At 43.8% G+C, this 72089-nt stretch overlaps 5 protein-coding genes across 5 annotated transcripts; 1 reads left to right on the forward strand and 4 right to left on the reverse strand.

Annotated features, from left to right (window-relative positions):
• Nucleotides 1-3801: 3801 nt before the first annotated feature.
• Nucleotides 3802-6365, reverse strand: LOC139754455 (serine/threonine-protein kinase meng-po-like). Its single transcript, XM_071671728.1, has 2 exons — nt 6029-6365; nt 3802-5792 (listed from the first exon to the last, which is right to left on the reverse strand). The coding sequence occupies exon 2, from the start codon at nt 5788-5790 to the stop codon at nt 4690-4692; it is 1101 nt and encodes a 366-aa protein (XP_071527829.1). The 5' UTR covers nt 5791-5792; nt 6029-6365; the 3' UTR covers nt 3802-4689.
• A 6925-nt stretch (nt 6366-13290) lies between these two features.
• Nucleotides 13291-15617, reverse strand: LOC139754456 (serine/threonine-protein kinase SBK1-like). The gene is made up of 2 exons (XM_071671729.1): nt 15368-15617; nt 13291-15131 (listed from the first exon to the last, which is right to left on the reverse strand). Exon 2 carries the CDS (start codon nt 15127-15129, stop codon nt 14044-14046), a length of 1086 nt encoding a protein of 361 aa, XP_071527830.1. The 5' UTR covers nt 15130-15131; nt 15368-15617; the 3' UTR covers nt 13291-14043.
• A 3384-nt stretch (nt 15618-19001) lies between these two features.
• On the forward strand, nt 19002-34633 carry LOC139754500 (serine/threonine-protein kinase meng-po-like). The gene is made up of 3 exons (XM_071671781.1): nt 19002-19073; nt 31833-32144; nt 32497-34633. Exons 2-3 carry the CDS (start codon nt 32120-32122, stop codon nt 33597-33599), a joined length of 1128 nt encoding a protein of 375 aa, XP_071527882.1. The 5' UTR covers nt 19002-19073; nt 31833-32119; the 3' UTR covers nt 33600-34633.
• Nucleotides 23448-25454, reverse strand: LOC139754502 (serine/threonine-protein kinase meng-po-like). The gene is made up of 2 exons (XM_071671782.1): nt 25127-25454; nt 23448-24909 (listed from the first exon to the last, which is right to left on the reverse strand). Exon 2 carries the CDS (start codon nt 24905-24907, stop codon nt 23855-23857), a length of 1053 nt encoding a protein of 350 aa, XP_071527883.1. The 5' UTR covers nt 24908-24909; nt 25127-25454; the 3' UTR covers nt 23448-23854.
• Nucleotides 34634-47358: 12725 nt separating the features above from the next.
• On the reverse strand, nt 47359-50512 carry LOC139754457 (serine/threonine-protein kinase meng-po-like). The gene is made up of 2 exons (XM_071671731.1): nt 50234-50512; nt 47359-50045 (listed from the first exon to the last, which is right to left on the reverse strand). Exons 1-2 carry the CDS (start codon nt 50295-50297, stop codon nt 48910-48912), a joined length of 1200 nt encoding a protein of 399 aa, XP_071527832.1. The 5' UTR covers nt 50298-50512; the 3' UTR covers nt 47359-48909.
• Between the last annotated feature and the right edge of the window lie 21577 nt (nt 50513-72089).

A 72089-nucleotide genomic window follows, 5' to 3' on the forward strand; every position in this document is an offset into this window, starting at 1 on the left:
CGATCACCCGCGCCTTGTTTACTTTTTATAGACACACACACACACACACACACACACACACACACACACACACACATATATATATATATATATATATATATATATATATATATATATATATATATATATATATATATATATGTATATATATATATATATATATATATATATATATATATATATATATATGCTTTTCCGGCAGAATACATGTAAACATATAAGGCTTATACTCAGTTCATAGACGTTTACATGCCCTAGTAAACAAGAATGATACATGCACATGGATGGACAGACCAAACTGATAACGATAGTATAGCTCCGTCTGTATGATGATAAGTCTTGATAACATTTATCATTCTGAGAACAAACAAAATGAGTAAAAGAATATGAACAGCAAAGACGCAGTCGAGAAAGATGGAACATAATAAATGAGGAGAGGAATACCATATGGGAGGCAGACTCAGTCTGGTGGAGAGGGTCAGGTGATTACAGGAGAAGTCAACAAGCGAAGGTGAAGTAACACCTGACCCACCTACCTGTTCCTGGAGATGGCAGACTACACAACACATGTCAGGGAACGGTCGGGCATAATGAGGGGAAAATAAGGCTGGGGAAAATATAGAAAAGTGGAGACCATTGTTAGTGCTGGGGTCAGGAACGATGAGAGAGAGAGAGAGAGAGAGAGAGAGAGAGAGAGAGAGAGAGAGAGAGAGAGAGAGAGAGAGAGAGAGAGAGAGAGAGAGAGAGAGAGAGAGAGAGGCAGACAGACAAACAGACAGACAGACTGAGACAGAGACAGACAAACAGACAGACACAGACAGACAGACTGACAGCCAGAGACAGAGGGATATCAACCAAGATCAAAGGTTGAAAAGTAGTAAGCAGATGGATGATTTAAGAGATGACACACAAACATTCTGATGTCACAGGCGAGAGTTGCAGACCTAGAAACATTATGGGAGACAGGGAGAGAGATTGTATGGCTCAGGGAGAGACACTGCGAGAGATATTGTGGAACAGAGAGAGACAAAGGGTGCAGAGCAGGAGGGAGATTGTGAGGAAGGTGGGTAGCGGGGACTCACTTCAACGATGTACAAAAGCCTTCCTCACCCCTGACCGTCTGGTGGTTACTGACGACACAGATATGTACCACAGACGGGCTCAGATATACCGTCCGTCGCTCACATGGTCATGTACAGCAGGAGGCCTCATATGCACCAGCGTTCCTATGGTCATGTACCACACTAGGCCCCTGTTGTGCCGTCACTCAAACGGGTATGTACCCAAGGAGGCCTCAGATGTACCGTCTCTCACGTGGTCATGTACCACAGAGGACCTGCAGTGTACCGTACCTCACACAAAGAAAATATTTGGGTTACGAGGATGGACCCGTCGCCTTGACGGGTTCGTGGACGAAGTACAGCCACAAGGTTAACGAGAACAGATGAAAATAGAAAGGAAATAATGAACCATGGTAACACAAGGATACAACGGGTAGATGTACGAAAGTGCTTAGTCCTTGACTACAACAATACTACTCTTGGTTACGACACCACGATCCTCGGGTATTTTGTCCAAGCCTTTGACCTTACCCTGCAGGGTTGGCCCAAAGGTCTGGCTATCATGCTCAAGGGTTGTAACCTCGTGCGCATGGGTCGTGTGTTGTAACTTTGTGCGTGTGGGTCGTGCTGTCGTGTTCATGGGTCGAACCTTTGCACTGAAGAGGTTAAGAGAAACATTTTGAAGTGAAACATCAATACTAGAGTAATAGAAAAAAAGAACATTGAATTTTACGGATTATCTTTTTCAGTTTGCTGGCTTACGAGTCCAAGCAGAGATCTGGCAGATGTTACATAAACAGCAAATCAAGTCTTAGCGGCAACACTTCCAGACGCAGTATATGAGGTGAGCGATGTTTGCATTTATGATTACCATAACACTGATGTTAACCATGCAAGACTACGACATTTGTGAAGGCATTCCCGTTCTGAACTAGGGTATATAGAAAACGGAAAATACTAACTCTACGTAGTATTGTATAGTCAAGATCACCGACGACGAGGAATTATGATATAATCGCCCTAATGAAGGAAAGCATGTGACGTGTAACAATCCTTCTCATCCGTAGAATATATTACCTCTCATTTATGAAGTGTAATTCCCTTATCATGAAAGATAATCTCTCTCTCTCTCTCTCTCTCTCTCTCTCTCTCTCTCTCTCTCTCTCTCTCTCTCTCTCTCTCTCTCTCTCTCTCTCTCTCTCTCTCTCTCTCTCTCTCTCTCTCTCTCTCTCTCTCTCTCTCTCTCTCTCTCTCTCTCTCTCTCTCTCTCTCTCGTTAATGTATTGAATACAATTATAAAGTTATAAAGTTATAACACTTGGCAACAGATTCATCTTACGTATTTGAATTTCTTATTCATTTAACAAGAAAAAAAAAAACACATGCAGGTTGGTGAGCAGCACTGCGCACTTTACCTCATTTACTCATAATGTTCGAGGCAGCATCTACTGGAAGGCTAGATCATAAAATCATTTTCCCTGAGTTATTATTTCTTTATAACCAACAATATCTTAGGATCCAGGAATCATTCTAAGATACGAGACAAAAATTCTTGACATACGATTGTAAACGAAAATTCTATTCAAATTAGCTTACATTGAAATGGTTAGATCTGGTGATCTAAGAGTTTATCAAGAATTTATGACGATATACAAAAATTCAGTGTGTGTGTGTGTGTGTGTGTGTGTGTGTGTGTGTGTGTGTGATGAGGCTTGATATATCCATCTGATTTTCAGGACTGAAGTCATGATACAGAGATGAAGACGTCGAGCGATGTTTTAAGCTGATTAATGAAGTTTTCAGTAGTGAGTAACAGGACATACATATATCAGGAGGACTGAATTTCTAGAGTAAATGGCAACACTGATGGTGTGATAACTTCTCTAACAACCTTGATGCTCATACAAGAATGTGCACCACTATGGCAACACTGGGGCTGACGCGAGGTATGCTCACCACTCTGGCAACACTGAGGCTGACGCGAGATATGCTCACCACTCTGGCAACACTGAGGCTGACGCGAGGTATGCTCACCACTCTGGCAACACTGAGGCTGACGCGAGATATGCTCACCACTCTGGCAACACTAAAGAGATGCTTCTACTGATGTTTTCTTCATACCAATGTAAACATTGTACGATCATAACCGGATAACCAGCTTTCTACCTACGTCTTGGTTCTTCTGTGAGGTACACTACAGTCATCATCATATACTTTCCCATACTCGATCCACGACAATGATATCATAACCTGGGATAGCACACTAGTATGATATCATAACCTGGGGATAGCACATTAGCATGATATCATAAACCGGTGATAACAGAGCTACACAGTACTGACAGAGACTGAGAATATCATATAAAGTTCATCTCATTTTATAATTTCAGAGGACTGATTAAGATGATATTGCTCCAGCTTGTGACGGATGATCGTATAAGGACCTGGAGCTAGTTATATCTCTGTCATGACCGATAGATACATACCATCTTGACAACATAATGAAGTACATCTACCCACAATTTTCAGAAATTTGAAAAAGTCTGCTTCACTTGGTATGTTAATTGCTATTATCATTTTCACATCTCTTATGATAACAACAGATAACTAAGTTCTGTAGGATTGATTCATTTACTTCTCCTCGGTTATATGTTCAGTTATTGCCATAGTGCATGGAAGAAGACAGGAGGAGGGGAAACAGAGAAATATAGGAGCTGTGGCTGAGAGATACTCGGTATAATGCTAATCTTTATTTACCAGTGATGTGTGTGCTTGTCAGAGCTGTGTGTACAGCAAGCATACCCTTACACCCACCGTCTTCACATAATCACTACATAGTCTTCAGACATTAACCTGGATTTGAGCTTTGTTCCCGACCAGAATATCTGTAATATATACCTAATTAACTTTCCTACATGCTCTCGAACTACCTTTATTTACATTATCTTGTATAGTTATAAAGAAATATAGATATCTTTATCTTGTGGACTACCATACAGAGGATAGACTTCTCATTATAAGATACAGACAGCATCTTATGTGTAACTTTACGTAGACAAGAGACAGTTATGACAGAACAAGATATGCGTCAACAGTAGGAATGATAAGATTACAAGCTACAATCTGAAACTGATACAAAGAAAAATGGTGCAGATGGCTGAGCAGAGGTGAGGTGTTATGTTGAGTGTCACCAGTAGCTGTGACGAAAGAGCCAACAGTGAACATTGTTATGACCCCTGAAGAACAGTGAAGGTCAGCAGCCAGCAGTGAACATTGTTATGACCCCTGAAGAACATTGAAGGTCAGCAGCCAGGGTCATCTAAGAGTTCCTTGACGCCCTTGGTACACATGTGTGAGACAGCAGCCTAGGTCACACAGGTTAGGGTCAGCAACCCGGTTCATCCAGGTAAGGTCATCATTCCCTCACAGTACTCGGAGTCACACAGGTGTGGGTCACACAAGTGTGCATCATCACCCCGGGTCACACAAGTGTGCGTCATCACCCCGGGTCACACAGGTGTATGTCATCACCCTGGGTCACACAAGTGTGCGTCATCACCCCAGGTTTACACCTTAATCGGTTGGCAACAAGAGTCACCTTGAACACAGGTAGGAAGAGTCAACCTCACTAAGGGGTTATATTTCTCGCCATGGTGACATCACTCACGACGCGGGGCTCAGATGCCTTCGTCTTCTGGTCTCCTCGTGAACGATAGTGAAGTAGATACAAACGTAGGATCTCAATCAGCTTACTTTCTGTACGACTGAGCAGTGATCTCTTGCACGTTACTGACAGTTCTGATGAGGCGCTGCCTACAGCAGAGCTGATGGGATTCGTACATGTCATCAACCAAGGGTCAGATAGGTACTTTTGCACCTCCTCCACACCGTAGCGCCTCTCAGGCTTGGGTTCCAGCAGTCGTCGCAGGAGGCGAAGAAGACGCGGAGTGAAGCACTTGAAGCGTGGTGGCATCTTAGTGGTCTTGCGCTTGAGCCACGCCACCCAAGACTTGTAGTGGCGGTCTGTGATGTCGGCTGAAGACCAGGGATAAGACCCCGTCAGGCACACGAAGATAAGGATACCAAGCTGCCAGGCGTCCTGGGCACTGTGGACATAGTAACCCTCGTTGTACACGGCCAGACTCACCTCTGGTGGCGCCCAAGGTGACCGAACCTTCAACTTTTTCACGAGGGTTCCTACTCGCTCCGTGTTGCCGAAGTCGCCCAGTTTAACGCGTGACATATCGCCGTCGAAGACGAAAATGTTTTCCAAGCAGACGTCACGATGAACTAGGTCCTTACTGTGTATGAACTCCAGGGCGAAGGCAACCTGTTCCGCCACACGCTTGGCTCGTGTTTCTGTATTATCACCTTGCTTAACATTCTGCTTCACATACTTCGACATATCACCGGCTGGAGCCAGTTCTTGTGTGAAGATGTAAGAGTTACTGGCTTCGAAAACCTCATCAAAACACGTAATGATATTCGGATGAAGACCAAGAGTGAAGCTGTGGTGGAACTCGCGACAGAAGTCCTTCTTCTTCGTTGTCTCCTTCCGCACGCACTTCAAGACGACGCTGCCGCCAGACTCAAGGCGCCTGGCGACGAAGATTTTGGCGCCGCTGTTCTCCGCCAACAGATGAACGTCGGAGAAATGGCGACCCATCTCCAGCTTCGGGAGTTCCAGCATTTTCATACTGGACAACCTTGAGCTGCTGCTGTTAGCCATTTCTAGAAAATAAGAAAAGAAGTTAAATTGCTGCTCACTCGTCAACTAATGAGAGATTCGTATGGCCATATCGAGTATTAGATTTGATTTCACTTTCAGGAAAAGTACATTCTGCTTTTTAATTGCACGGTATTTCATGCCAGTAATACCTAAGTTGTTGACGCATCTATATTAACAAACTTTGACTGCCCTCGTCATGAAGGGAAGGTAAACGAGACGGTGAGAAAACGCCACTTACCAAGTGAAGGTGATGGAACAACTGTCTTGGGAAAGTTGTGGTCCAGTGTTGCTAGTGGCGGTACACGACGGTGTGTACAGCAGCCCACAGGCTAGAGGTACTGTCACAGGCGTACAATGAACACAAGGTGGGAACTTGTAGTGCCACTGGAGTAAAGTGCACACTAATTCACAAGGTCGCTTGGTGTCAATGGCGAAGTGCACGCTAATTCACTGGGTGGAAGACTGTGTTGTCGTCACTGTGGTAGAGAGCAGTATACACTGCAGGCCAGAGGGTGAGTCTTGAACGTCTCTCAGCGGAGGCTGACTCGAGTCTGCTGCCTTGGCGCCCAGCTCCTGGGCTTATATCCAGGTGACGTCAGGTGGTTGGTTTATTTCCTGCAAACACAGACAAATGATGATGGTTTCTCTTACTACCGGTTCCTGTCAATGTCAGTATCATGGGGAGTCCCACGTTGTGTTGTGAGCGATCTGAGGCCTGCTACTCTGACTCTCCCTGTACTTTGTGTCTGCTATCTCGTTCCCTTAAATTGCTGAGTAGGAAAATTATTCTGGTAATATATAAGTTGATTTTGTTGTGTTTTATGAATCTGAGGTATAAACTATGGTTATTTCTTTTCACGTCTAAATCAATTGCATGTACCTGAGTGGACAGAAACGAATGCAGATGAAAAGCTGCGCAGAAAATCGGATAATTGGCTTGTATCAGCGCCAGCAGGAAGACCCGCCCAGCCTTGGCACCAGAGAGCAGGGAGCTCCTGGTAATGGAGGCCTGGCACCAATGCTCCTCTCGTTTGCTTCTTTAGTTATATAGTTGTGTATGTGATGGTCTTTCCCTCTCTTGTTTTCTATGATAATGCTTTTAACACAGTCCACTTCATACATTATCTTCAGCTGTTGAGGTTAATAACGGGTTATATGATAACACGTAGCTTTATACTGGCCTGGGAACAGGTAGGAAAACACACTGATTCATTCCAGATCTTGCCAGTGTTTCTAGGTAAAGTGCTGGCAGCAAGTTGGGGAAAAACACACTCACACACACACACACACACAAACACACACACACACACACACACACACACACACACACACACACACACACACACACACACATCATTCACAGTGCACACCTATATACATACAAATGCAAACACACTTAAGGCTGCCATATTGACATATACCAATACAAAATTGTAAACATGATCAATTCTCCAGTTTGGTTCTGACACACGTTATGATGTGGGTTTTCAAGTCTTAGGTTCTCGTATGCACCAACACTCCTCCAAGCTAGGTGCTGCTCAAAGACCACAGGATTCTTTAAGTACATAATTGTCTCGAAACCATAATTCATATCAAGTTGTAAGACGCTTTAAGCACATGTTCTATATCTTCAGCAGATTCTACAACCAAGAGGGATACATACAGTGACAGAAGACATTGATCAAAAAGCAAAATGCACAAGAGAAGCAGTTGTGAAACATTGTTTTACCTGCAATGACTTACTCATGGGTAAACAGCCTCTGGCCTGACTGTAACAGAAATCAGCTTCACTTTACACGTCTTCGTACACTGCAGTATTGATCGTTCACACTTCCGAAGTAACTCTGGGAAGTGTTCCTAAGCAGAACCAGAGACTCGGTTCGCTGAAAGACGTAGGTCGTGAAGACTTCAACCGCTGGTGCCAGACACCTGCTTAGCTGCCCTCTCATAGTTGAGGAAGGTCCTCAAGTGTCTCCTCTTTCCTGACTAACTCAACATGCATCACATCACGAATATCTCCTTCAGGATGAGCAACACACTTCCCCGTCTATAACGTAAGTCGTGTTTATACAGCTGTACATGACCGCTGTAAACCCTTAACAATGACTGGGATCAGGTACCCTTAGAGAGACGCTGCCATGATGTTCTGTATCATGTTACCAAATTTACCTGAGAGAGTGTATATATCTAAGCAGCGGCAATGGCAAGACACCAGCGTCTAAAACAGTTACAGAAACTAATAATGAAAACGTGAAAAGGGCGGGCAGGTGAAGGACGGGAGGCTAAAAAGTACAAAACAAGGTAATGTTGGAAATTTAGAGATGATCTGAAGATAAATTATTCTCATACATGCTTGTTTTTTTTCCTGACAGATCTCAGTTACAGAGCCAAGTACAAATGTATAGGGGATGTGGTGAGCTGGTGTTCAGACACATTACCATACAATCTAGAAATGAAAAATTTGCAGGAAAATAAAACATAGATAAACTTTCTATATAATTTGATTTCACATTACAATCTTGGTATTGTTTGTATGCTCCTACCCCACTCCCACCCCAACCCCAACCCATCCTCTTTTGGTAATACTTCTGCTAATTTTGAATACAATTATATGAATAATTTGATGCCCTGAAGGCTTCAACTTTTCTCTTGTCATACGAAGTCAAGTTGAAATTTCTTTCAAGTCTTCCTCTGGAGGACAGTATTTATCTGATACACGAATGGTAGAACCCTTAAACTAAGTCGGCACTGTACCTGATTCGAATCCTGCATTCTAAACAAAGTTTGGTCGTTTATTTATAAGTTTTAGAGGAACGTAAAATCAAAATAATGTTGACAACATGGTGGTACCAAACGCTGGTCCCTGGTGCTTGTTGCCCAACTTCCCACGATGGTTTACTGTGATTACCATTGTTGATGAATGTATCATCTCACGGAAGTCTCTGGTATACATTGCTGTCTGGTCACGACGGAGTAAGTTGGTACTAAACCAGTTCAGTATTAGTACCAGCAGTGAAAGTCCGTCTACCATCTCTGTCACACCTTTCTGAACCATATATTGATAAGCTGTCCCACACCTGGGTAAGGTTAGGATGAAACTAAGTCTGGCTTTCTCCTGGTGTTATCCTCCATCTTCTCGACCTGATGTTGGCAAGGAAACGTTTCCCGAGATCTCTGGGTCCTTTAGGAACCTGATGGCGTTCCCTCTCGTGCTTATTAACCTACTTCTGTTATACTTTTTGCTGCTGCTTCTGCCAAAGTTTCTGGGGTATGGCCTGTGGCAGGTACAGCTGCACGGGCTATGTTCCTTGAACTCTGAGACGGTGTTTCCCAGGAAGCAATATATCATCTTGTCTGACCTCAATCCAATTCTTTATAGATTAACTTCCTTTTCACGTCAGTGCCGTCGTATCTGTATCGTTTAATTCATTCATCTTTGGCGGGTCACTTCCCCTCCGAGGCTCACCGAGCAGGCGTTTGATGCAATCTAGATGAGTGCATGATATCCTCCTGGCCCAAGGGATTGGCACCTGGGGTTCCATATTTGCTTCACACTTTGTACACATAATATTCCCTGTATCCATTTCGTAATTCACCTCACTGTTGTATGCACTCCCACCACCTGAGTTACACTGCTGTGTTTCACATCAAATGATGATAACTTCACGATCTGTTCTGTGAACTTCTTTATGTTTAGACTGTTTCCGTCACACTGAAAAAAGGAACACCTTTTTTTCAATCCTTCCCGTAGTCTTCTGCCGGACTGTTATCATACGTCTATGTACTCTGGATAACATGAGGAAAACAGACAACGGAAGATCACGTGATCCTTGACGAGGTTATCTTCATTCATAGTCTTATCTGTGATAGAGACAGGATAGCAAAGCAAAAGGCTGTAGCTTCTTTATCTGACGCTCTGAGGTTGATGATATTGCTGGAACTATCATCAATATGCTATGAATGAGGTGATATGCAGCAGAGATGAATTTCGCAAACATTACCCATTCACCTCTTGCCATGTACACATTCACCCTTTGCCATACACTCATTCAGTTCTTGCCATATACACATTCATTTTTTGCTATATACACATTCACTTTGACATATCTGAATTCAGACCTTTGCAAGCAGTTCCATGAATGTGAACATGCAAAGATTCACACAATCCAACATAAAAAAATTTCATAATTACACACACTTACACACACGTACACACATTTGTAAGTAGCTCTGGTTGTGTTTGTGTTATATCCTATTTGTGTAGTATAAGGACAGAGTTCTGCATTCGTGGAGCTTCATCTGCCAGACAGCTTGTTATACTTTCATATGCTGTCACCATTTACAAGTTCATCGATTTAAGATGACCACTTGACTTAGTACATGGTCTACTTCACGACCACTGTGGAAATGGTTAGTGTTTATATAGAAATTGATTTCGCTTTCGCCTCTGGATATCTACTTATCATTCTCTTGAGATAGATTTAAGCAGATTCTGATATTGGTGCTGGCGTCACAAGACCATTATAGATATACGGGATTTAACAAAACGAATTACCGATGAGAATCCACAACAGTTTATTTAGGTGATAGATATTACTAGTCTTGTAATGGCTGCTGATGTTCATCGTCTGTTCTATAACTATAGATCTGTCCATAGATTTGTCTGCCCTCGAAACTTTCTGCCATATTCAGATTTGACTATCATCGATATATAGATATCTAATGTATAAACGCCATTATGATGCACGAGGCGTGAGCTACCTGCAGGAATCCAAGAGAGATCCGAGGTTTCCGTCGTGATCTCGCTAGTTCGACCTGCATTTAGAGGCGAAGGGGAAGCCCAGTGGTGTGGGATCCCCAGTGCGGGGCGGGGCGAGCAGCCAGTGCGGGGCGGGGCGAGGAGCCAGTGGTTCTGTGCTGCAGACGTCATGACCGGTTCCCAGTACCCCAGGCGTTGACCCAAGTCACTATGAATAAACAACATAGTGACAGCTGTGTTTACTGGAGCCAAGACGGGAAAGCCCCGATCTGTTATTGCCGGTAGTTAACCGTGTTTATCAACCACGTAACGAGGTCAGACTAATTTATATTGCACTCTCTTACAAGATTCACGCTTATATATATATATATATATATATATATATATATATATATATATATATATATATATATATATATATATATATATATATATATCTTTTTTTTTCTTTTTTTTTTTTTTTGCCGCTGTCTCCCGCGTTTGCGAGGTAGCGCAAGGAAACAGACGAAAGAAATGGCCCAACCCACCCCCATACACATGTATATACATACGTCCACACACGCAAATATACATACCTACACAGCTTTCCATGGTTTACCCCAGACGCTTCACATGCCCTGATTCAATCCACTGACAGCACGTCAACCCCGGTATACCACATCGCTCCAACTCACTCTATTCCTTGCCCTCCTTTCACCCTCCTGCATGTTCAGGCCCCGATCACACAAAATCTTTTTCACTCCATCTTTCCACCTCCAATTTGGTCTCCCTCTTCTCCTCGTTCCCTCCACCTCCGACACATATATCCTCTTGGTCAATCTTTCCTCACTCATCTCTCCATGTGCCCAAACCACTTCAAAACACCCTCTTCTGCTCTCTCAACCACGCTCTTTTTATTTCCACACATCTCTCTTACCCTTACGTTACTTACTCGATCAAACCACCTCACACCACACATTGTCCTCAAACATCTCATTTCCAGCACATCCATCCTCCTGCGCACAACTCTATCCATAGCCCACGCCTCGCAACCATACAACATTGTTGGAACCACTATTCCTTCAAACATACCCATTTTTGCTTTCCGAGATAATGTTCTCGACTTCCACACATTCTTCAAGGCTCCCAGAATTTTCGCCCCCTCCCCCACCCTATGATCCACTTCCGCTTCCATGGTTCCATCCGCTGCCAGATCCACTCCCAGATATCTAAAACACTTCACTTCCTCCAGTTTTTCTCCATTCAAACTCACCTCCCAATATATATATATTTTACTCCACCTCCTCCATGGGCTGTTACTCTCCCTCCATAGCATTTCCTTTTCTTTGTTCATGATGACTGACATGGCACGGGTGAAACATGCCCAAGTCAAAGGCTGTCTCTCGTGAAAGGAACAGATAAGAGAAGATAACGTAGGAATCATACAATGTCTCCACAACTGTGTGTAGACCTGAAACTATAAGGTAGAAGTTTTACTGGACGAGGCAGCGACGAAAGGAGGAAGAAACCTGCACTCCTAAGATGTTCGAGGGAAGGAGGTACTATAAGGGGCCATCCTCGAGTGGTAGGGTCTTCACACAGAAACTGTGGGAAGCAGCATCCAGGCGCCTGCCTCTGATCCAAGTCTTGTGGGCATGGACACATGTAAACATCTCATAACAATCGCCAAAATGATACGTGTAGAACAGAGAGAGATAGAACAGCAACACTACAGCATACACAAATGGATGGTTGAAGAAAGGTGATACCAGAGAATCAATGAAGTGGAGCGCTTCTGATTTCCAATGCGGTAAATAGAGAGGAAGAGGAGGAGGAGGAGGAGGAACAATCCACCCAAATATGAGTCGTATTCCATACTAGGACAAGTATAACCATTGTAGATGTGAAGTAGCTAATAAAAGGAAGATGATCACGGCGATCTTGCATCACTCTCAGCTTTTGGGAAGCAAGTTTTGTTATCAGAATATGTAAACTTTCCAAAATGCAGGAGACGATACAGTTATGCCCTTTATGCTTATGTTATTACAGGGCTGAATTGTGGTGTTTTGAAACTGAATAGAGGAACGAATGACTTCTTAGATAGAAATATAGAGAAACTGTGAAGAGTCAGGGTCAAAGGTTACGCTATCATACCCATGGGTGATGCTACCATGATCATGGCTCGTACCATCGTGTTCATAAGATGACATCAGCCTGAAGGAACTATGACCAGGCTGGTGTCAGTGGCGTGCACAACTTGACCTCTGGCTGTCTCCGGGCTAACAGCCTTAGTTTGTACGTCTGCGTGTACACACTACCAACTCTGTCAGTAAATTTAGTTACTCAAGAGAGAAAAACAGACATCTCGGTTTCTTTGAAGCACATGATATAAACTCTTTTTTCACCAGGGTCAACCCACTGCAGTTTTCTTAATCAGACTTTCCTGTAAAATTTCCTCGGCTGTATTTTCCCTGCATGATACATGGTACTCCTCCTTAGTCATTATAATGCTAGCTGTTATACCAGAAAGACTGGAGGACGGGAGGCGCCTCCTGCCTAATCATCCAGTAGAAATTAGGAGCTCAGGATGCCATGACTGTTTCCCTAAACATAATCTCGTCATGGACCATCAGGTCTTCTGTTATTTGTCCTTCCCTTGCACTCCCATATATCACAGATCCGAAGTAGATTAAAGAACAAAATTGATCTCAGGAAACAGAAAAGTATATGTATAACTTTGATGAAGGATAAACAAATGACCATTTGTATCATTTCTTTATTATCACTAACTCTTTAGGAATGATCTAATGCTAAAGTTCTTCTGGTTTATCTTCTCACACACAGTATAGATGTCAAGTAGTGAGACACCAGTAACAGCGTTGGGTCACTTCAGAAAAGGACAAAGTTAATCCTGTCTGTCAGTCTTACTACACAATATTGGCTGTAATATTCGCCATCTGACAGACACCATTAATCATAATAACCTTATGAGATAAATAAAAGGAATTTTTGAATCTTACATATTGGAAATATTTTGGAAATTGAATAAGGACATCAAGTTATCTCTTGATCTAGTGTTGTCTAAGCTTTACCAAGTGGAAAACAATCATCTTTACATAAATCTTATGTTTGAATGAAGTCCAATCAGTTTCTCAAGTATCTGGGACATCAAATGAATTAAAGATAACTATGAATAACGGTGTTTACTCCTGCATTCACACCCAAGTGGAAAATGCATCGACCTGTCTGTCTCTTAAAGGTACATTCCACAACTTGTCGATGAGGACAGCCTCCGAGGGCGAGATGTCACTCTCCAGGCGACCTGACTTTCTGTCCAGGCGGCATCATGCCAGCCCTTGACGCCATCCACGACTCTCCCCGCCGGAGTACTTGCTTTGGTCCCTCGTCACTCAATCGAACGCCAATGTTCTGAATGCGGCCAGGGTGGGGTCAGCACCTCGGTCACCTAGGATTCAGTTCCCGCGAGTCATCTGGAGTCGAAGGAAGAACTGTCTTCATACTAGGTTCACTATGTCGATGGCCTCGACCTCAGCAGCAAACCTCACACATCGCCTGCTCTCCTTCTTGACGGGTTCTGGCTGAGTCAGGTAAGAATGAAGTAAGTCAACCATTTTCTTCTCGACGAGTCTCTGCAGTGACCACATCTGTCCCAACCAAATATCAGAGGAGCACTTGTCGAACGAAATACCTGGATGATCAACTTGCAAGAGCCACGGATCAGACAAGTACTTGTATACCTCCTCCACACCGTAGCGCTTCTCAGGCTTGGGTTCCAGTAGTCGTCGCAGGAGGCGAAGAAGACGCGGAGTGAAGCACTTGAAGCGTGGTGGCATCTTAGTGGTCTTGCGCTTGAGCCAGGCCACCCAAGACTTGTAGTGGCGGTCTGTGATGTCGGCTGAAGACCAGGGATAAGACCCCGTCAGGCACACGAAGATAAGGATACCAAGCTGCCAGGCGTCCTGGGCACTGTGGACATAGTAACCCTCGTTGTACACGGCCAGGCTCACCTCTGGTGGCGCCCAAGGTGACCGAACCTTCAACTTTTTCACGAAGGCTCCGACCCGCTCAGCGTTGCCGAAGTCGCCCAACTTGACCCGTGATAGTCCGTGGTCAAAAATGAAGATATTCTCCAAGCAGACATCACGGTGAACCAGTTCTTTTTTGTGTATATATTCCAGTGCGAAAACAACTTGTTCTACCACACGTTTAGCCCGTTTGTCACCCACGCCGCCTCTCTTCACATGTTTCGACATATCGCCAACTGGAGCAAGCTCTTGTGCAAATGCGTAATAGGCTTCCGTAGCGTATGCTTCATCATAACAGGTGACGATATTAGGGTGAGGACTGAGGTAGGAGTTGCAGTAGAACTCGCGGAGGAAGTCTGTCTTCTTCGTTGTCTCTTTCTGCACACACTTCAGGGCGACGCTGCTACCAGAATCGAGGCGTGTGGCCGCGTAGACCTTAACGTTGGTGTTCTCCGCCAGGAGTCGCATGTCGGAGAACAGGCGGTCCATCTCCAACGTAGCCAGCTCCTGCATCTTGGTGCTCAGAGACTTGAAGCTGCTGATAACGTCGGCCATCCCTGACAAAGTTGATAAAGATCAGGTCACGCTAAAGGTACAGACGATGGAAGTGACAGTAAGTCACGTGACTTTGTTATTTCTAAATTTCTAAACAACTAGTGGAATACTTTATTACATAAAGTTGATTTTGTGTACGTAATGAATCAGGAGAAGAGGTTACAGTTATCACTGCATCTAGGATGATTTCTCATGGTATGGGAACCTACTTGACACAAAACTAGGACGAGACTCTTACCTGGTAATTTGTTGGACAAGAGCAAGTAGCGAAGATATAGTCAAGGATTATCACTTGATGTGCGCAATGGTGTGCACTATAAGCCACAAGACGAGGTCTTGTATCAACACTAGCAGTAGACAAACAATGATGTACAAAGTAATCCACAAGATGGAGGGGTCTCGTACCACTGGTAAAACACTCTGCACACAATAAGTTCACGAGGTGGGTCTCGTATGTGTCACGAGGAGTGCTGGCTTCAGTCTGAGACAGGTCCACCACCTCCTGTGGCTATATACCCTGACCTCCGTTACATCAGAGATGAATTTAGATTACACCGTAGCGGAGGGAAAAAGTCAGTTCCCTCAACATATTCTGGGGAACGTCACCATGTGTGGAGTGGGAGGAGGCCGAGGGCCAACAGTTCTGGCAGTCTGACCTCGGCTCGGGAGTATACCCTCCCTGTACTCAAGCTTTGAAATTCGATGTTTCTCTCCTGCTGACGTCTATACAACTACACCACCATTCGCTGTAGTCCTGTCTGTCTATACTTCATTATCTATCGACTTTTCATATCCTCTTTACAGTAGATGAAGGATGAAAGCAAATGAAAATAAAGAGATGGCCAAATATTGGCGCTCGTCGCCAACAGGCGGAGGTTGCCAACGCAGGTGCCTGACATTGAGTGGGTTCTCAGTATAGGCACCTATAGTCCGTCTCACAGCAACTCTTGGTCAACAGTAGCGACACTGTGATCTTCTTAAATAATCACTAGTCTCCTTGAGTCAGTGTTGAGGCTCTGAGACGGAGCCTTGACAAAAACCTAGCGCATTAGTTAGCCAGCGACGAATTCTAGGCAAATGTAGCGCCCGTGTGAGGTTCATCGTAGTGGGCTGGCAGCAAACGAGGACCTGAACACGTACATACCCACCGCCCGACCACAAGACCAATCTTGCAGGGCCTGAGTCACGTGCGTGTGAACACACACACACACACACACACACACACACACACACACACACACATCAGAACATTTTGTACCTGCAAAGGTATGGACACTTCCTCATACGATGTGCCCATGACAGAAGGCAGACGATGGTGCGACAGACGTATGCGGAAGCACAAGCAACTCAGGGACATATACATAGCACATAGCACAACAACATCACACTTACTGTCGAATACATGGACATATTCATAACTCATTCATATATATATATATATATATATATATATATATATATATATATATATATATATATATATATATATATATATATATATATATATATATATATATATATATATATATATATATATATATATATATATACATATATGATAGAAACTCATATGTAGATCGATATGCATACGTTTAGTATACATGCATAGGCCCTGAACACTGTTAATGTATTCACTTTGACGTACACACATAACAACACACAGACACTGACTGGCTGACACATGCATGGGTATGAGAGACCAACATTCGTACATACAATGATCATACTGCCTTGACAGGTTGGTTCTTGCCTGCCTCAAAGGATATGAGAACATAACGTCAATATCAGGTACCACAACTCACCACCACAAAGCACGTCATGTCTTCCACATCTCCACATCACAAAGAACGTCATGTCTTCCACATCTCCACATCACAAAGAACGTCATGTCTTCCACAGGAAAGAGTCATCCCGAATTACAAAGTCCACGAGTGAGTCCTGCAGGATTCTACCTCCAGTGGCAGGAACCTTGCACCAGGTCACCTAACCACCTACAACAACCTCCAGTGGTAGGAACCTTACACCATTTGACCTGACCACCTACAACAACCTTCAGTGGCAGAAACCTTGCAACAGGTTACCTGACCACCAACAGCAACCTCCAGTGGTAGGAACCTAACACAGAGCTACCTTACCGTCTCCTGCAACCATGAAAACTATTCAAATCTCAGAACAAAACACGTACCATCCCAAAACAAGAACCGCCCAGAAACATCCAAGAAAGTTTATAAACCTGTTTGGTGGCCAGGCAAAACCTGTGACCTTCGTTCAGAAGTGACATAAGCCGTTGTGACCTCCAACAGGTTTGGTCAAGGTGAACAGACCTACTGGTTGGGTCATGTAATACAACACATCAGGTCAACATGCAACAAATCCCAGCATCCTCCACCGACAACACATAGTTAATAGAAACCAATTCACAATTCGAGCAAAACTAAGGATCACGAATGTAGCAAAAAACCAAAAACAAAATCCCTCTTCAAACATTTACATGAGACCGAGCAATGAAGCTGCACACTAAAGACACCATACGACAAAGTTCATCCAAGGGCAGAACTAGAGGTTGGGTCGAGTCAGCTCGGGCAAAGCAGGTGATGTAAGCTTAGGTAACGTGAGCCAGTCTCCTCACTAGCATGATGCAAGTTTAGCTGACGACAGCCAGCGGCCTCACTGCACATCTCGCCAGTGTACACCCACCCAAGGAGATGCAGCGGGAACACCTCTGACTCGAAGACTCCCTACGTCTGGTGTACGACGGACGGAAGGTTCCTCTCCAAACTGAAACCTCATACTAACAGATATACGCATATACATATATGAATAAATGTATCTAAAGATATATATGTATGTATGTGTATATACATATGTATCAACAGATACAGCCGGCCCAAGATTTGTGTGTGTGTGTGTGTGTGTGTGTGTGTGTGTGTGTGTGTGTGTGTGTGTTTGTATGTGTGTGTGTGTGTGTGTGTGTGTGTGTGTGTGTGTGTGTGTGTGTATGTGTGTGTGTGTGTGTGTGTGTGTGTGTGTGTGTGTGTGTGTGTGTTTGTATGTGTGTGTGTGTGTGTGTGTGTGTGTGTGTGTGTGTGTGTGTGTGTGTGTGTGTGTGTGTGTGTGTGTGTGCGTGTGTGTGTGTATGTGTGTGTGTATGTGCTCATAAAACCACAAGGTTGATATAATGATATACATCATAATGATATACATGCGATATACAAATACGAAAACAAACATTGCCAACGCTCTTGAGGTAAAATTTACAATACGAATATCGAGAAAACTGTTTCAGGTGCATAACACATTAGCAGGGCGGACATAACACGAAGTTGTTGTACTAAGTATCTAAAAGTTTGATAAATCTGACTTACTGGGGATGGTTGATCACAACATCTCTGTAGGACTACAACCTTTGTGATGGATCACAACCTCTCTGTTAGCTCACAACGACCACAGCCCTACCGTTGAACCACAAACTTTATTTTAGATTACGTTTGTATTGTTGAATCACAACCTCTCTGTTGGACCACAACCTCTCTCATAGACCACAATCTCCTGTTGAATCACAACCCGGGCTGGATCACACCCTCCCTGTTGGACCACAGTCTTTCATGCAGGATAAACAAGAAAACAACTGAAGCCAGAGGGAAGGCGGGAGAGGCGCACCGGTTCGTTCCGCTGTTTCCCAGTAGCCCCGGACTCTGAGCCAAGACCTGTTGGCTGATATACTTGGTCGTGGCTTCTGCTTACTACAGGTACGGACGGGAAACCCTGACTTGTTGTTCTTTGTATTAGTTACGTGATCTTTAGTAACCCTGACGGGCCACCCACTACTTAAGCTTGTGGTAAGCTTAGTCAGCTTAGACTGCCCGTGCAGCTGGCGGGACGCGTTACGCGTCACAAGGAGGACCATTTAAGTGAATCTAACTTCATCTGTGTGGTAATAAAAGGTGGGTTCACGCAGGAGACTATGTTGTAACAGTGTAATGAGGAAAGTAAATGAGGAATGTTCTCCACGATGAGTACAGTGAGTGGGCATCTGAGCACAGAGGACTAGTGCCTATACAGGGAGAGGAAGACATATGAAGAAGAGGAGTTCCCGGTGGGGAGGTACTGAGACTGATTGCATGTCCGAGAAGAAGAGGGTTCCCCTCAGTGGTACAGATAGTGGGAAGCACTGAAGAAACAAGTAACAAGTAGAAGGTCAGGCAGTAACAACAGGAAGGTCAGGCAATAACAACAAGGAGGTCAGTCAGTAACAACAGGAAGTTCAGGCAATAACAACAGGAAGGTCAGATTGTAACACATTCACCCAAGAGTTTCTAACCTAACCATGGACCTCATCTGCTCTGCTGCTCACCTTCACCTGAGATTTGCTATGTAAACACTTCTGGGAGTTACTGAACACTGTAAACGATTTATATCAGAATTCATTTTCGGTATAATGATACTGATTTCTTATCAAACTTTCCCAGAAATATTTACGTCAAAGTCATAAAGAAAATACACATTTCTCGTACCATCTGGCCCGCAAACATGGTGCACTTCCAACCCAAAACATTGTTTCTCCCAGAGAACACACAAACATACTCATGAAACACAGCTCATAGATTAACCTGAATTGACCATAAACCAAACGCATTCTTATACAGAGCAGCCATAACAAAGATACATAAACTTTCCCCCGACACAACAGTTCACACTGACAGTCAAAACGTGTCTGAGGCCAGTAAGTATTCCCCTGACCAACAACATACCAAAATCTCACATAAAACGCTTCAGCCCTGATGCACTTCAAGGATGCATATGCCTTCAGCTACTTGCTGCATCAATATAAAAAGAACATCTGAACCCTGCCCAACATATATAGTACCCATCCTGAAACGTTCCAAAGATCCTAAACTTCCCCTTCCTCCTATCGTCTTATATCATTACAGTCAATAAACAAACTCACCGAAAAAAAAATTATCCTTAAAGGAATCAAACAAGATGCACTCTCACCCGCCCAGCAAGGCTTTAGACACAATGATTCCACTATTACATCGCATACAGACCTCATCACACAACACATCCTGGATGGATTCAACCAACCACAATCCCCTCTTGCACTACACAAGTAGCAATAGATATCAACAAAGCGTTTGACGCTTGCCCGACACATCTTCACACACAAGATGCTTGACGTCACACTCCATAAAAAGGACAAAAGATGGTTGCTAATTTGATAGGTGGCCGACAAGTTATGAACAAAGGCTTCACCTCCAAAATTCTCAAATTCTATGGTGAAATTTTCCCATGAAGAAGTCCTCTCACCGAACCTTATTCAGTCTCTTCTAACTAGATTTCACAACACCTCTAAGCTACCCTGTGAAAGTCCTCTCACATACAGACGACCTGACAATCACATCACAATACCCTGAAACAACTCAAGCAACAACAAAAATGCTATACCACATGACACAGTTTTGACAGTGGCTCACTTAGAATGTCTCCATCCCAAGTTAATTCACCGACATCCTCTTAGCTCTAAACATACACAGATACAACCTACATCTTCCCATTACCTGTATAGTAACCTACTCCCACTTACAACTTCAACCATATCACGTACCAGGTACAACATAAGACATACGGTATTTTCATCCTACACCAAAGTAGACCATTAACAAAATAAAGAGCCTCAAAAAACTTAATGGCACAAATTTTAGACAAGAAAAGAATTCCATAAGATTCTCGTACAAACTGTTCACCTGCATCACCTTAAACTACACTTTACTTGAAAGGTCATCCACCCTTTTAAAAGCAAACATAACAAGAGAGCAAACTACACATAACACTGCCCTTAGACTCATCATTGGCTGCCAAACATATGCACACACACAGACACACACACACAGACACACACACACACAGACACACACACACACACACACACACACACACACAGACACACACACACACACACACACACACACACACACACACACAGCACCCGTGCAACGAAACAAAAGTATACCCAACACAGTCTCACCTTGATATGCTCGACACCCGGAGTTTTGCCACCATAACCTCACCATAACATAGCAACAACAACTTCCATAAAGAGAAAAATATTTTTATTCCTGTATCTCTAACAATATATGATATACTCACAGATCCCCGTTCTCCCAACAAACACTGACGTTGACAAAACACATACACAGAATAATGACTCGATAAGCATTAAACAACCGACCTCCCGGCCAAGCTTTGGTTCTCCCCTACCATACACACCAGCGGGAAACTACACTCCTCAGGAATGTACGAGTAACAATTTCTCGTTTATTCTCAGACCATCATTACTCTCTACAACACTACAAACCTCGATTCAGTATATCACACGACACATCATACCCAAAGATGTGGCTTCCAGTCTGAAAACTTACTCCTAAATTGTCCTGCACTCACTTCACACACAGGAGCACACGTCACCAGGGGCCCATTGTGTCGACTGCCCCTAAGAGGAGGATGAACAGTTGGGTTAACTGTGTACCGGCAGCCGCGACCAAATTTCCAAGCGATGCGGACCTTGAGCGACCCGTGAATGTGACACGATCACCATCGTTAACCGCTGCACCACGGGGGCCCATTATCTATCTACCTATCTTTTTATCGATCAATCTATCTACCTATCTATCCATTTATATATTCATCTATCTATCTATCTATCTATATACACACACATATATATATATATATATATATATATATATATATATATATATATATATATATATATATATATATATATATATATATATATATATATATATATAAAACCAGACCAGTTCTAAAATGAAAGATGAAGAACCAGTTACAGCTGGAGGAGGAGGAGGAGACCTGGACAAGTGGGGTATATTTTCAGCCAAGTGTTTCACTGTGTAAAAAAAAGAAGAATGTGAATTATTCTTGTGTGAGCCTGAGATCAACCAGTTCACACCAGCTCGCCTGCGGTCACAAGCCTAGGTACTGATTCTAAAGCACAACATGTGGAAGACAATGCAGTAGAAATAGTTCATATTCGCAGTGAGCCAGCGGTCATCCAGCGGTTATAAGAAATACAGTGTTCTGAGGGACGCAAGGTTGGTTTTTTCATACCAAGATGCATACACTTGCTGACTCCCAAGTAACCATGATCACACAACTTACAGATTTCATACGTCGTGTTGTTATAAGACTGAGTGCTGAACATCATCGTTAAACTGACCCAACTTTCAGCTATAATTCTTCCATCAAGTTTGATAAACTTATGATAAGGTTTTGTGATAAGTTTGAATGTGTAAAAAAAAAGAAATTCCTTCATACATTCTAATATTTTACGAAAGATCTTAGACCTGTGTTCACATGTACTGTCTGGTGTACTGGCCATCCTTACAGCTCCCAGGAACAGTGAGGCCCTAGCTTCACCATAGCCTTGATCTTATCACTGGCTCACCGCTTGACAACGATCAAGACAGAGGAACCTCCGGAGGACTGCTACCTGCTTCAGTCGCTCCTCAAGACGTGACCACAGTCGGTTGTTGCCCGTGATGGCTCGCTCTTCCAGAGGTACGAAGTCAGACGCTGGCTGACGCTTGTGCTTGCTTGCCTACCATGGTGCTGCTACATCAGGCACTCCCTGTGTGTGGACCCAGTGTCATTGTTGCTCATTGTTTACTTGTCATCCCAGCACGCTGATTGCCTGGCACACCTCCCGCTCCTTAACTCTCTACCCAAACTGCCCGGGCCAAGAACCTCCTTCAGGACGATAACTTTATAAGGTAAAAGTGAATAATCATTCGAGAGTATTCTGTGTTTAGCTGTTGTGGAAAATGCAAAAGGAATCTGGAGTAGAACAGAGCAGCATAATTACAGTACTAACGTGTAAAGCTGTTGTGTTTTGTTGAGTTCCATATTGTTTGACGGAACATGTTGGCAGGGGTAGAGGGTATTGTTTATTTCTTTGTTGTCCTCCAGACCAGAGGCAGGAATGGGTATTATTGCTTTTCGTATTGTCTTCTGTACCAATGATACAGGTAAAGCATTTATTTCGTGTCAGATATATGCTGCCCAGAGCAGGCAACAGACGACATGATCTTAGATAAATGTTTGATTGTGAATCTGATTCGAACTGTGTGACCCACTGTCTAATGGAACCATCATAATGGCTCATGATGATCAGGCAAGTTACACATACATACTTAACTATCGGGATTATTCTCACTACACAAAAGTTACAAAAGATTTATTTTTTCATGTGATTCATAACCAGTGTTTCACAGGTTGTATGAATGAACACCATGAAATAGGTCAACATTCTTTTATTCCAAGAAATTATCGTACATATAATACAAAATAGACTGTGTAAAAATATAATGCATATGGTCCCATATTCCTGTCTAAACTGATAAGGTAAACACTGACCAGTTTAAGTGAGTAACAGTTACAGTATAACTAGAGAGACGTGGGTAGAATCACTATAGTAAATGTTTTCCTCAGAAGACTATACCAAGCACAGGTGGGCAGACGTCATGCCGGGACTCATGTTGATCTGACGAGAATCTTACGGTACCTCGTGTAGGTCAACAACCCCAGACCACACTGGCTCTAACTCCGGTTCAGACAGGTGGCAGACGCTGGCGAAGACTTGTCGGCAATACTTGAGACATCTTCAAAATGATTTCAGAGCCCTTGTAGTGGTGTCGACGAAGAGCTAAAAGAAAAGTGAACGTCTCTTGTGGTCGCTGTGATGAGAGTCTGACTGATGTATAAAGGAATGCAACAACTCTGCAAGTTTATTTTCCAAACGTCCTAATAGTGACGTATTTTCACTCGACTCGACATCTGAGGAAATGTTGTCTGTTGCAATGCCAAACTGATCCACTCCTTTAACGAGCCAGGGATCAGACAGATATTTCTGTACCTCCTTCACACCGCATCGCTTATCAGCTCTGGGGTCCAGCAGTCGTCGCAGGAGGCGAAGAAGACGCGGAGTGAAGCACTTGAAGCGTGGTGGCATCTTAGTGGTCTTGCGCTTGAGCCAGGCCACCCAAGACTTGTAGTGGCGGTCTGTGATGTCGGCTGAAGACCAGGGATAAGACCCCGTCAGGCACACGAAGATAAGGATGCCAAGCTGCCAGGCGTCCTGGGCACTGTGGACATAGTAGCCCTCGTTGTACACGGCCAGGCTCACCTCTGGTGGCGCCCAAGGTGACCGAACCTTCAACTTTTTCACGAAGGCTCCGACCCGCTCAGTGTTGCCGAAGTCACCTAGTTTGAAGTGTGATACGTCACGATTATAAACGAGGATGTTTTCTATGCAAACATCACGATGAACTAGCTCGTTCCTGTGCATGAATTCCAGTGCCTCGCCGACCTGTTCCGCCACACGTTTGGCCCGTGTTTCTCCTATGCCACCTTTCCTGACAAACTTGGACAGATCGCTGACTGGAGCAAATTCTTGTATAAACGAATAGGAGTCGAATGTTTCAAAAGCTTCGTCAAAACATTTGACAATGTTAGGATGAGAGCTGAGGTGGTAGTTGTAGCAGAACTCGCGGAGGAAGTCAGCCTTCTTCGTGGTCTCCTTATGAACGCTTTTCACAGCGACGATACCTCCAGTCTGGAGGCGTCTGGCGACATAGACCTTGACGCCGGTGTTCTCAGCAAGAAGTCTTACGTCGGAGAACCGGCCGTCCATCTCCAGCTTCGTCAGTTCAGGTGTCGTCATGCTTGGGAACACAGAGCTGCTGCGGTTGCCAGCCATCTCTGAAAACAAAGCAAGAATCTGCTGTCAATTTTCAAATGTTAATTTGATTGCTCTTTGGTTTACGAGTCTCAGGACTAAAAGAGCATCGAACACTCTTTGACTTTAATGAATGCTCATATGAGTTTCATATAGTAACTGTGATGAAGTAGTAAACGAAGATCCCTAAATCTAAGTGTATGACTGGAGTAGTCCAACACATCAAGGGCCACAACTCACCTGGAATACTAGGCGCGGGCGGCCTCTGTACTGAAGCTATCTCAGTGTTCCCAGTGTTACACTGTGTTGCAGGTGTGCCATCCACGATCTACAAGTCGGAAGCTTGTGTTGTTGCTGTAGTACACGTCGGTATACACTACAATCCAAGAAGATAGAGGCCTGTACAGTCACTGTAGTACACAGCGGTGTAGTACACTGTCGTTCATAAGGAAAGGACTGGTAGAATCACCTATACACAGCAGTGTAGTTCACTGTAATCCATAAGGCAGAGACGAGTGTGTCTCTCGTCGAGGCTTGGGTTCAGTCTGAGGACTTGGCGATCATCGCCTTCAGCTTTATACCAGCACCTGCCCCTCGTGACGTCGGATGTGAATTTTAGTCTACGCCAGACCCGGACAAAGAGCCGGTTCTGCTGAACACCTGGTTCCTCCACTTGAGTATCTTTCCTGTCAGTGTTATGGCAGATCGTCTCTGTGTGTGGCTTGAGTATGCCAAGGACCAGAATCATTGCACCAGTCGACTGCTTTGTCCATAATGTTTGGTATGAATCTTAACGTCCATGTCCAGATTTTCCCTCATGTTTTTTTTTTTTCTTTTTTTGTTCTCAATTTTTTTCAGTGTTTATTCTGCAAATAAATACTTAATGAACTAAACTTACAGACGTTGAGTCATGAGTCTCAGGGGAGGAGGGTTTATCTGTCACGGCTGGCGGTAGTGGGAGCGTGACCAGGCAATGTCAGGTGGGCGGCCCAGCCTCACATATGGTGGCACTGGCTGGCACTGCATCTCTCTCTCTCTCTCTCTCTCTCTCTCTCTCTCTCTCTCTCTCTCTCTCTCTCTCTCTCTCTCTCTCTCTCTCTCTCTCTCTCTCTCTCTCTCTCTCTCTCTCTCTCTCTCTCTCTCTCTCTCTCTCTCTCTCTCTCTCTCTCTCGATCAATCAATCAAACTGTTTTGATCATTTTCTTCATAATTTTGTGAGTTATATCAATGCGTTTTTTTTCCTTTTCCCTTCTTTTGTCTTGATGTCTCACTCCTGAGTCTAAACCTTAGTTCAGTCAGTGGACAGACGGCGAGATGATAAGAGTTTCACTCCTTGATCAGACCAACACGACCCTTGAACACGACAGGACGACCCTTGAATATGACGGTATGACCCTTGGGTAAGATGACCTGACCTTTGACCATATCCCATAGAGGTCAGGTCAAGGCGGCCTCATCAGTTCCAAGAATTTTACCATTGTCTTCAGGAGGTTAGATACATAAGCTATGTATGTACGTATCAACACGTTCTCCTGACAGCTCCTTGATGGTGCAGACTTTCTTGATGTGTCAAGTTCTACGAAACCCTGTCCGGCATCGAGGCGAGTCCCCATCCATAACCACCGAGCTTTGTTTAGCTGCTCAGTACGTGATGTGCGGCCGACGCCGGCTCGTGAGAGAAACATGGTGCAAGTGCCAGACGGGATGTGACTTGTGCCTCGTAAAACTCTCTCAAGCTCTGGCTTCCTGGGACATGGGAAATGCCTGCTACAGCTGCCAATTTCCTCAGTGCTTTACTGGTCAGGTCGTGCAGGAGTCTCTCGTCGCCACCTGGACGTCCAGTTTCATATCTTGATTCCCATCGTGGCGGTTCTCCCCTCTGGGTAACGCAACAGCACCACCAACCTCGACTGTTACGCCACATTAGTTTAATAAGTGACGCATTATATCCCCAGCAGCAAGGTAACGTGCCGGAGGCTGCCTCGGGATGCCGTCTGAAGCCGTCGGCCGCTGACCGTGTCCAGTGCGAGGCTCTGTGGTTTTTATAATGGTGGGTTACAACATCGTCATCCACGTTAACACGGGCGGGGGATGGTGACGCTCGAGCCGGAGCCAGCCAGTCTGCCAAGCCTTGGACTAGCCTTGCCATCCTCCCTCCCTCCCTCACTCCCTCACTCACTCCCTGGCCTTAATGATGTCAGGCGACCTGTGGACAAGATATGAGGCTCGCAGCTCGTTCGTCTCTTCTGACAACTTGGATGTAGTATATAAAGATGACCTTAGCGGCTTCCCTTTCATGGGTCTGAGATTAGCAATTGGGCAGCAAAACAGGAGACAAATGGGCTGGTTTTTCTCAGTCGCAGCGGCCACAATTGTCTGCAGGAAGGCCTTTGCTGGTGTGGTGTCACAGGGTATGTATCCTTGTGGGCACACAAGAATGTATAGTCAAGGTCCAGAGAGTCAGAGTTTCTTTTTCTTATGTTATCTACCTTTCGAAGATAAACTGAATATATATACAACAAATATATATTTATTTCATACATATTAGTCATTTCCCGCGTTAGCGAGGTTGAGTCAAGAACAGAGGAACTGAGCCTTAGAGGGAAAATCATCACTTGGTCTCTTTCTCTGTTCCTTCTTATGGAAAATCTAAAACTGGAGGGGAAGGTTTCCAGTCCCCCTGCTCCCTTCCCTTTTAGTCGCCTTTTACGACACGCAGGGAATACGTGGGAAGTATTCCTTTTCCCCTATCCCCAGAAATATACAATATATATATATATATATATATAGAGAGAGAGAGAGAGAGAGAGAGAGAGAGAGAGAGAGAGAGAGAGAGAGAGAGAGAGAGAGAGAGAGAGAGAGAGAGAGAGAGAGAGAGAGAGTTGTGCGCAGGAGGATGGATGTGCTGGAAATGAGATGTTTGAGGACAATGTGTGGTGTGAGGTCGTTTGATCGAGTAAGTAACGTAAGGGTAAGAGAGATGTGTGGAAATAAAAAGAGCGTGGTTGAGAGAGCAGAAGAGGGTGTTTTGAAATGGTTTGGGCACATGGAGAGAATGAGTGAGGAAAGATTGACCAAGAGGATATATGTGTCGGAGGTGGAGGGAACGAGAAGTGGGAGACCAAATTGGAGGTGGAAAGATGGAGTGAAAAAGATTTTGTGTGATCGGGGCCTGAACATACAGGAGGGTGAAAGGAGGGCAAGGAATAGAGTGAATTGGATCGATGTGGTATACCGGGGTTGACGTGCTGTCAGTGGATTGAATCAGGGCATGTGAAGCGTCTGGGGTAAACCATGGAAAGCTGTGTAGGTATGTATATTTGCGTGTATGGACGTATGTATATACATGTGTATGGGGGTGGGTTGGGCCATTTCTTTCGTCTGTTTCCTTGCGCTACCTCGCAAACGCGGGAGACAGCGACAAAGCAAAAAAAAAAAAAAATATACATATATATATATATATATATATATATATATATATATATATATATATATATATATATATATATATATATATATATATATATATAGATATAGATATAGATATTCATACCCGTTCGCCATTTTCCACATTACGGAGGTGAAGCCAGAACAGACGGAGAAAGCCTCATTCGTTCACATCCATATTTAGGCGAGGGAGACAAAGGTGAGTGTTAGTATTACAGAGTTAGTTTATCAGTGTACCTGGGAAGGTGTACGAGAGGGTGCTGATTGAGAGGGTGAAGGCATGTACACAGTATCAGAAGGGAGGAACAATGTGGTTTCAGGAATGGTAGAGGATGTGTTGTTCAGATGTTTGCTTTGAATAATCTCTCTCTGAGAAATACCTAGAAAAACGTATGGATTTGTAAGTGGCATTTAAGGTGTTACGAATGTGTGGTATGAGAGAGAAGCTACTTAGAGCAGTGAGAAGTTCTGATCCGAGGAGGAGAGAGAGGCAGTTCTGTATTCTGTTGGGGGCGGGGGATGGGACCTGGGAGGTGAGTCACTTGCTGCTTGCTAATGGCATGGCTCTTGGCAGAGTCAAATGAGGAACTGTTGAAGATGGTTACTAGGTTAGGGAAAGTGTGTGAAAGAAGAAAGCTTAGAGATAATGCGAGTAAAAGTGAGGAAGTAGAGCGTTTCATGTACCTAAGAGAAGACATGGTATTCATGGAAACAAAGAGACATAGAGTGAGTGAGGGGGTAGAGATCCTGAGTTCAGTGAGGAATGAATGGTAAGAGAGGTTACTCGGCGAGGGCAAAGATGAGGATGTCTGATGGTGTGGTAGTCTCATCGGTGTTGTATGGATGCGAGGCGTGGGCCCTTGATGAAAGATTACGGAAGAGAGTAGATGCGTAGGAAATGAAATTACTGAAGACAATCTATGTTGTGAGGAAGGTTGATCGTGTGAGAAATGATTAGGTAAGACAAAGGTTTGGTAGTAAGAAGAATATGTATGAGAGAGCTGGGGAGGGTGTGCTGTCATGGTCTGGACATATTGAAAGAGTGAGTGACGAGACAATAACTAGGAGGGCATACATGTCGCAAGTGAACAGGGAGAAGGTGAGAGCAGAGGATGAGATGGATAGATGGAGTTAAAGATGCTTTAAGTGTTCGAGGGCCAAAACGTGCAGGAGGGTGCGAGTCATGCCGAAGAAAGAGCGAATTCCAGTGATGTGACATACAGGGGGCGGCGTGCTATCAGTGGGCATATGAAGTGGTCAGAGGAAACCAAGATGGTGGGGCTTCGCTGTAGGTAAATGGCTCTGGTTTCGGTGCATTATATCTATCTATCTGTCTATCTATCTATCTATCTATCTATCTATATATATATATATATATATATATATATATATATATATATATATATATATATATATATATATATATATATATATATATATATATATATTTATATATATATTCATGAATCAGAAAGAGCGATAGAGTGAGATAGACAGATAGACAAACATAATAGTAAGTGTGTTAGTCAAGGTATAAACATTGACCTACTAACCTTGCCAAGGTTCTCGTGTTGATTTGGCATCACTGTTCTCCCCCATTAGACCCCCCTCCCCCAACCCACGAATCCCCCCCCCCCCCGCACCGGACTACCCCGTCCCACGCCTCGCCCTGGCACCCCCTGCACACCACAGTCGACAACCCCGCAATGGGAGGCACGTGTCGTGGACAGCAATCTCAACACCCCACGCGCTCTCCTGTCTCAGAAAGTTAATGACCTTGAACCTTTAATCAACCCCTTGAACACGATTGTACAACCTTTGTGAACGATGGTACAATCCTTGAGTACGATGGCGTGGTGTGTGACCTGACCTGACCTGAGGGTAGTGCCGTCGTGCTTAAGAGGTTAATCCAAAGATTCAAGGTCATCAACTTCAGGAGACAAGGAGGAATGAAAGTGGTATACACGACACGTTTCTCCCATTGTGGGGTTGTTGACTTGATGACAGCTCATAAACACGCACATGACAACAAAGACCCCAGGAGAACAATATATACCTACATATACTCGTTATATTTCCTGAAAACCACACGAAATTTGAAACACGTTCAGTTCACAAGTGCAGTTTCATTTAATAATCACATCGTCAGGGGAGACACAAGACTGAAACCGCCCCTGATGATGTGATCATGACACGAAAGCGCTCTTGTGAACTCGTAGTGTTTCATTTCCCTCGTGGTTTTCAGCGAATACTAGACCACGAATACCACTGCGACCTACTGCAATACGCGTTATTTGCACTTCTCGACCTCTGTAGATACACAGAGGTGCGTCTGTGTGGCGGATAACGCTGTTCCTGACTTCCCCAAACATTTCGTAGAAGGGTTGTCAAGGCCGGGCCTTACTATTTCTACTCAGTTGCTACTTTCTTCTTTCTCGTAACTGTTGGCAGTCCAGTGGATACACTTACGAAGGTTAAGTTCTCGCATGTGAGTGACTTAAGGTAAAGTATATTTCAAGAGGTTAGCTACTCGACTCTGAGTTAAGCTGAGGACTCTGAGAAGAGATCTACTACTACTACTTCCCTGGTTCTCGTATCTGTTGTTGGCGCTCCACACGAGCACTAGGTACTCGTGTCTGTGTGGGTCGAAGCTGAAGACTCGAATCTTCACGACAGTTTTCTTGTGCCTCTGCTTCAAGTCTCCTCTCTCTCTCTGCTACTAACATGGGGAACAGCTGTTAGATACATACATTATTATGTGAGGTACTGAGAGAGAGAGAGAGAGAGAGAGAGAGAGAGAGAGAGAGAGAGAGAGAGAGAGAGAGAGAGAGAGAGAGAGAGAGAACCACAAAAAACAATTAGGTACAATGATATAAAGAGAGAAAGAAGTGAAAAGAAAAGAGAGAGAGAGAGAGAGAGAGAGAGAGAGAGAGAGAGAGAGAGAGAGAGAGAGAGAGAGAGAGAGAGAGAGAGAGAGAGAGAGAGATCGTGTCAACTGTACGGTGCCATCCACCAGAATACCGGGAATTCCCTGGCACTGGTCTGATCCCTCCACCCACAGGGCCGTCGTGTGCGTTCACTTTACGTATTCATTATACTTCCTCTCGTTCTCGTCCCATTCCCCATATTGCATAACAAATACAAAATAACAGTTTATCATAGTCTGCTGTCCTGCTGGGCACTCATTATCCGAGTGAAATTTGTTTTGTTTTTTCCTTTTTCTTTTTTTTTTGTGTGTGTGTGAGAGAGAGAGAGAGAGAGAGAGAGAGAGAGAGAGAGAGAGAGAGAGAGAGAGAGAGAGAGAGAGAGAGAGAGGGAGAGAGAGAGAGAGAGAGGTGTACATTCTAATCTGTTAGTGTGAGCAAACGAGGGCAGCAATGCTTTTTACCAGCGAGTAGTCTGATCAGCTTCCCCACTGGCATTTCCCATCATCTTGGCAGAGGGTTTGTACATTACTAGGTACTAGGGTGTGTGGGCTTATTACCTCAAACTGTTGCAGGTAAGCTGAAATCACACCTGACGTCACCAGCCAGAGATAAAAGCCGCGGAGGTTGGCGCCAAGACTGCAGACTGAAGCCAGCCTTCCTCGAGAGACGTTCAAGACACCATCTTGTGGATTTACAGTGTGCATCAACTTGTGCCGCCAGTGACATCAACTTGTGCCACCAGTGAACCTTGTGGATTACTGTGCGCGTCGCTCTGGTATCAGCGTCGTGTTAGCTTCTAGCCTGTGAACTGCAGTGCACGTCTTCGTCAACCGCAACTCTGGATAATTTCTTCTCCAGGATGAACTCCTCAAGTTCAGCATTAGGTAAGTGTCCTGCCTTTGATCATCTTCATGGAGTGCCTTGCCTCAGGAGAGGCAGCTATGATCTTGTGCACGCAGACTGTCTACATCTGAGGCTCACTCTAACTAGATTCAAGTTGTTAAAAGAAGAGTGCAAGTGTCTGAGAGATATTCATATCTCATTCATGTATTTCAATTCTTATTTTTTTCATTTCAAAGCACATGTTATATTGAGAAGATTCCTTGAAGAAATAGCCAGTATTTTGTTTCTATCCATATATGATATGAATGAAAAAAGAAATCCAGTTATCTAACACCTATCTGCTGACAGACTGATGATGATAGATTATCTAATGATGAGTTTCCTGATTTCCAGATATGGCCAACGGCAACAAGAACACCAGGTTCCATGACATCAAAATGCTGGAGTTGCCACGACTGCAGGTCGATCGACAGTTCTTCGACGTTCGGCTTCTGGCGTCAGGCTGGTACACAAAAATCTTCGTCGCGAGACACGTAAAGGCTCAAGATAAAGTCGTCCTCAAGTGTGTCCAGAAAGGCACTACACAGAAAGAAGATTTCTTCCGCGAGTTCCACTACAATTACTACCTCAGTCCGCATCCCAATATCGTCAAAAGCTTCCATGTACCTTTTGACACCAACTCCTCCTACGTATTTGCTATGGAACTAGCTCCTGCTGGCGATCTGTCGCAGTTTGTCAGAAGAGGAGGCATTGGCGAGGAGAAGACAAAGAAAGTAGTAGAACAGATTGCGTCTGCGCTGGAATTCGTTCACAGCAAAGACCTAGTTCATCGCGATGTAACCCTAGACAACATCCTCGTCTTCGATGAAGAGATGTCACGCGTCAAACTGAGTGACTTTGGCAACACGCAACGCATGGGAACCTTCGTGAAGAAAGTAAACGTTCGTATCTCTTGCGCTCCTCCGGAGGTGAGAAAGGCCATTTGCGACGACGGATACTGCGTTCAAAGTTCTCACGACGCTTGGCAGCTTGGCATCCTTATCTTCGTGTGCCTGATGGGGTCTTATCCCTGGTCTTCAGCCGACATCACAGACCGCCACTACAAGTCCTGGGTGGCCTGGCTAAAACACAAGACCACCAAGGCTCCACCACGCTTCAAGTGCTTCACTCCGCGTCTTCTTCGTCTCCTGCGACAGCTGTTAGAGCCCAGACCTGAGAAGCGTTTCGGTGTAAAGGAGGTGCACAAGTTCATGTCTGATCCTTGGCTCGTGAAAGGGATGGATCCCTACGACATTTGCTTTGACGACGCCTCATCAGAAATCCTGGAGACAAGCGCCACCTCACTGTTCAAGTTCGCCGAAAAGAAGCTTGCTGAACTGCTACGAACTTACTTGCATCAAGCAGATCACTGTGGAGAACCCAGGCGCAGAAAACACGTACGATTTGCTCCAGAAGTCGAAGAAAATGATAGAGAAAGGGAGGCCACCGTCCCCTGAAGACATCTCCTACCCCTCTTCCTCTTCTCTGAAATCAATGTCAGTTAGTTGGCTGGTGACGCCTCAGTCGTTGACTGGTGACGGCCACAGGTGACCCAGAGTGTTGAACTACACAAGTTTGGCTTCATTGGGTACACGAGAGGGACGGCATGACGCCGCTCCCACCATTGCTAAGCCACCTTGACCTGGGAATGCCTGATCCCAGGATGTTGCTTGCCGAAGCTCACCTGATTCCCTCCTGCTGCTCACCTGAGAACACCTGACCTGTGGCTGCTGCTGCTGCTGCAGCTCAGCCTTGGCGTACCTCACAACTTGCTCTTCCTCACCTACTAACACCTCACTATCACTACCCCTCACCTAGAAACGTCATGTCTTTGGCTGTTGTTCACCTAGACATCACCAACCTCAAGGCTCTACACTTGGATACACATGAAAACTGGCTTCACCTGAAGAAAACACCCATCCCCGAACTGCGATTAACCTGAGCACACCTGGCCTCTGATGACTGCTCACCTAATCAAGACTTCTAACTGGGTGTGACAGCCCTGGTCGTCAAGTTTTCTGTTGGTGTAAAGTCAATGATCTGTTCACCATCTTTATACCACTGTTAAGAGTATATGACATAAGGATGTCAATGGAGAAGTTCCTTGTACCTAAAGAGTTAGAATCAATGGTTTTTACTCATATTTTTGTATCATTAGAATGTTTATTTTATATCCTATGATAAGATGCAGATGCTACAAGTAAAGGGAAATCATATATCTCCTGAGTCTCATGATTACCACAATGATGCAGTAGTGATGGTAGACTCATTGCTCAGTCTCTCAGTTTCTGTTATCATTTTGTTGATATTCAGAAGGTTTTCATTTGAGGCTATGTTAAAGATGATGGAATTCGCTTAATAGACTATTGTTTTCATCATTCATTGTCTTTTGTACAATGACTGTGGGAGAGTAATTCCCGGTTGTGTAGTGTCTGATGCGCCTGATTGCATGACTCAGGATCGTAAAGCAAAAATAAAGATGATATTTTCTTTACAACGTTTCTTCTATCCTTCACATAAACGTTTTGACTTGCAAACTTGTAACTTTTTCTGTGTATCTATTTTCATATCTTTTTGATTGCAAGATTTTCTTTTAATCTAAAAACATGATATACAAATGTTCAGAGAAATTATTGCCAGAAATCTTTCAAACATTCTGGTGATACACTGATGATAAAGTAACACTCAGGTAACAGGCTGGTCTTTCTGATGGAGCTTCTGAATGACAGAGTGACGGTCTACAGGAAAATACCTACGTTTCAAACTTTGTGTTGAGTATACACTTGGATACGAACACCAAAACCCAATATCACCAAAGGCACAGTCGAGGCAATCTTGAGCCATCATTAGAAGATGATCAGAATTTGATCAAGGTTAAATCATTAAAGCTCTTTGCCAAAACCCAAATCCATAACGCAACAATCTCAATCATCATAAGACGCACCACGTATTTTTCCCCACGTCAAGTACGAGACATTTGTTATCTCCTTAAACGTTCTCTGAGGTGAGAACGCAACATCTCCAACTTGAGGACATGACCTGAAGCGTGTACACATTAGACATACAGATTTACACACATTCAATGTACAACCAAAACACAATGGTTTCCTCGCAATGCACGTTTCCCAGTTTTCAAGAAACGTAAAGATGGAATACTTAAGAGACGCATAACACTTCAACTGTATCAAGAAGAATCATTTTTGCTGATGAGTTGTGATAATTACTCTCTGAACCGTTAATGATGTCCATCAGGATCTCATATCGAGTACTTGTGTCGAGGCAGACTTCCAACCCGCTAAAGCCGAACTACCGAACGGTCTCGAACTTCGAACATACGAGGCTGCTGGATGGGTGCTTCTGGCATGGTGATTTTTAGCCCCGAGTACAGGGACTGCTGGATATTACCCTCAGTTCAGCAAGCTCGAGCACCTGACACTAGGGCTACGAAACAAATGGCCCAGGGAACAGAGGGTTTCAACTCACGGCAGCGCTGTTAGTGAACGGCACAATGGGTTCGAATCTCCTGTGTTAGTGCTAGTGAGCAGTGGCCTTAACATAGTGTTCTGTGTTGGTACCTGGGAATCATGCATAGTGAGAAAGTATGTGGGATTAGATTTGTCTTTATTCGTTTGGTGGATGTAGTTTGACTTTGATAGCCTTGATGACCCCTAGCAACCCAATCAATCAATTGTATTTCTTTTAGAGAGCATTTTCTATTTTCTAAACAAGAGTATCATAAGAAATCAAAATCAAGAAGTATCCTGAGATTATAACGAAACAGTTCCGTCTGTGAAAAGTTTTTTCATAAACTCAGAATTCACTAAGTATGTATATTGTTCGAAAGTTGCTTCATTTAACCAATTTTTGGCAGTATCTCTTCAGGAAAATTAATATACCTACCAAATGATAAGTATTTAGTCTTTGTATTGTTCACTACAGTATAACCTCGATCTAACGGACATACTGTTGGTGATAGTGTCCGTAAACAAGATTGTACTTTAAATCCGGATTTTTTTATGATTTATAATACACAATACAGTAATGATTATATCTAATGGTCAGACAATACACTAACATAAAATAGATATTGTGATTATTGTAAATAATGTAGTTTAAAGTATCTATATTTACCGGGTGTGTTTCATAGATGAATTTGTAGTGAATTTGAATTACAAACCATTTACAAACAGCTTTCCTAAGTTCTTTTATCCTGTGTCACTGTCATATACTTTCTGCTACCAACTGATGAATCACTGATTGAAGCATCAAAGTTAAACTTAAACAAAAATCTTTAAGCTTTTCCTTGTTCTAACGAATATCTAACACTGATTCTTCACCTCATATTCACCACATTTGTTGGCAGCCGATACACCATACTTTAGCGTCTCAACTTTGGTTTTAAGACAACAACAAAAATTCACTTGCTTTCTTTCACACCACCGTCACAGGGGGCCATGGTTGCTTCGTTGTTCCCTTGTATCCTTGTAATACAAAAACAAACACTGACATAAAAGCAAAACATGCGCAGTACTGACGATGTTGTTGTCACCTAGATTTGAAAAGGACACCTGCAGTCTGCTAATGTCCATTTCAGTGCGGACTCCATTCTCGGTATGAGGGCACAGCTTCCCTTGTTTCCGAAGTCTGTTGAAGCTAGTTCCGTTAAATCGAGATTTTACTGTATCACTAGGAAAATAGTCACGATAAAAAGTAGAGAATTATGTAGTATGCTATGACAAGTAATAAGGGTAAACCAATCTTCATCTTTGCTGTGCAAGAGAAAACTTATCTCAAAACCTTAGGGACGATGGTACGAGCTTCGAGCACAACGATACGACCCTTAGGCACGACGTCACATGCCTTCAGTACGACAATACGAGCTTTGGGCACGACGGTATGATGAGTCTTGAGGACAAAGATAACAGCCTTGGGCACGACGGTAACCATCCTTGGGTCATAAACGACCAGACCTCTCACGGAACCCTTGATGCTTAGGTCAAAGTTTACGTCATCATACCCAAAGGTCGTACCATCGTGGTCATATGGTCTTATCATTATGCTCAGTGGATTGAGGATTTGATCTGGAGAGCCTGTGTAAGATAAGACACTCAGGTGATATCAAGGTGTCGAGGACTTCAGTAACTGATGCTACAAGATCCAACACCTGGTGCAGGAAGTATCATGCCCTTTAAAACACTATGGATATGTCCAGCCAGTAAAGGTGAGCGCCCACAACGACCAGGCTGGCGGGTTTGGATTCATTTCCAACCCCGGGCGGGACACTATCGAACGTCTGTGCCATTTGAAAAGACCCAACGATATTTAAAGTGTTATATGACTTCCCGGTAGAGCAGGTCAGTGCACAAATGATATAAGTATGAAGCTGACTAGATGATGAATTATTTAATAGTCACTTATTCGTAAGGTCACATAATAGTGAGGAATTGTGTGTAGAAATAGAATATTGACATTATGTAAGAATGACAGGATGAACAAAATTACGATCTATGACGTGATATGACATGATGGAGGTAGAGAAATAATGGTATCTTACTGTCTTATGTTCCTACTGAAGCCTTATGGCCAAGTGTCTGACAGTCATGGCATTGTGAAATCGCATAACACTAAGTGATCAAGTGATAAATGCTACTACACTGAGAGCTTAAACTGAGTGTAACTGCTGCTAGATGATAGGCATCAGCTGCCAGATATCAACAGCTGCTAGTTGGTATGGTATTAACTGCCAGATGTTAACAGATGCCAGATGGTAGTATCTCCCAGATGGCATCAGCTGCTGGGAACCATGTTTGGGGAAACGTGTCAAAGACAGTAACTATGATGCTAGTAGACGGCCGATATCACTGTCATATACAAACTGACTCGTCATCTTCTCAGAACGTAATGTTTACACTAAAGGAAAGTTGTATACAAGATATATTTCTACTTGAGTCATAACTGAAATGACATTAAGTTTCGAGCTAAACCAAGATGAGTATACATGAGCACACGGTCATGTAGACTCATATTTTATATTGGTTTAACGCGAAAATAACGCCCTTACGGATATTAATAAAGTGGAACTATACTGCTTTAGATAAGAGCTTTATGTAAGTTAACATTTTAGGCACAAATAAAAACCTGCATCATACGTAGTGAAGGATTTCCCCTCACGATGACTGGAGCTAAAATAACCTCACTGTCATTTCCCCTTTGTTGCTTCCTTGTCAGTTCTTCTTTCTTGCCTCATCACCACTTGAGCTGCCTCCCCACAGTTCCTATGTTGTTGAAGTTATTCTTTTATGTCTTTTCTCCACACCTTCCTACCTCAGACTCCTCCCTATCACTGGCCTCAAAAGCTCCACCTCCACTTCTTCTCTCCACCTGGTGCACTACACTCCGCCTCAGACTCATCATCATTTATTGCTTCATCTTTAAGGCTCCTCGTAACTTGGTATCCCCTCACCCTCAGACTCATACTCACATTGTCTTACTGTCTCACCACCTCCCGTCAGTCATCCCCACACAGTGCCACCTCCCGTCAGTCATCCCCACACAGTGCCACCTCCCGTCAGTCATCCCCACACAGTGCCACCTCCCGTCAGTCATCCCCACACAGTGCCACCTCCCGTCAGTCATCCCCACACAGTGCCACCTCCCGTCAGTCATCCCCACACAGTACCACCTCCCGTCAGTCATCCCCACACAGTGCTACCTTCCGTTAGTCATCTCCACGCAGAGTCTCCTCCTCTCACATCATTTTCTACACAATTTTCGCCTCCTGTCACACTCTTCTCCAGTATGTGCTATCCCGCACACTGTATCACGACACAGTGTCGCCTCGTGTCACAGTCTTCACCAGTTCGTGTCACCTGCTCTCAGACAGTGCACCATTTAGTGTCATCTTCTTTCAGAGACTTGGCCTCTTAGTGTCACCTACTGTCAACCGCTCCCCGTGTCGCGCCCTCCTTCCACATGGCGGCGTTTCCACTACCGTCCCTCACCTCACCCTAAGTTGCCTTCTCTCGTCCGACTTTCCAATTTTTACATAAATCTTTCATTTCTTCATTCGAAGGTTTACTTTTTCCTACTGCTGATGATATCAAAGTCTCGATAGAAATATTTATGCTCACCTCAATCACCTTTTCGATTATTAAGGAGGTTAAATGAATTCAACGTGAAAGATTCATATTAAGCAGTTGACTGACTTTACTACGCGTTCAGATGAAGTGTGACTAGCAGATAATGCGGCAAACTTCGATAAGAAGAAGAAGAAGAAGAAGAAGAAGAAGAAGAAGAACAACAACAACAACAATAACAACAACAACAAAAACAACAACAGCAACAACAACAACAACAGCAACAACAACAACAACAACAACAAAAAGAAATTATGTTGGTGATGATGATGATAATAAGAAGTGGTCTGAAGGTGTCTTCATCCTGGTTGCGTCGATCATGTTCGTTGTCACTGCTGACGTAACAAGCCAGTCCTGTTGTCGGGTAAACACGTTCTGTTGCTTCTGCAACAAAAATTGATGGTAATTAACTCCTTAGAAACAAAGATACGACCATCAAGTACGACGGTACGACCTCTGAGTATGGCAGTACGACCCTTGAGTACGTCGGTATAATCCTTGGGTATGATGGTCTGCTTATCATGGGTGACCCCAATGCTTAGACACTCACGAACTGTTCTCTGGATGTACCTGATGCACAAATAATGTTCTTCAACCTTCATAAAGTAGAGTACAAGCCCCCTGACCTCTGCACACCTGACGGTGATCCAAGACGATTGTGAGAACTGTTAAAAATTTCTGATATTAATGGATCGCCTCAGCTGGTCCCCTGAACATCCGCCAATTTACGCACAGTCCCTCATTCTGATGGTTTTCCCAGTATGGCCGGGAAGATCATTACCAGATGTTCGTCGCACTAGTTACTCGGACTCATAATGTGAGGAGTGAACGCGCCTCTACTGGGAATAGAATGCCCCAGTGTTCCGTCCTTGGATGCTCTGAACAGTAGCGTTGTGGTGGTGTAACCTGACGGGTATATTTTCATCAGCTGGGTCAGCGCTTGAGGTACTGAGAATCAACGTACGCCCTCCACCTAGTGCCACACTGGCGCCCTCCTCCTGGTGTCACACAGGCACCCTGCACATGGTGCTACACAGGCACCCTGCACATGGTGCTACACAGGCACCCTGCACATGGTGCTACACAGGCACCCTTCACTTGATCCTAAGAAATCTCCTTTCTCCCCGGCTTCCCTGCACCTCACATACAACTTTTATTCCACATGGTAGTCTTGATGCAAGTCAGACTACACGTATTTGGAGATTTAGTTCTCGTACATGTGTCGACCTCAGCCACCCTTCCATTTAAAAGTGATCGTCTCTAGGTAGGGCCACATCCTGAGGTGGTGACATCACTGGTGACTGACATGACTGTATATTCGGGCTAAGCGTCGCCCAGCAGGACCTCAGCCAATGTTTCACAAAGATCGACAAGCAAGATGCGTTCGTGAGACCTGAAGAAGATGATGAAAAAGAGGCCCACAAGCTTGCTATCCTCTTGGACGCGTGGATAATGTCCACCATCAGTGCTGACTACATTAATCCAGTCCCGATGGTAGGGTAAACACTTCATATAGTCTCCTGCAGAGAAAATATGTTAATTGTTAAATCCCTGAGCATGACGGTACGGCCCTGGAGTATAACCTTTTGACCTACGGCACGACCTCTGGGTGTGATAGCCTGGAGTCATGTCATATATCATACCATTATACCCTGTGGTCGTACCATTGTGTTCGAGATCATAAGTAAATATATTCCGCTTTTTATCATGGATGACCCAAATGTTCTGACACTAACGGGGCGTCCTGAACACTCCCTCCTGACGTATGTGTAACAAATTATCCTCAAACCATCAGTAATGCAGCACAAGCGTAGTGACCTCTGCAGACCTGACGGTGATCCTAGACGAATGGTGGAGTCGTCAAGACTTTCTGATATAAATGGCTCTCCCTCATCTGGCCTCCGAGCATGTGCCACTTTATGTGCGCTCCGGCACCTGATGGCTTTCCCAGGACGGAGATAAACATCCTCATTACCAGATGTTTGGTATAGTTACATGTTAAACATCGTCATTACCAGATGTTTGGTATAGTTACATGTTAAACATCGTCATTACCAGATGTTTGGTATAGTTACATGTTAAACATCGTCATTACCAGATGTTTGGTATAGTTACATGTTAAACATCGTCATTACCAGATGTTTGGTATAGTTACATGTTAAACATCGTCATTACCAGATGTTTGGTATAGTTACATGTTAAACATCGTCATTACCAGATGTTTGGTATAGTTACATGTTAAACATCGTCATTACCAGATGTTTGGTATAGTTACATGTTAAACATCGTCATTACCAGATGTTTGGTATAGTTACATATTAAACATCGTCATTACCAGATGTTTGGTATAGCTACATATTAAACATCGTCATTACCAGATGTTTGGTATAGCTACATGTTAAACATCGTCGTTACCAGATGTTTGGTATAGCTACATGTTAAACATCGTCATTACCAGATGTTTGGTATAGCTACATGTTAAACATCGTCGTTACCAGATGTTTGGTATAGCTACATGTTAAACATCGTCATTACCAGATGTTTGGTATAGCTACATATTAAACATCGTCATTACCAGATGTTTGGTATAGCTACATGTTAAACATCGTCGTTACCAGATGTTTGGTATAGCTACATGTTAAACATCGTCCTTACCAGATGTTTGGTATAGCTACATGTTAAACATCGTCATTACCAGATGTTTGGTATAGCTACATGTTAAACATCGTCATTACCAGATGTTTGGTATAGTTACATGTTAAACATCGTCATTACCAGATGTTTGGTATAGTTACATGTTAAACATCGTCATTACCAGATGTTTGGTATAGCTACATGTTAAACATCGTCGTTACCAGATGTTTGGTATAGCTACATGTTAAACATCGTCATTACCAGATGTTTGGTATAGCTACATGTTAAACATCGTCGTTACCAGATGTTCAGTACAGTTGTCTGTGTTCATCAGGCCAGGAGTGAGGGCACCTCACTCCTGGGAATAGAGCACGACAGCGGCTCGTCCTTGGGATGGTAACTTGACGGTATATTTGCATCAGTCTGGTCAGCGCTCGAGGTACTGAGAACCAGCCGGTGCTTCATGACGTCACACTACAACGACAGACGCCACAAGAAACACTTCCCCGACACCAGCCGCCTCCATCACCACTATAACTATGTGTATCATCCACTCACATCATCACCTTCAACATCATCATCATCACCAGCATCATTCCCACCACCACCACCAACTTCTCCAGCATTATTATCTCCATCACTGTCAGCATGATCGCGACCAAAGCCACCCCCACCATCACCACCACAGCCATCCCCACCATCACCACCACAGCCACCCCCACCATCACCACCACAGCCACCTCCACCATCACCACCACTGGTGTTGTATATAACGTCAGCCAGTCCCGTGTGCGTGGCCAGGTGATGGGCTATGTTGCATGACGCCTCACTCCACACTCTGGGAAACACTTGAAAAAGTGAATCTTTTCACCAAAGTTTTCAATTACGTTAACTTAGATACTTAGATATTTTGGCGACAAAAATATCGATGAATGATGCAAATATAAATGTTTTCTCTATAGATGATACACCAATGTACTGGAACCAGTTAAGCCAAGGGTATCGTCAGCAACCGTGTGGTGTAGCTACGAACCCAACACAGATCTGAGCTGTAGCAGGTCTCGTAGTAAGGCTGACGCACCGTCTTCCAGGAGACACGCGGGTCCTCACTGTGCAAGTGTTTAGGATCTTATGTTGAAATAGAAGTATATCTACGTTGGTCCTTGTATATGTACGTACGAACAAGATAGACAGCGACTAGCGCCAGAAAAATAAATCAACGAATAGAGAGAGAGAGAGAGAGAGAGAGAGAGAGAGAGAGAGAGAGAGAGAGAGAGAGAGAGAGAGAGAGAGAGAGAGGCAAATGTGTGTATGTGTGTATGTGTGTCTGTGTCTGTCTGCGTGTCTGTGTGTGTGTGCTGTGTGTGTGTGTGTGTGTGTGTGTGTGTGTGTGTGTGTGTGTGTGTGCAGTGCATTCGTATTTGTAGATATTCGTGACTGCACACCAAAGAAGCCTCCAAAACTTTCCTGGTGCACTATATACACTACACTGTGCAGTTGGCCCAGTAATTATGAACTACAATAATACATCCATGAACGCATGAATCATTTACCGTAATACTTTGAAATAACATATCTTATTTTGAAATAACATATCTTATTTTGAAATAACATATCTTATTTTGAAATAACATATCTTATTTTGAAATAACATATCTTATTTTGAAATAACATATCTTATTTTGAAATAACATATCTTATTTTGAAATAACATATCTTATTTTGAAATAACATATCTTATTTTGAAAAGAACAATACATATATGAAGAGCTCGGTTGAGAGTAATCAACTTAGGGTAAATTGTTATGATAAGTACCGTAATGAACGATGCAATACAGACAATAGAACACATTGAGTGGGTGAGGTGGTGTTGGCCTGGGGTGAGTGTTGACTTTGGCAGGCCGAGCTGCGGCTGTCCCCGGGTCCACAACCACAAGCTAAACTTGACAGAAATAAACTCGATTCTTAAAGAGTAAACTGTTTGCACAACCTCATTGTTTGCACTAATCAGTGTTTGCAACTCTTCTCTGATCTTCCTCTCGCCAAGTGTGAAGATCTAATCGGTAAACTCTTCCATCACGACACGGGAGTTAGTTTCACTGAACACTGCAGTGACAGCTTTCTCTTGTTCACTGTTGACTCGGGCCATTTCACCATCAAAGCTTTCCTTTTTTATGTTATGGCTATATTATAAGAAATCAGATTCTATTTTGGTGAAGTTATTTGACGTTCATGATTTCAAATTATGTCAGAATTGTACAAGCCATATAGAAGGTTGGCGTGTGGAGATCTTGATCAGAGATGAGGGTATCCTGGTGAAAGGTTACATACGAAAGTTGGCTGGAAGTCAAGACATCTGTGGTCAAGAAAATTGTTTGTCTCATAAATGAAACTAAATCTCACACGTAAACGTCTCGTAAACTGATCAGGAACTCCGGTATACCATGCTCTTTGTGGAAGCTAGATCGTCCGTTGACCCTTAATCATCAAAGTAAATACTAGTAAAGATCGGAGGTTAAAGACTGTTTAATGGACATATTTATCAACATGGTCTCCTCACAACGACCGCAGAGTTCTTTGTCGGAGGCGTCATACCGGGTGGCCTCCAGCTGCCTCCGTCTCCCAGCCTGGCCTCAGTCATGACTCACACAGTTAAGATCTACTACTTTTCTCTCACGTTGGATAACGACGCAGTGCCACTTTAACTGTTCTCATCCTTCAAAGGTTCAGTTGTGGACAACGTCCTGGGGCACGCCTGAAGTCCAGGAACACAGCCCTGGTGGACAGTCCTTAACGAATCTCCTGAGTGCTCATGTCGAGACTGAGGCTTCGGCACAGCTTCGATCAAGTGCGTCCCTGGAGTTCCTCTGGAAGAGGGAAAGTCGAAAGTAGGAATGGAATATCAAAGTGTCGCTGTGTGAGGAAAGGTGGTGTCATAACGGTCCATCCTCGCGTGGCTGGTTTCCATAAAGTTTGTATAGGGAAACAACGGTCAATCTAATTCAGGGTTTCTTTTTATATAAAACTCGGTCTCTCTCTCTCTCTCTCTCTCTCTCTCTCTCTCTCTCTCTCTCTCTCTCTCTCTCTCTCTCTCTCTCTCTCTCTCTCTCTCTCTCTCTCTCTCTCTCTCTCTCGTTTGCATCAATCACCACCATGTTTTCACCTTCAGCATCATCAATAAAAAACTTTTCTTAGGATAACAACATATGGAACTCCCGTGTTGACCATCATCAAAGGCAGGCTTAGTGACATCAACAGCCTTTGCCTGACAGGCGCCATACACCTCCCTTATGTTTCCTTTTCTTTCGTTTTCTCGGAAGCATTTCCTCCTTTTTCACCCTCCCTTAACATCCCCTGTGATATATCTCCCATCATACCCAGGGCGCCAGTGGTCGCTGCTGCTAAGAGAGCGCACGTCTGGTTCTTAACCACAACCTCCTGACGAAACTTAGGCGTACGGCTAAATATATTTGGAAGAGCAGTTTAAAAGGTAAGTGGGTCAGAGATGGCACGGGGTGAGTCTGTTGATTGTGTTGGCTTGCCATCACGGCGGTCTCAACCACCTCACCCGGCTCCTGAGATGGTTGCAGACGTGTCGAGCCGTTAATGACAGTCCTTTCATCTTGTTCTCAATATTTTTTCTTCTCTGAATCATTACCAAAAGCGCTTCAAACTCCTACAATAACTGTGAGTAGTAAAGCTACGTGGAACTACATAAGTACATAATCCTGTACTTGAAATACGACAATAGCGCCGCTGAAAACTTATATCCATGGCAGAAGATGCAACAGTAAGATCACATTGGTTGATAACCTCGCAACAAGCCAGCGGGGTTATGGTGGCGCCAGACGACTTATGGTTCTGAGGGCAACTTTCCCTGAGCTGCTGACATCATGGGCCACCGGTTCTCAGTACTCCGAGCGTTGACCCAATGGCTGTAAATATACTGCGCCCTGCTTTTCTTCTTTTTTTTCGCTACGCCTTCTCTTACTATAACCGAGGAGATCACTGACGGGATTTTTTTTCCGGTAGCTGCCAGGTGGATGACGAGGCCAATAAACAGAGGAGGAAGCAGCCGCCCGACAAGTGGAAGCTCTGGCAAGAGTAATGTTTACAACGGCGGAAGGTGAGTGGCCGCTGGGTCGCCTCACAGGAAAAATAAATATGCTTCCTAATGTTGTCGACATAAAGAAAACGTTAATGCACTGGAGAGTCAAGGACCTAATCAGTAAACTAATATTCTTTTTATAAGATGGCAGACATGAGCGGGTGAAGTTTCTGCCCCAGTTGATGTATGATATAACCAATGAAAACATATCAAGGATTATTAACGACCCGTGACCAGTTCCGGGTGTTTACCCTGACGTCTGTTCCTGCGGGACGTCTAGGATGAGACAGTCCTGCCCACACAGTCTGACAAAGACCCTTCATGATTTCTGTAATCCTTTTGCGCTACCGCTCACAGTATGAGCTTGTGTTGCATAATCCTCCAGCTGCTGACAGCGACACAGATCAAATAGGACGTGTAGGGCTGGGCGGGGTGCTGAGGAGGTCAGTACTGTGAGGTAGAGAAGTTCATACTCGCAGGTTAAGATATCGTTGGCGTAGTAACCAAGCAACGGGATGCTGGGGCTGACGTATGAGGAGGAAAAGGTTGATGAGGAAAATGAAGAAGTCATGGAAGGTCTGGGAAGGTCTGGGGAGACGGTGGAATCATGGGGAGGACACAGAAATGAATCTGGGGTGATGAGTATCTGGCACAGGAGAGGAGACTTAGGGAGTTGACGAGACGCAGTGTGTGGCAGCAAAAGGCACAGCGAAGAGAGTGTTGGGAAATGATGCTGGAATCTGAGGAAATTCGAGTAATACAGACTGGGAAAACGACAAGAAATATAATGACAAAGTATATGATAGTCAGCTAAGAATCGACTCTTTTATCTAGAAAACGTGTAAACATCGTTGATCGACTCAGTCAGTTATATAAGGTTTAGTCTACCTCTCACTCAAGGTCAGTTTTCTAAAATCATTTCAACATTAAACATCGTCAGTGCACAATTCTCAAGATCTTTAGACACTTATCAATCGACAGTTTTGCAATGATAAACACCTTCCTTGTTACAATGTGTCCTCTTGCTACCCTACTTCCCTTGCAGCTCTACCTTCCTTACGACCCTGCATCTCTTACGACCCTGCGTCTCTAACGACCCTGCGTCCCTTACGACCCTGCATCCCTAATGACTCTGCTTCCCTTACAAACCTGCTTCCCAAAAGACACTCCCTCCCTTACGACCCTAATTCCCTAACGACACTATTTCCCGTAGGACCATGCCTCCCTCACGACCATGTTTCCCCACGTCACTGCTTCCCTTACAATACAGTTGTGCTGAGTTTGGTATACAATGCGGCCAGTGTTTGGCCGAGAAAAAGGAGAATGATCATCTCTGAGTCTTGTTTGGTTTTATTTTGAAAAGCCAACATATGATAAGGATGTTATGTACTACACGACATCATATGACATATACTACGCAACAACATATGATACAGATGTTATATACTACAGGACATCATATAGCCGAAATGGTATATCCTACAAGACATCATGTAACTCAGATGATATATCTCACTGGACATCATATGATCCAGATGGTACATACTAGGGGTCATCATATGACATATGGTATATCCTACAGAGACTTACACCTAACTTTAGAGAAATCATCTCTTTTAATCACACCACACTGTCACTCATCATCATATTGTATATGTATGGGGGGAGTGGTGCAAAGTTTCACCCCAACCTGTCCTGCCCCAGCCGGTCTTGCCTTGCCCCACATTGCCCTGTCTTGCCCACCAAATCACTCATGAAACATCACCATATTTGGATGTTTTTTGGGATCCTAATCCCTGTCGCTTCAGTGAATAATTTCTATAAACAACTGAAGGGAAAATATGATCTATACACAACACCTTCAATGCTCATATTTCTGGATAGTTTGATGAATGGAAATCCACATAAAGAATAGAGCAAGGAGTCCATTAAACCTATTCCAAATTATCTTTCGCAAACCCTTTACATCAAATCAGGAGATCCAACACCGAGTAGATCCAACACCGTGTGTGAGGATGTGAGCACAGACGGTGCCCACTCACAGTGATCCTCCTCCTCCTTGGGAAGTCTTACTCGACCCCATCAGTAACGTAGAATCTGGGATGTTATAACTTACGTTCTGTGTTAAAATGTACAGGAGAGGTTTGAGATAAATAGAAAGAAACAGTTTTTTCTTTAACTGAGAATAAAAAATGGGATGTAGAAGTTAAGAAGATAACTACAAGATATACTTTACTTCCAACGTGTGGATGAATATTACAAGTACAAGCACCTCATAACCTGCTTGGCCAGAAATAGGCATCTGGCAGAAGTCAAGACCTCAAGCAGGTTAGGTGGCTACACAGTTCTAAACTAACATAGATATGATATGTAATGGATTATGTACATAGGTCCCTATGATTCTGGTCACTTGAATCCTCTAGACTACACAGCCAGACTTGGGTCTCAGCTGGGAGGTAGGGACGTGTATAAATATACAAAGTCAAGTATGAAAATATTCTCCTTAAGGAATGTCTTCATTATTTACAAACAATGCTGACTAATGTCTTCCTAGTGGAGCGAGAGCCAAGCAAAACAAAGTAGAAAAACAAAATCAGATATGGAAATGATGTGCGTTTCACTCATAATCTCTTTCCTCATAAAACAAAATCAAAATCCTATACGTCATACATGACAACTTTCTTCTATCATAAAGATAAATTCAACACTGACAACTTCGGAACTATGTAAACTTATATAATACTGTACAGCACACATGCAGAAATGAGCCACAGACGGGGCGGGATGCCCCTGAATGCTGAATATCACAGATAACACGGCCTATGACGCTTGCTGGGTGAGGCCAAGTGTGTACTCCGTCGCAGAAGTATCACGGGTCACTTGGAAGAATTACTGTAAGCTCAAGAAGGATGAGCTGCTCTCCACGCTGATCTTACGGTCCGACATGACCTCAGCATCCCCATCGAAGGAGAATCTGACTCGTCTTCTGTTTTCTTTCTGAGGCTGAGGTTCTGGATGGTGAAGTTCAGAACGCAGAAGCTCAAACAGCTTTTTCTCAGCTCGGGTGATAAGCGAATGTGTGCTTTCCGACAGGATTCTCGATAACTTGTCATCGACCATCATGCCAAAAGAATTATTTTCGTTTACCAGCCAAGTATCAGACAGATACTTGTATGCTTCCCTCACACCGACGCGCTTCTTCGGCTTGGGTTCTAGCAGTCGTCGCAGGAGGCGAAGAAGGCGCGGAGTGAAGCACTTGAAGCGTGGTGGCATCTTAGTGGTCTTGCGCTTGAGCCAGGCCACCCAAGACTTGTAGTGGCGGTCTGTGATGTCGGCTGAAGACCAGGGATAAGACCCCGTCAGGCACACGAAGATAAGGATACCAAGCTGCCAGGCGTCCTGGGCACTGTGGACATAGTAGCCCTCGTTGTACACGGCCAGGCTCACCTCTGGTGGCGCCCAAGGTGACCGAACCTTCAACTTTTTCACGAAGGCTCCGACCCGCTCAGTGTTGCCGAAGTCGCCCAACTTGACCTGAGACATTTCTGAATCATAAAGGAAGATATTTTCTAAGCAGACATCACGATGAACGAGTTCATTATTGTGTGTAAACTCCAAGGCCTGAGCAATCTGTTCCACCACACATTTGGCACGCATTTCTCCGATACCTCCTCTTTTGACGAACTTTGATAAATCGCCGACTGGAGCGAGTTCCTGTGTGAACACGTAACAGGTACTGGCCTCAAAAGCTTCGTCAAAACATTTGACAATATTAGGATGAGAACTGAGGTGGTAGTTGTAGCAGAACTCGCGGAGGAAGTCAGCCTTCTTAGTGGTCTCTTTGTGAACGCACTTCAGAACGACGTTTCCGCCAGTCTGGAGGCGTCTGGCGACGTACACTTTGACACTGGTGTTCTCTGCCAGAAGCTGCACGTCGGAGAACTGGAGGCCCACCTCCAGCCTCGGCAGTTCGAGTGACTTCATGCTAGCCAGGCTGGTTCTTCTGCTGCTGCTGTCGGCCATCTCTGTATAAGAAGGAAAACATTAATCTTGCTTTATCATAACGTAGGAAAGTTGGTAGCCTTGTTACGCTACTTGATTAGTGTCTATCTGGAGTTGCAGGTCCAAATCATGTAACACAGGTCGCTACGTTCCTAACAATTTACTAGTAAAGTATGATTTAACTGGAATAGGTCTAAGACAAGGTACTTACGTGGTACAGGTGGCTGGAGAGCCGTGGGTTTGAAACTATTGGTCAGAATCCTCAGTGATGGCATGCGAAGCTGCGCGAAGTACCTCACAAGATGAAAGCTTGTAATGTCACTGGTTGTACGCGAGATGTACACTTTCAGTCAACAGTTATGAGATCCTGCACTATCACTGGCGATCACCGCTGTAAGTCCAAGTTTGAGGCACGGGCGACTGTGTTCACTCAGCTCCTGAAGATGGAGTGTCGTGTGTGTGTCTCGAGGAAGGCCGGGATCAGTCTGCTGGCTTGCCGTCCACTTCCCGCGGTTTTATACCCGTGTGTGCGACGTCATCCGTGAGTTTTGTTTACCCCGTAACACAGTCGAATCACCGGTTTGCCTCGATTCCCCCACCCCCACCCCCCACTTCGCCCCGCCGCCTTCGTACTGAAAATACGTCTCGTCAACGTTGTTGTTAAACCCATTACGTAGACTGACGATATAGCGAAGTCCTTCGATTCTAGAAAAGCTTCAAGATTTCCTCTGGCTCATATTGTTCTTGTGTTTATAAACTGAATTTCCCTTACATGGATGTCTGGTTTTGTTACATAATTAACGACTATCTGTTATTCATGATTTCGTACTTTGCAGCGTTTGCTATACAACGCTAAACAAACAGAACGAAGATAGTTGAAGTTAGACGAGAAGATACGAGTGTAAATAATAGTTGCCCCTCAGAGGCACCAGTGCTGTGTGACCGATCTGGTGCCAGAGATGTTGGGTTCCTGGTAAAGTGGCACCACTGCTCTCTCTCTCTCTCTCTCTCTCTCTCTCTCTCTCTCTCTCTCTCTCTCTCTCTCTCTCTCTCTCTCTCTCTCTCTCTCTCTCTCTCTCTCTCTCTCCCACGGTAACTGTCGATGATCGCACAGTTAGAGGGAAGTAGCGACCAGCGTAGCCAAAACAGACTTTGGTGAACAGCGTCGCGACAGACCACCGGACTGGCCTTGTGTGGAGACCATGATGAAGGTCTTACATGTAAACAAGGCGCCAGACGACCCGGCGAAAAGAGAGCTATAGTCTGCAGGATGATCCAGTAACCCGAGGCCTGCACCTCCTGCAGGATGATCCAGTAACCCGGACCTGCACCTCTTGCAGGATGATCTAGTAACCCGGACCTGCGCCTCTTGCAGGATGATCTAGTAACCCGGACCTGCGCCTCCTGCAGGATGATCCAGTAACCCGGACCTGCACCTCTTGCAGGATGATCTAGTAACCCGGACCTGCGCCTCTTGCAGGATGATCTAGTAACCCGGACCTGCGCCTCCTGCAGGATGATCCAGTAACCCGGGCCTGCACCTCCTGCAAGATGAGCTAGTAACAGGGGGCCGTACCTCCTGCAGGACAACAAATAAACTCACTACCGAGCGTTACGTGGGTCGTGGTGGACCCGCTGCCACTTCTAAGAAAACGGGAAGCAGGAAGAAGCGTAAGGGGAAGGTAAAATAAAACAGTACTGCCGCAGGAGTAAACACCAACAATAGAATTTTCTGAAACACAAATGATCGTGATAAGATTTTTCCCGTAATTTGACGAGCATTATATTTATGACGTTCTCTGAAGCGCTTTAATTACTTTCACACAGACAGTAGCAACTTTCCACACAACCTCGTTGGAAAAGTTGACGTTCCAAAGTAAAAGATGAAGAAGTAAAAGACTTGTCGTGTTCTCAGCAGCTGGGGTTTTCGCTGACTTGATCTGAGCTTAAGTCTCGCCCGCCGGGGGAATTACAGTTTCACAAATTCTTAAAAAAAAATGTTAGTGTTCCGTCACGCGCTGAGGATCACAAGATGGAAGTAAAGGTACTTGAAAAATGGAAATTGTGAGCATGCGTCACACAGTTCATTGAAAGATGAGGTACATACGTACAGATGACGATGCGGGATTTAAGGGCAAACCGAATTTACCAGTGATGAAGTAAGTCTTAATATGGCGCAAGCATATAACCTACAGGGAGAACAGGTCTACTGCTATATTCATATAGTTTGAACCAAGACGATGATACACAGATAATGCAACGGTACGTGGCCATTCTGACGACATTTGTGAATCGATGAGAAAAGAAAATGCGTCATAAAGTACAAAGCACAGCTTCGTTATATCCTCAAATGGTACACTTCAGAACGAACGTTTCGTCGCCACGGAAGACACAGGTAAACACACTAGCCATACGTCATCACATGAAGAATATGTAAACTCCAAAAATGTATACAATCCTGAAGGAGAGTTTACAGTACTGACCGCCAGGTCTCCTCACTGACCCCTGCCTCATGGATCTTTCATTTTCAGCCGCAACTGGAAGAGAAGTATGTCTGATTCTCACTTTTCGTTGAGCAAACATTACGCTCTGTAGTGAGCATTAGTGCATAACGCTAACCTCAGCCGGAGGAACACGTCGGTCAAGTGGACGACCTCTGACCTCTCGGTGGACTGCAGCAGCCTGATACAACACTGGTGTAAGTCTCGTGTGTGTTGTTATCGTGGGAAGATAAGACAAACAAGTTTATTTTGAATGACGTTGTGTCAGATGTCTCCAGACGAGAGCAGACGACAAGAGTAGTGTCGTTTACGACCTCCTACGTCTGTCGTGAACGACCTGCTTTTGTCATGGACGCCCTGCCTCTATCGTGAACTACCCATTTAATTAGTAAACTACCTGCAGTTAACACGACCATTCCTGTTCCTCGAGTCAGACGCTGACGTCAAGGTAAGCAAATGGTGCTCCAGCGTTTGCCATTTGTACCTGAGACGTGAGGCACAAGGTTCCGCAACCAGTGATAAACACGATGTACGACGGCCACAGGTGTTAGGTCATCCCTCACCACTTCCCACGTAGCTACACAACGTATCTGTACACTCACTATACATTTACTCATACATTAAACATCTACACATACGTTGTATCGATACATATATACGATACCTCTGCACGTCAACTGTAAATCTGCACATATAATATTCGCCTAAACATAGCGTAGATTATAAGCTACATATACACTAAATATTTACTAATATACTATACACAACGCACACTACACATACATATATACCCTTTACCGATACAGTTAATAATCTTGAACTTAATCTGTACATTAAAGCCATATTACTCAACTTTGTCCATAATACCGACAATCTGTGGATTTTGTAAACAAGGACTGATTAAGTCCTACGGAAGAATATTATCTAACATATTCACTCTATCTTCATAAACTACAAATCAAAGTTTGATGCATCTGTATCATACAAGCATTGCCTCCTTGTCATTTGCTCAATACAATTAATAATATAGCGATCTCCATATTCTCATTCACCATATTTATCATTCCTGTCAGCAAAGCTTTGCATCTCCAAGTTTATGACTCGTTGCCTCCATGCTTAAGGGCTATAAACAGTGTCCACGGTCGCCCAGAAGCTGCCAGATGTCTCAAGATTACGTTGATTAGATGACAGATAAATCACTAGCAACACAACGACCAGACTCCTCACTCGGACGATGAAGTGCACAGGACTATTATTCATCCGGCTACGGTATGGTCGAAAGGATCCAATACTTCCAAAGGACTCAATGGTTTGTCTTTGTTTGTTTCCTCTGTATTGTGCGATAGGATCATCCTTATGATGTTCAATAGTCTTTGGACGTTTGTTGCTGAATTCTGTTCTGCCGGTAGCAGACCTAACCTACCCTAACCTAACCTAACTTAGTCCAAATTGAACGAGCTGTATGAAGCGTAGCTAACTGTAAGATTAAGAAACGTATAATCCTTATAAGTTATCAACTGCGAAGATAAACCCTACCCAGTCGGCACACGGCCAATGCAGTAATAATTACAAAGTCGTTTCCGTTTCCTATCTGTCTCTGAGAAACAGCAGGACGATGCATGAAATGAGCGAGTAAAGCTTAATCCCTAATTCTTGAATCCACTCCATCAGCAGGAGGGTACAACCCTCGTGTACCTGTATAACCCCCGTAGGAAACAGTACAACCATAGGATGGTATTGTGGCATGAGCCTTGACTGATCCCTTAAGGGTCAGGTGGAAAGTCAGGCCACATATTCAAGGATTATATCGTCTTGCTCTAGTGTTTGAAGGCAGACGAAACCCAGTAAGTCAGCAGCCCCGGATTTCCATCCGCAGATCGACAGGAATTGAGCGTGTCAAACGTGCTGATAATATAAATTACACAAACGGCATCAAAGAACAAATTTATCAGCGTCCCAAAGAAACAGAGTTCACGTGTATGTTTCGTACCGGAGGTCACCTCCCTCATATCGGGCTTATGAACCTTTGTTCTCGAGGGAGACTGAGTCACTGGAAAGGAGTTTGTCACTAGGAATACCTCAAGTGACTGGTGAACTCCTATCCTCAGAAGTGAATGATCATACAACACTTGTAGCAATTATTGTAATGGCTGCGTCAGACATCACCTCCCACTGCCTGCAGTCCAACTCATAAAATGTCTGTTGTATTCATTACTGTTCCCTCCTCACTCACCTTTTTTTCCTCAGTCTTAAATCTTTTGTCCTCCATGTCTTTGTTACGCTACGCATCCCAATATACTCAGGCATGTTTCCAATAACAGACAGACAATGATATCTCGGGATCCAAGGAGGAGCTGTCACTCATGTTATATTTGTTGTTAACCCCACACCTCACCAGGGAATCTTCAACAGTGTTGCCATGCGTGGAGTTGCCAGGAACGTTCTCTCTCCTGGCCACTGTGCTATACCTGGCCACTGTGCTATACCTGGCCATTATGCTATACCTGACCATTGTGTTATACCTGGCCATTGTGTTATACCTGGCCATTATGCTATACCTGGCCATTGTGTTATACCTGGCCATTGTGTTATACCTGGCCATTGTATTATACCTGGCCACTGTGCTATACCTGGCCACTGTGCTATACCTGGCCACTGTGCTATACCTGGCCACTGTGCTATACCTGGCCACTGTGCTATACCTGGCCATTGTGTTATACCTGGCCATTGTGTTATACCTGGCCACTGTGCTATACCTGGCCACTGTGCTATACCTGGCCACAGCTGATCTATTCTTCAGCTGCTCTGCGTGTCGACCCAGCCCCGCGACTCTTGTCACGTCTCTGGCAGATGTCTGGCTACTCATGGTCTAATCTTATCTCTTCTTTAAATCCTTAAAGTCTGCGTCCTCTGTTGTAGCAGCACACACACACACACACACACACACACACACACACACACACACACATACACACACACAAACACATACATAGATGTGTGTGTGTGTGTATGTGTGTGTGTGTGTGTGTGTGTGTGTGTGTGTGTGTGTGTGTGTGTGTGTGTGTGTGTGTGATTACCCATTTATAATTACCAGTTTGTGTAACTGCCGCTTTTTATTAGCAAATTGCCGATTCTTACGTCAAAGGTCGAAAAATTCCTCAATATCGAAATGAAATTCTTTGGCATTATCTCTGGGCCTATGCTTCCATTTCACTTGAGAAATATCTAAATAAAATGAAAAAAAAAATGTTCCTTGACTTTTCAAAATCGTTGGGAAAACATCATATCGGACTGGTAAAGGTGTACGTTTTGCAAAGGGAATTTACTATCTGTATTCCTACTGTCTAAATTAGCTACAACCCACAATATCTACTCGTGTCTACTACTGTCTGTTGCCCACGCTGTTCATCACATCCATTCTCCATCAGATTTACTCTCCGTTATCCATCTCATCACATCACGTCACGTCACGTCACGTCTTCTGTTGTACATTTCATCTATCAGGTCTACAGTCCGTCATCTTTACTACCCTATCAACTGACCTATCTATCCATTAGCCATTATCCTCAGTACATAAACATTAATAACTGTTGCAAATGATAAAAGCAGATGCAACCAAAATTCGCCAGTCAGTTGGTGGGTGACGCGCCAGTCAATGGGTGCACACCGCACCAGTCAGTGGGTGCACAACGCACCAGTCATTGAACGTACAACGCACCAGTCATTGAACGCACAACGCACTAGTCATTGAACGCACAACGCACCAGTCATTGAACGCACAACGCACCAGTCATTGATGCACAACGCACCAGTCATTGAACGCACAACGCACCAGTCATTGGACGTACAACGCAGCAGTCACTGAACGCACAACGCACCAGTCATTGAACGCACAACGTACAAGTCATTGGACGTACAACGCACCAGTCACTGAACGCACAACGCACCAGTCATTGAACACACAACGCAGCAGTCAGCTGGTGCACAACGCACCAGTCATCTCGGAAATCGCGTCCCTCCCTGTCAGCTGGAGAGTGGCAGCAGATATCCTTCGTTGGCTATTTATAAACCGAGAAAATATTGAACGATCTCCATCGCCCACTTGCGCTATATTCAATAATGCAGTGCCGGTCTCCGGGTCCCCTATATCACCACGTCGTCTACCAGACCACGTGTGGCTGCAGGCCTTACTGTCCACCACGTCGTCTACCAGACCACGTGTGGCTGCAGGCTTACTGTCCACCACGAGCACATCATCAGGGGTTCAGTGTGACATCATGTGTCACATCATTAGCGATATCCATCACAATCATCAACCATAGCCTGGCACTCCTCGTCTTCCTTCATCCATCTTTCCCACTGTGGGTGTTCCTCATCCCCCTCCTTCACTAGCCTCACTCGCATAACCCTTCCTCCTCGTCCCTTCAAGACCCAACCTCTCAAAGCATCTCATGCCTCCGTCTGCAGACCTCCATTTCTTCAGTCCTTCCTGTCTTTATTCCGCATCAACCTGTCATATCCATACATCTCACTTTCGACTCATCTTGTTACAAGCCTGAATGTCTAGCAAGGCCATCAGCACTGGTTGTGCTCCTTCTGTCGTACCCTCACAAGAAGTACCCATGTTCACTCCCACACACACCAGAGTACGTTGAATTATTCCCCTGAAACACACGGGCACACCTGAAGACTCGCATAGTTGCCCCTCATACCTTTCCTCGGAGGTGTAGGCACTAGCATGTGTCTAGTGTACCTCTAATCATCGTAGTAAGTCTGCCAGATATAGTTTTTTTGTGTAACTTTATAATATCTGGAAATCCTTGAACTTCTCCGTTCACCTTTGCATATCGTTACTTCTTACGCTCCAAATCTCCCTTTCCATATATCATCACTGCGCTTTTGATGACACTCACTTTTCCTTTTATCTCTCATATACATTTTTAGATTCCTTCCCAGACTTGTATGTATTCCGTCGACTCAACCCTAGTGAGAATATAAGTAGTCAAACCACCTCTCTCCCCACCTTTCTCTCAGCAATAACTGCAGCGATGTATCACATCTCAGCAGAAGACTAGGTTCAACTTCAACCCAGTATATACATTTCCTGAGATATATTTATTATGCATAACAAGAAACATGGATACCTATATAAATGTACTACGAACAGACAATTTAAGGAGCAATGTACACATGTTTTAGAAATGTGTACACAGCAATGGGTGCTGTAAACATGGTAATTTCATATACAGTCATCTAATCACTACATAATCTTTAGGACCAGATGGTTGCTCTATGTAATTACTTATTTTACGCCGTGATGAAAACTTCCTCACCTCTCTATAGCCTGGGACGTAATCTGTTGTCAGTCACGTTTTCAACACACGAGCGACGACAATGGGGACTGACAGCATCATCCAAGTAGCAAATCATAGAAACATTATTCAGTAATACGAACACATGATCTGGTTACAGCCTATCGAAAATGGTATCACAAATACCGGACCCCAGTCACACAAATGTCTGAGTACACACTCCGAGTGTAAAGCCCACATGATGTTTTCTGAAAATACAAGAGCAGGAAGATCCAGACAAATAAAAACAATCTCTCGAACTCTTACGAAATCAGAAGAAATCGTGAGGTTGGCAACGACTGTTCTTCAGGCAGCCAAGTCGGTAGGAAAGTTGGGGACTAAAAAATATGAACTTACTGAGAGGACAAGTTCTTGGTACCGACTCCGGAAGACTGAGGCGCATCTCCACAGAGGAGGAGGCTGATATATGATCAAGCGGCAGAGTTTTTACCCCAGCTGGGCAATCGGCCATACGGCCTAGCATTTCCTCTCGACATTAAGATACACTGAATTAGCCTTGAAGAGGAGAGAATCTTGGGCGGAGACAGAGAAAATTAGGGAGAGTTGGGAGAGAGAGAGAGAGAGAGAGAGAGAGAGAGAGAGAGAGAGAGAGAGAGAGAGAGAGAGAGAGAGTTGGGAATGTGACGGAGAGTCGGGGAAGAGAGGCATATATATCTAGCGCAAGGGCAGCTCTGTTCTGGTTCGACCTGGGATGGTAATGGAATGACCTGATACCAAAACATCTGAGTGGGATGACCTGGTCCCTTGTGAGACCTGGCGCTGGAGGGACCCAATAGAAGGACCTATCTGCTGCCATGCATCACAGTGGTGCAGATGCGACACGACCCAGGGTGAGTAGAAGACTATACTGCAGCAACAGCGGAGTCTGGAGACGACCAATCACACCTCTGACGAGCTAACTGTAGGACGACTCATCGCTGGGACAACGTGACGCTGTGACAACATGACGCTGGGACAACGAGACGCTGTGACAACATTGTACGGATCGTGAAAAGTCAATATAGTCACTTCATTTACCGCCCCATATACTACGACGTGGGCAAGACATAACAAGCACTCGACAGACATGAGCTTATTGTGGTTACATATATATAGCGAGTGTCAAGGCGAGTTACAGATACTCCCACATTACAAGTGATGTCAGTCCCCATGTATGTGGAAGCTGGAGGAACGTATGGGCCGAAATAAAGACGCACACACACCACAAGATGGGTTCAGCGTTCGCTCAGTGGACAATGGGCTGTTATATCGTTACTGGGACACGCTAATGATGCGACCGACCTAGAATTACATGGGATCTGGCGTCTGGACGACGTGGTGTTGGTAGGGGCCGCCTTAGCGCGACTGGGCTATATCTGTCGTGCCAGGGAGGCTGCATGGCTGCCCGGCAGACGCCGCGGCGCCGGGGTAACCCTGGTGGTTGGCACCGCTGGCTGAGTGTGTGTGTATGTATATGTGTGTGTGTGTGTGTGTGTGTGTGTGTGTGTGTGTGTGTGTGTGTGTGTGTTTGTACGTGTGTGTGTGTGTAATATCAATACCCAAAAAGAATAAGAAGACGACAAAGAAGAAGAACAAGAGGAAGAATGATGATTGCTAATAGTTTACTGAACTAACTTAGGTCAAAGACAGGGAAGATTCAAAGAAAATTCTTGCAACAGTGAAAATGGAGGCTATAGAAAGTGCGGGTATCGAACATATGTTTACAGTTGAGTTATCATTGATGGTGTTCACAAGGGTTGAGATGCTGTGTTTGTATGGCTTCGATGCGGGTGTAGCGTCGAAATGCAACTACGGATCGAGGGGTCACAGACGACTGAAGGTAACGGTAGAAAAGACATTTCCGATGCGTCAACCTCGAACTCCCAGATGAGGTCTGGGTGATGGCTAGAGAGAGAGTCTTGCACGATCAGTGTGTTGAGCACCTTTAAAGGATAAACAGGAAGACCCAGGCATGAGAGGCATAGATAGGCTTTCGGAAAATAAACCGTATGGATCTATTGAGTTCGTCTGCAGAGTAGATAGACTTTTCAGTCAACATAGAATGTAAGAACAAGAGCACAAAGTTGTGCTTGACTGTGATGACGTGTTCTTTCCTCCTTAGTTTATCGTCTAAGTGACATCAAGAAGCTTTGTGTATAGACGTGTATCCAACAGCATAATAGCCCCATGGAGAAACGCATTTGTGTGTGTGTCTCTCTCTCATGACTATACATACAGCAGTTGCTGGGCTGCGCCTCACTGTATACGTGCATTTTTGCAAGACGAGGTTCATAAAGGAAAACAAGTTGATGGAAGTTACATAAACCGGACTCGATCCTTTTCTGAAAAAGATCATTGTTTCTTTTAAGATAACTCGCTTTCCTCTAAGAAGCTGCTCACTGATGCTCTCTCTCTCTCTCTCTCTCTCTCTCTCTCTCTCTCTCTCTCTCTCTCTCTCTCTCTGAAAGGGCGTTGGGGCTGCAGACTAATTCCCTGAAGTATGGCAGGAGGACCTGTGAAGTATCACAGTGGGTCGGTTCCTCAGAAAAGAAAGCAGGTGGTGGCGCTGCTGCCTCTCGCTGCCTGGATGGACTGTGTGTGTGTGTGTGTGTGTGTGTGTGTGTGTGTGTGTGTGTGTGTGTGTGTGTGTGTGTGTGTGTGTGTGTGTGTGTGTGTGTGTGTGTGTGTGTGTGTGTGTTAATGTAAGTAAATATGATTGTATGTACCTGCAAACATGTATGAGCATCTTGACATACAAGTGCATAAAGTCCATGTGGAGGTTCATCGTCATCAGTGAGATAACACAAGCTGGATGTAGTCGACCACGAACCCATCAGAGACCATCATGGCCGCCTGACACACCTGCAGACACGTGGCTTTGCCTTGACCACGTGACACACTACCATCCTCACTTGAGAATGTTGTCAACATACGACTGTAGCGATGTGTACCTGGTTAGCTTACATTCGCGTGGTAGCAACGTACAGATAGTTGGGTCCTTTACAAACACGTAGAACACTTTTTTGCCACTGACACGTGATAGATACGTGAGCAAGTAGTACTAGTAGTGGGCACGTAGTAATGACGTAAGCAAGCGATTACTACAGAAAGGCACATGATGGTTGTCGTAAGCAAGTAGTAGTAGTAATATTAGTAGTAGTAGTAGTAGTAGTAGTAGTAGTAGTAGTAGTAGTAGTAGTCTCATAGGCATCATGGGCACGTGGTAGTGACGTAAGCACGTGGTTACTACAGACACTTGGCTCCATCACTGGCACGTGGGGGTCATACTGCCAGGAGAACATGGCAGCATCATGAGCCAGTGAGAGTGTCATTGGCAGGGAGGGCGCAGTGCGGGGATGCTTCTACCCCTGTGTGTGTTCCCCTGGCTCTCCCAGCTGTGGCACTACCCCTGGTGCCAACCCCGGGGAAGGAGGAGGAAGGGGGGGGGGGGGGGTGATGCCTCACTCTGGTGTCACAAGCGGAGGGATGACCTACATGTGGTGTCACTACGGGAGGCGGGATCGTAGATATGGAGGTATGAGAAGAAGATGACCTACATACAGTGTCACCAGGTGAGGGATGACCCTGTGTGTCAGTGAGGGTACGATGACCATATTACGGTGTTCCTGGAGGAGGATGACCTACATATGGTGTCATTAGGGAAGGATGATGACCGCAGTATGGTACACTCAGTAAGTGGCTGGCGTTGAAGTGCCATTATCGTGGTCTTCCCAGGTACTCTCATAGCGTGTGGCTAGGGTGAGGCTGGTGCTCCTCCGGTAGGATGAACTATCCTTGCTGTAGTGTTGCCAGCTGGGACTGTTATGTAAACAAACTGTGAGTGACTTAGTCTATACACGGTGTTGCCAGGATGCAAGGGGCGCCATGTGGAGTGTTGCTATGATGCAGTGACCGCAGGGTGGTGTTTTGTCGTGGCTGATGTAATAAAGTGTTACCAGGATGAACTGACCTGAGCAAGGGGCTGTTAGGTTAGGTGATATGGTGTTGTTAAGGTGAGATAAATCTATAAATAAAATGGTAATGGGATTAAATCATACTAGTGTGGGACTATTAGGGCGAAGGAGTCTTCCTGTCTACTGCTAAAGTCCCCAGTATGATGCTAGGGTGATGTGACTTGTGAAAATTATTGGTGAAAAGATTTTATCTTTTCATGGGATCTAAGATGGCATGGGCAGGTGAATGCCCTTGTTATGGCCAACTCATATATGTTCTCATATATGCTCTCTCTCTGTTTCCTGACGCTGCCTCGCCAACGCGGGAAACGGCCATGAAGTAAAGAAAAAATATATTCATATTTCTAAAGATGCTGTGCCATGACATTGCCATGGTGAGGCGACCTTAGTAGTGCTCTGGTATCCTAAGTATTGTATTGTTACCCAGTGATTATCTTAATACAGTATTACTGGGATTAAATGCTTCCAGTACGCTGTTGCTATGTTCAAATGGTTTTACCACTCCCAGAAGGATGCGGACGTGCTACTATGGCGCCGCTAGGTTGAGGGTGGCGCTAATATGGCTATGCTAAGTTGGGACGACCTAAGTATGGCACCACGAGGGTGAGGTGACGCTGGTGTACTGTTACTAGGGTGAGGCGACCCTGGTGTCGAGGACGATGAAGCACATCGTACCAAAATATCCCCGAGGCACAGGCCAGGTGTGTGTGTGTGTGTGTGTGTGTGTGTGTGTACAGAGGTTATTGTGAGGAGTTCCTTGGTGGGGGTGGGGTGTGGGGACTGGAGATGGGGAGAAAGTGATGGAGATGAGAAGTGGAAAGGTGAGAGGAGGGAGATAGATGATGGATTCGATGAGTCAGAACGAAGATGGTGAGAGAGTCAGAAAGAAGATGGGAAAATCAATGTTGAAATAGGAGAGTTAATTGTTAGAGGGAGATGGGAAACATAAGGGCAAGAGACGTTGTATACGGAGGATAGGTTTGATGACACAGAAGTGGGTAGAGTAAACGTGGGTGAGAGGGGCCAAAGGAAGAATGAGGGAGGGAAGGAGGGAGGGAGCGTGCTGGTGAGGTAGGAAAAGTTCAATGGATGTGAAGGAAACGTTGAGGCAAGCCAGGTGGACCGACATGTCTGGAGAACAGTGCTACGTGAGGTGAGCCAGGTGACGGACATGTATGAGGCCAGGTGACGGACGTGTGTGAGGCCAGGTGATGGACGTGTGTGAGGCCTGGTGACGGACGTGTGTGAGGCCAGGTGATGGACGTGTGTGAGGCCAGGTGATGGAGGTGTGTGAGGCCAGGTGACGGACGTGTGTGAGGCCAGGTGATGGACGTATCTGAGGCCAGATGATGGTCGTGTCTGAGGCCAGGTGACGGATGTATCTGAGGCCAGGTGACGGACGTGTGTTAGGCCGGTGATGAACGTGTGTGAGGCCAGGTGACGGACGTGTGTGAGGCCAAGAGACGGATGTGTCTAAGCCCAGGTGACGGACGTGTGTGAGGCCAGGTGACGGATGTGTCAGAGGCCAGGTGACGGACGTGTGTGAGGCCAGGTGACGGACGCGTGTGAGGCTAGGTGATGGACGTGTGTGAGGCCAGGTGATGGACGTGTGTGAGGCCAGGTGACGGACGTGTGTGAGGACAGGTGACGGACGCGTGTGAGGCCAGGTGACGGACGTGTGTGAGGCCAGGTGATGGACGTGTGTGAGGCCAGGTGACGGACGCGTGTGAGGCCAGGTGACGGACGTGTGTGAGGCCAGGTGACGGACGTGTGTGAGGCCAGGTGATGGACGTATCTGAGGCCAGGTGATGGACGTGTCTGTGGCCAGGTGACGGATGTATCTGAGGCCCAGGTGACGGACGTGTGTGAGGCCGGTGATGAACGTGTGTGAGGCCAGGTGACGGACGTGTGTGAGTCCAAGAGACGGATGTGTCTAAGCCCAGGTGACGGACGTGTGTGAGGCCAGGTGACGGATGTGTCAGAGGCCAGGTGACGGACGTGTATGAGGCCAGGTGACGGACGCGTGTGAGGCCAGGTGACGGACGTGTGTGAGGCCAGGTGATGGACGTGTGTGAGGCCAGGTGACGGACGTGTGTGAGGAGAGGTGACGGACGCGTGTGAGGACAGGTGACGGACGTGTGTGAGGCCAGGTGATGGACGTGTGTGAGGCCAGGTGACGGACGTGTGAGTGGACAGGTGATGGACGTGTGTTAGGCCAGGTGACGGACGTGTGTGAGGCCAGGTGACGGACGTGTGTGAGGACAGGTGACGGACGCGTGTGAGGCCAGGTGACGGACGTGTGTGAGGCCAGGTGATGGACGTGTGTGAGGCCAGGTGACGGACGTGTGTGAGGACAGGTGATGGACGTGTGTGAGGCCAGGTGACGGACGTGTGTGAGGCCAGGTGACGGACGTTTGTGAGGCCAGGTGATGGACGTGTGTAAGGCCAGGTGACGGACGTGTGTGAGGCCAGGTGATGGACGTGTGTGAGGCCAGGTGACGAACGTGTGTGAGGCCAGGTGACGGACGTGTGTGAGGCCAGGTGATGGACGTGTGTGAGGCCAGGTGATGGACGTGTCTGGGAGAGAAGAACAATTGTGTGCGTGACAGGACCTTTAGTGAAGCTGTTTCAGAATCAGATGACAAAACAAAGTACCGTCTCGTCAAGGAACTTCTCAGTACTGAGGGGTACATCCTGCCTTTGCTTATCAGTGTAGCGCGGCCTTGGAGACACAGGAACCCCCAGGAGAAAGGGTCGTTGTAGTTATATGATAATGATGATAATAATGATAACAAATGATAATGACAATGATGATCTGTATCAAACTGAAATATCAAAGATTTATCGACAAACTTACGAACAAAACCCGATAAAAAATCGTCCATAATAAGATCTACAACGAGTCTTTATGTCTGGGAACTTTACTCGACGGCAGTCAAGCTGATTCAGATGCCTGACCCGCACCAGAGTTCTGTGATCATAGATTCAGAACCTTTTCTGGGAAATCACCTGACGTTATATTCTTTCATATGGAACCAGGTCAGCTCAAGCTGCCTGTCTTCACCTTTCATATTTCATCCTTTTTAACAAGAGTCTCTCACTCCATATGTTTACTACTATCGTCTTTCAGTGTTAGGACCCTAAATGCCAATCCTACTGTCTCTTAAACAAACAAGTCACATCCAAAATGTGTGTTGGATTCTAGACCACCATCTGGTGGCTGGTGGCAGCCAAGGGATTTTGCATATGAAAAAATTAGAGACAAATGGAAAAAATACATTAAGGTAGACTATGATGTAAACAGTGTTAAGTCATCCTAACCTACTGAGCACGTCGGGTCGACCGAGGCTATGATGGGATGACCCTAGAGCTAACCCATAAAGGTCAGGTCAAATATAACACCATCATACCTTAGGGCATTTTACCCGTTCTTCAAAGGTCGAGTTACAGAGTTCAAAGGTCGCATAATCGTGTTCAAGGGTCGTATCATCATGATCATCGTGTTCAAGGGTTGTCGTCGTGTTCAAAGGTCGTGTTCAAGGAGTCATTGTGAGAGTGATTAAATAAGTCTGTCTCTTACCTTACATTTCTCTCATTTCAATTCACTTGTTACACTTGGCTTCCCTGAGCAATGATGTTGATGGCCGTTGATCAACGTTGTTGTGTACACAGAGTCGGCACCGTCTGCCCAGGTCCAGGTGGCTGAGGATGAGCCATGTTCATCTTCCATGCTTTGTGGCTTGAGTAAAGGGACGCAGGAGGTAGAAAATCTGGGAGAGGTTTGTTGGAGGGGGTCTTAAGAGTGTTGACTAGAGGGGCAGGGCTGTTGGAGGGGGTCTTGGGGGTGTTGACTGGAGAGGTGAGGTTGCTGGAGGGGGTCCTGGGAATACTATAAGCAAAAAGGTTAGGAAAGTAGTAGAACAGTAGGAGTGTTGTAGAACCTGTGGATCGGACCAGGGGATATAGTGCTATATAATGCCTAGCCTATCATCATATGTTATTGTTGCTGTTGTTAAGTTTGGTTGCTGTGGTGGGAGTCGTTGCTCCAGGATCTGCCTGAACATATAAAGTACATAAGTTTACTAATTGGTCGTCCATGTTGTTTGCCAGATATAACAAGCTGTTGCACCTTTCTTGCAAGACCCTCCACCTCGCCAAGCTCTCAACCCTACAAGGCTCTTCTCCTTGCTTGCCTTTCCACCACTTATCTTCATTTACTAGCTCATGTATTTGTATGTAGGATTCCATACAGAGGGAAATACTGCATCTTTCTTAAGTTTTCACATCTGGAGAAATGATATGTTCTTGTCTTCATCATCAGCAGGAACGTAATGCATCAGAAGTAGAGCCATGTGTGAGCCAATGTCTTGGATCGTCTCTGGCACAAACATGGCGATCTTCCCACCATAGTTCCCACTACCATATATTGTCACCTTTCTGCTCTGCTCTCCGCCACATGACCCTCACTCTGCCACATAGAACTCCTGTTGTTCCTCTTCGCTTGAAGAAAACAAAGAAATATAGATTTTCATAACTTTGAACGACAAATATTCATCTATATGCAATTATCCAGTAGTGGTTGGCATGAATGATACCTATATAAACACCCTGTGCCTCTTGTATGTGTGTGTATGGCAGCCTACATGGCTTCCTGTATCCCTGCTACACAGGCGCCAGGCAGGAGTGGCCTCTCAGGCATTTTTCACTGTGCATAAAAGACATTTGGCAGGTAGATTACACTGAAAATTTCTTTCTTACGTTACATTATAATCATTTTTTGCTAAGACATTATTTGAATATAATTAATTCATCATTTAACAGCATGTTATCAATTTATCATTTCCCAAATGAAGAGTCGAGGTCTGATGTTTGTCGCTCCAGGTATAATTAGACAATGACTCACCTGAGCCACCCCTGAGACATACGCTCGGCCCGTTTTTGTTCGCTGTTCTCGATGAGTAAGTCTTGGCGATTTAGTCAAGCTGGGACCCGCTTGAAGCGCGGACTCACAGCTTAACTTCATGGCTGGGAACCACCTGAAGCAGCTTCACTGCAGCTTGACTTCGTGGCCAGATTCATCACTTGACTTCACGAGCTAAACTGAGAATGAGGTTCAAAGGATCAAATTTTTCCTTTGATGAGAAAGATGTTTGTTTTATGGCTCGAGCAAGATGGCGGGTAGACGACCGCCGCCCGCTGTTGCTGTGGCCTGGTTGACTGGCTCTACCTCTTGACTCTTCGCGGTAAAACTCTCTCTCTCTCTCTCTCTCTCTCTCTCTCTCTCTCTCTCTCTCTCTCTCTCTCTCTCTCTCTCTCTCTCTCTCTCTCTCCTCCGCAGTAGCAGCAGCAGCAGTTAGAAGGCAGCCACCGACCACGGAGGCACATAACCATCGTCTAGGCATCGAGAGGGTTAATGACGGTTGTGCAGTCCCAACCTTAGGAGTAATTAAAGGCATTAACAATCCGAAATGCTGTCATTTGACTAGAAATAATTATTCAGCATGTAAAATAAAATCTATACCCAGGTTATCATGAAAATCTGAAGAAGCTGAAAATCTGAGCTAAATATTTGGTAAGGCTATAGCCTGGGATTTTTTTTGATTTTTTCAAAAAATGGATTTTATTGAGAATTTCAGTATATATGCTTTTAGATATGCTGAATACGAATCTGTTGTCGACACTCAAAAGTTCGTGTAATTAGTCGAGTAATTTGCATACTAATTTTATTATAATTAATCTTAAGAGTACTTAAAGGCATTAACAATGGGAAATGCTGTCATTTGACTATAAATCCTTATTCAGCATGTAAAATAAGATCTATACCCAGGTTTTCATTAAAATATGAAGTTAAAAATCTGAGCTAAATATTTGGTAAAGCCTTGGATTTTTCTTGACTTTTTTTCAAATCATGGATTTTGTTGAGAATTTCAGGATAGATGCTTTTAGTTATCGTGAATACGAATCTGTGGTGGAAACCCAGAAATTCGTGTAATTAGTCGAGTAATTAGCATACTAATCTTATAGTTAATCTTAGGAGTAATTAAAGACATTAATAATACGAAATGCTGTCATTTGACTAGAAATCCTTATCCAACAAGGAAAATAACATCTACATCCAGAGTTTCATTAAAATCTGAAGAAGTTGAAAATCTCAGCTAAATATTTGGATTTGGATTTTTCTTGATTTTTTTCAAATCATGGATTTTGTTGACAATTTTAGGATAGATGCTTTTAGGTATGCTGAATACGAATCTGTGGTCGAAACTCAAAAATTCGTGAAATTAGTCGAGTAATTAGCATACTAATTTTATTATAATTAGTCTTAAGAGTAATTAAAGTCATTAATAATCCGAAATGCAGTCATTTGACTAGAAATCCTTATTCAGCAAGTAAAATAACATCTACATCCAGAGTTTCATTAAAATCTGAAGAAGTTGAAAATCTGAGCTAAGTATTTCGTGAGGCTATAGCCGTGGATTTTTCTTGATTTTTTTCAAGCCATCGATTTTGTTGAGAATTTCAGGATAGATTCTTTTACGTATGCTGAATACGAATCTGTGGTGGAAACCCAGAAATTCGTGTAATTGGTCGAGTAATTAGCATGCTAATTTTATTATAATTAATCTTAGGAGTAATTATAGTCATTAACAATGCGAAATGCTGCCATTTGACTAAAAATCCTTAATCAACATGTAAAATAAAATCTATATCCAGGTTTTCATTAAAATCTGAAGAAGTTGAAAATCTGAGCTAAATATTTCTTTATTTTTTCAAAAATGAGTTTTGTTGAGAATTTAAGTATATAAGCTTTTAGGTATGCTGAAGACGAATCTGTGGTCGAAACCCAAAAATTCGTGTAATTAGTTGAGTAATTAGCATACTAATTTTATTATAATTAAACTTAGGAGTAATTAAAGGCATTAATAATCCGAAATGCTGTCATTTGACTAGAAATCCTTATTCAGCAAGTAAAATAACATCTACATCCAGAGTTTCATTAAAATCTGAAGAAGTTGAAAATCTGAGCAAAATATTTTTCGTGATTTTTTTCAAAACATGTATTTTGTTGAGAATTTCAGGATAGATGCTTTTACGTATGCTGAATACGAATCTGTGGTCGAAACCCAAAAATTCTTGTAATTAGCCGAGTAATTAGCATACGAATTTTATCATAATTAATCTTAGGAGTAATCAAAGGCAATAATAATCCGTAATGCTGTCATTTGACTAGAAATCCTTATTCAGCAAGTAAAATAACATCTACATCCAGAGTTTCGTTAAAATCTGACGAAGTTGAAAATCTCAGCAAAATATTTGGTACGGCTATAGCCTTGGATTTTTCTTGATTTTTTTCAAAATATGGATTTTGTTGAGATTTTCAGTATATATGATTTTAGGTATGTTGAATACGAATCTGTAGTCGAAACCCAAAAATTCGTGTAATTAGTCGAGTAATTAGCATACTAATTTTATAATTAATTTTAGGAGTAATTAAAGGCATTAACAATGCGAAATACTGTCATTTGACTATAAATCCTTAATCAGCATGTAAAATAAAATCTATACCCAGATTTTCATTAAAATCTGAAGTTGAAAATCTGAGCAAAATATTTGGTAAGTATAGCCTTGGATTTTTCTTGATTTTTTTCAAAACATGGATTTTGTTGAGAATTTCAGGATAGATGCTTTTACGTATGCTGAATATGCTATGTGGTCGAAACCCAAAAATTCTTGTAATTAGTCGAGTAATTAGCATACTAATTTTATTATAATCAATCTTAGGAGTAATTAAAGACATTAATAATCCGAAATGCTGTCATTTGACTAGAAATCCTTATTCAGCAAGTAAAATAACATCTACATCCAGAGTTTCATTAAAATCTGAAGAAGTTGAAAATCTGAGCAAAATATTTGGGTTTGGATTTTTCTTGATTTTCTTTAAATCATGGATTTTCTTGATAATTTTAGGATAGATGCTCTTGGGTATGCTGAATACGAATCTGTGGTCGAAACCCAAAAATTCGTGTAATTGGTCGAGTAATTAGCATACTAATTTTATTATAATTAATCTTAGGAGTAATTAAAGGCATTAATAATCCGAAATGCTGTCATTTGACTAGAAATCCTTATTCAGCAAGTAAAATAACATCTATATACAGAGTTTCAGGAAAATCTGAAGAAGTTGAAAATCTGAGCAAAATATTTGGTAAGGCTATAGCCTAGGATTTTTCTTGATTTTTTTCAAAAAATGGATTTTGTTGAGAATTTCAGTATATATGCTTTTAGGTATGCTGAATACGAACCTGAAGTCGAAACCCAAAAATTCGTGTAATTAGTCGAGTAATTAGCATACTAATTTTATTATAATTAATCTTAGGAGTAATTAAAGGCATTAATAATCCGAAATGCTGTCATTTGACTAGAAATCCTTATTCAGCAAGTAAAATAACATCTATATACAGAGTTTCAGGAAAATCTGAAGAAGTTGAAAATCTGAGCAAAATATTTGGTAAGGCTATAGCCTTGGATTTTTCTTGATTTTTTCAAAAAATGGATTTTGTTGAGAATTTCAGTATATATGCTTTTAGGTATGCTGAATACGAAACTGAAGTCGAAACCCAAAAATTCGTGTAATTAGTCGAGTAATTAGCATAATAATTTTACTATAATTAATCTTAGGAGTAATTAAAGGCATTAATAATCCGAAATGCTGTCATTTGACTAGAAATCCTTATTCAGCAAGTAAAATAACATCTATATACAGAGTTTCAGGAAAATCTGAAGAAGTTGAAAATCTGAGCAAAATATTTGGTATTTTTCTTGATTTTTTTCAAAAAATGGATTTTGTTGAGAATTTCAGTATATATGCTTTTAGGTATGCTGAATACGAACCTGAAGTCGAAACCCAAAAATTCGTGTAATTAGTCGAGTAATTAGCATACTAATTTTATTATAATTAATCTTAGCAGTAATTACAGGCATTAACACGGCGAAATGCTGTCATTTGACTATAAATCCTTAATCAGCATGTAAAATAAAATCTATACCCATTTTTTCATTAAAATCTGAAGTTGAAAATCTGAGCTAAGTATTTCGTGAGGCTATAGCCGTGGATTTTTCTTGATTTTTTTCAAGCCATCGATTTTGTTGAGAATTTCAGGATAGATTCTTTTACGTATGCTGAATACGAATCTGTGGTGGAAACCCAGAAATTCGTGTAATTAGTCGAGTAATTAGCATGCTAATTTTATTATAATTAATCTTAGGAGTAATTATAGTCATTAACAATGCGAAATGCTGCCATTTGACTAAAAATCCTTAATCAACATGTAAAATAAAATCTATATCCAGGTTTTCATTAAAATCTGAAGAAGTTGAAAATCTGAGCTAAATATTTCTTTATTTTTTCAAAAATGAGTTTTGTTGAGAATTTAAGTATATAAGCTTTTAGGTATGCTGAAGACGAATCTGTGGTCGAAACCCAAAAATTCGTGTAATTAGTTGAGTAATTAGCACACTAATTCTATTATAATTAAACTTAGGAGTAATTAAAGGCATTAATAATCCGAAATGCTGTCATTTGACTAGAAATCCTTATTCAGCAAGTAAAATAACATCTATATACAGAGTTTCAGGAAAATCTTAAGAAGTTGAAAATCTGAGCAAAATATTTGGTATTTTTCTTGATTTTTTTTCAAAAAATGGATTATATTGAGAATTTCAGTATATATGCTTTTAGGTATGCTGAATACGAACCTGAAGTCGAAACCCAAAAATTCGTGTAATTAGTCGAGTAATTAGCATACTAATTTTACTATAATTAATCTTAGGAGTAATTAAAGGCATTAATAATCCGAAATGCTGTCATTTGACTAGAAATCCTTATTCAGCAAGTAAAATAACATCTACATCCAGAGTTTCATTAAAATCTGAAGAAGTTGAAAATCTGAGCAAAATATTTTTCGTGATTTTTTTCAAAACATGTATTTTGTTGAGAATTTCAGGATAGATGCTTTTACGTATGCTGAATACGAATCTGTGGTCGAAACCCAAAAATTCTTGTAATTAGCCGAGTAATTAGCATACGAATTTTATCATAATTAATCTTAGGAGTAATCAAAGGCAATAATAATCCGTAATGCTGTCATTTGACTAGAAATCCTTATTCAGCAAGTAAAATAACATCTACATCCAGAGTTTCATTAAAATCTGACGAAGTTGAAAATCTCAGCAAAATATTT

Source organism: Panulirus ornatus, chromosome 17, assembly GCF_036320965.1.
Source record: "Panulirus ornatus isolate Po-2019 chromosome 17, ASM3632096v1, whole genome shotgun sequence".
Lineage (NCBI taxonomy): Eukaryota > Metazoa > Arthropoda > Malacostraca > Decapoda > Palinuridae > Panulirus > Panulirus ornatus.

Bases quoted from the DNA above. Each gene is read 5' to 3' on its own strand.
- LOC139754455 (XM_071671728.1), bottom strand. From the start codon at position 5,790: ATGGCTAACAGCAGCAGCTCAAGGTTGTCCAGTATGAAAATGCTGGAA.
- LOC139754456 (XM_071671729.1), bottom strand. From the start codon at position 15,129: ATGGCCGACGTTATCAGCAGCTTCAAGTCTCTGAGCACCAAGATGCAG.
- LOC139754502 (XM_071671782.1), bottom strand. From the start codon at position 24,907: ATGGCTGGCAACCGCAGCAGCTCTGTGTTCCCAAGCATGACGACACCT.
- LOC139754500 (XM_071671781.1), top strand. From the start codon at position 32,120: ATGAACTCCTCAAGTTCAGCATTAG. The intron at 32,145-32,496 runs GTAAGTGTCCTG...CCTGATTTCCAG, and splicing joins CTCCTCAAGTTCAGCATTAG to ATATGGCCAACGGCAACAAG.
- LOC139754457 (XM_071671731.1), bottom strand. From the start codon at position 50,297: ATGCCATCACTGAGGATTCTGACCAATAGTTTCAAACCCACGGCTCTC. The intron at 50,046-50,233 runs GTAAGTACCTTG...CTTCTTATACAG, and splicing joins TCTCCAGCCACCTGTACCAC to AGATGGCCGACAGCAGCAGC.